General features: G+C 38.5%; 1 long non-coding RNA gene across 3 annotated transcripts; it reads left to right on the top strand.

The window, feature by feature from the left end:
• Positions 1-33,365: 33,365 nt before the first annotated feature.
• Positions 33,366-67,524, top strand: LOC143643430 (uncharacterized). 3 transcript variants are annotated; one of them, XR_013156279.1, is made up of 4 exons: positions 33,366-33,493; positions 35,041-35,190; positions 39,079-39,173; positions 62,395-62,439. It is a non-coding gene; the product is annotated as an uncharacterized LOC143643430 (long non-coding RNA). The 3 variants fall into 3 exon arrangements; XR_013156278.1 differs by lacking the exons at positions 39,079-39,173; positions 62,395-62,439 and adding an exon at positions 67,277-67,524 and having other exon boundaries at positions 33,366-33,479; XR_013156277.1 differs by lacking the exons at positions 39,079-39,173; positions 62,395-62,439 and adding an exon at positions 67,277-67,524.
• The last annotated feature ends 4,565 nt before the right edge of the window (positions 67,525-72,089 follow it).

The raw sequence follows: 72,089 nt of genomic DNA, 5'->3' as shown, positions 1-72,089 counted from the left end.
AAAGCCCAGTCTGTTAGTTCTGCATCTAAATGACATGCCTTTTTCTCCTTTTTGTACTAGCCACCAAGAATAGAAATCACCTAATAAAAGCTGACTGAATAACTGGCATGTATTAGTGAATCACAGGGTTGATAAAGGAACAGTTGAGTATTCTGCAAGAAGATGGCTTCTCATTTGAAATTCTAAGTGAGGCTGTACTGGGAACACATAATCCTCAAGGGTTTATGAAGTTTAATTGGTTTGTCTGAGGTGACTAGTGCTTTAAAGAGAAAAATCAAAGGAAAACTGAGAAAGGTTAGGTGTCACCATATGACTCAAATGATTTTGATAGAACATATAATTCAGTGATTTACCAGTTTCCTGCCTAATATCTCTCTTCCCAGTTCTCCCACCCACATTTCAGGCATCTGGTTTTCAGGGACAGATTAAGAACTACAGAGGAGCAGCTGGCAAGCCTCCCTTTAAGGAGTAGATGTATTCCAGGAAAATTGTATATAAATTGAATTTTTATAGATTGAAAGCCCTTAAATTGTCAATTTAAATATACTCAGAGAGATAGACTCTTTGGTAAATTAAAATAAAACATTTTTATAATAGATATTTATGATTTAACTACTAAATATCTAGTTCTTTGTATACATTATCCCAATTTCACAGCAATCGCTTCAAGATAGGAAATACCCATTTTACAGATGAGGGAATTGAGGCAAGGAGGTTAAGAAATTTGCCCATTGTCATACAGTGAAAAGTGATAAAACAAGAACTTAAGCAGAGTTTCAAGTTCAGCCTCCTAAACCATAGCTGCCTCAATCCAGAAATGTTACTTGGATATAAGGAGGTTTTAGAATTAGTTTGCCAAGCTGTGCTGACAAATCCCCCCTCAATGGATTGGTTCAACCAACGGGTACTTAGTGGCTTACTGTTTTGAGGCTGGAAGTCCAAAATCAAGATATGGGCAAGCTTGCTTTCTCTGGGAGTCTGTGCCATTCTGGTGTTGGCTGCCAGCAGTTCTTGGGATTTCTTTGGGTTGTATTACTGCCTAATATTATCTGGCACTGCCCTCTTCTTTCTTTGGCTCTTCTAGTTTCTGACTTCTTTCCTCTGTGGACTTCTCTAATTTCTGGCTTCCAGTTTGGTCTCTTTATATGGCTTCTAGTAATGTGAATTAAGACCCACCCTAATTCAGCTGGCCAATGCCTTAACTAAAAATAACATCTTCACAAGGTCCTATTTACAATGTGTACACAGTTACTGCTGAATAAGAACATGTATCTGCTAGGATACATGTTTCAACCTACTGCAGCAATTCATTTCCTGATATTCATTCTGATATAAATAAGAGAAAAGCAATGTACAGTTTTTGAGGGTGTCTTAAATTTGGGTCACACCTTTTCCCTCCTCTCTCTCTTGCTTAACGTCGCCCTGGAACAGCTCTTAATCCTAGGACAGTTCCTTGACTTTCCAGTCTCTGTGCTTCCTCTCCTGATAAAGAGAACGATCAACTATTAACCTGCTAGATGCTTTACATGAAAACCTTATTTTACTGTTAATACCTTCCCAGTTTTGCAGATAAGTAAACTGAGGGTTCAGAAAAATTAAGTAACTTTTCCATATTCTCTTAATTTATAAAGAATTGAGTTGAAATTTTGCCTCAGGCATTTAGATTCCTAAATCTATGCTTTTTCTACTGCATCAGTAATATTATCCCAGTCTCATGGGTTAATTGTGAAAACAGAGTGAGAAAATGACTGTGAAATCACTTTGGAGTACGTAAAATGCTATACAGATGTGAGATTAAAAAAAAATCAGCATGTCAACAGTTTGCAATATTCTGTACAGAATGTAGAGCCTATGTAAGATTATATCAAAGGAGAAAAAAAATAAAGGGAAAAAATGTACTACTTTAAAAAAACCCAATTCAGCAGACAAAACAAGTCGGAATGTAACTTGTAACAGACAAATGCCCAGAATTTATCTCAGATTTATAAAATACTGTTTCAGCAAAAAGAAGTCTAAGTCTTCAGCTTGTCCGACTCCCTCATTTTATTGAAGCTTAAGTTGAAGTGGAAAGAAAATATATTGCATATAAAAATCACATATCACGTAACAAAGTCTAGAACTAGATTCCATGAGTTCTGACTCTGAATCCAAGGCTCTTCACATTGTATCACCTTAAAGGACCCAATAGAGGGCTGCAAAATGAATCTGATCTACTCTTTATCACACCTTATTTATACCAAAGGAGATGCCCTGAACTCTGTTTGTCAGTTGCAATGGACTAAGCATCTCTCTCAAGTTTTAGGATTATTTGTGGGTATAACTAGCCCTTCTCAAGGACAATCATCTCTCAAAATTGAGTTTTGCTTCTGAAAATATCTTGATTCTTAGTATGCTGGTTTGAAAATATTAAGTACTCCAGAAATGCCATGTTTTAATCCTGATCCAGTCTTGTGGGAGCAAGCATTTCTTTTAATCCTGATTCAATACCGTAAATTGCTTTTGATTGAACTGTCTCCACAGAGATGTGTCACACCCAATTGTGGGTGTCATCTTTTGATTAGATGGAGACTTGACTCCACCCATTCCAGGTGGGTCTAGACTAGTTTACTGGAATCTTTTAGAAGAGGACACATTTTGGAGAGAGCCAGAAATGACAGAAGCTTCGGACCGAAACAGAGCGCAGATGTACTTGCTTCGAGAACAGTTGCCTCAGAGCACAGAGACACGGATATTTGGAGATGCTTGAAGCTCAGCAGACATCATTATGAGATGTTGAGCAAGCCAGAACTTGTAGAGCGCCTAGGGAAACAAAGAGATGAAGGCCAGTCCTGGAGAAGCAAGTGAGAAGTGCCCACAGGGACAGAGGGCTGAAAGCACGGAACCCAGGAGCCAGCTACCAGCAAATGCCAGCCATGTGAATACCAAGCTGACAGAGGTGTTCTTGACCCATGGACCTTCCTTAAATTAAGGTAGCTTCTTATTGGTGCCTTAGTTTGAATTTTTTTCATTGCCTTAGAACTGTAAACTTGTGACTAATTGAATTTCTCTTTTTAAAAGCCATTTTGGTTCTGGTATATCACATTCTGGCAGCTTGCAAGCTAACACACTTTGTAAGAAAGAGATTTAAATTGTTTTGTACCTGGAGCAAAGGAAGTATGAAGTTTGGAATGCTAAATTTCATCTTTAAGGAAGAGCAGATCAACGTTTTACATGGATGCATCTGGTTTTCCTCATAATTCTTCTGTTAGTCAAAAAAGTCTGCCTTAAGCCAAGTTCTCCCTAAATGAAATATTTCTAATCAGATTTTTCACTCTATGTGGATTTCATATAAAAATGATCCTTATCTTGAAAATTAAAAATATTTTTCCCCAGTGCTTCAATATGCAGCAGAGATAATGGCTCAGACAGCAGAATAGCAGCTGATTCACTGGAATTTGTTAGAGACGACAATCATTGAAAGCTTACTGTTCAACATTAAAGGAACAAAAAGAAACAAAGGACGTGAGCTTTGAACTAAGAGCTCAGGATTTGAGGTCTGGTTTGGGTTCGTGTTAATATAGCACCACTAGCCTAGTTATTTTAGGCAAGTACTTTAACTTCTCTGAGCCTCAGTTTCCTCTTTTTAAAAATAGCATTAGTCTCATAGGGACACTGAAGAATAAAGGACAAATAAGAGTGGCTAATATCTAATGAGCACTCACTAAGCACCTGTCTGGCATAGTGTGAAGTCCTTTGCATACATTATCTTAATTAGCCATCACAACAACTTCATTAGGTGGGTAGAATTGTGTTCTTCATTTTACAGACTAGGAAGTTGAGACTTAGGTTAATTAACCTGCAAGTTTGCACAGAAATTAAGGATGGAGACAAGACTCTGTTTGATTCCATTTGACTCTGACTCCCCAGAGTCCATACTTTTTCTGAACCACTGTGCTACTCTGTCTGAAAGTTTATAGTTATATCTTTATTTTCATGCGCACCTATTCATATTCATATCCAAATCTCTAGCCATATCTATGTATTTGGTATGTCTACCTATCTCACTATCATCCATCTACCTGTCATTCTGGCATAATATTTGATATATAAATAACACCATGCATACTAAGTGCATGCTAAAAGCTACATTGGTAATTGGGATAAGAGCCCAGAGAAGGGTGAGATCACATTGGATGGTCAGGAAGGCTTCAAGAAGAGATGGAACTAACTGTGGGCCTTCAAGGGTGGTGTGGTGGGGACTGTTAGTTGCTTGCTCTATCATCCGTTCTCCCCTTCCCTTCCTGAACGCCATGTTGAAAGATCTGCTTGCCAGCCTCTATTGCAGGGGAGTGTGGCAACTGTGTGTAGTAGGTTTGGTCGAGGATATTTACAAGGATATGTTATACAGTACTTCCAGGAAGTTGCTTAATGCAAGGTGCTCTTTGTTTCTTCCTCCATCCTGATACTTCTAACTTGGATGTGATGGCTGGAATTCTAGCAATCACAAACACTGAGGATGAACACCACACCATCAGGACAGCAGAGAAGAGAACTACTCGGGGCCTGGATTCCTGATCATCCTGAACTCACCCTGGCCACCTATCTGTGGGATTCTCTTATATGAAAGAAAAATATTGTCTAATCTTTAAGCTATAGTTATTTTAGGTCACATGCAGCCAAAAAACTGATACAGATGTGAGGGCTTGCATTTGATAAGAGATGGCATGCTAAGCTGAGCAAACTAAGTGAGCAAAGTAGAGAGAAGCTAATTTTTTGCTAATTCTTTAAAGTTTTTGAAGTTGTGGTTTTCTTGTGGAGGAGAATACAAGCATCAGCTAGAATGACATTTGAGCTTTGGAATCAGACATACCTGAGTTGAAATTCAGGTTCTATGAGTTATTTGCTATGTAATTTTAGATGAGTCTCTTCACCTCTCTGACATTAGTTTCAAATCTAAAATAAGGCCAGTGATCTGTACTCCATGGGCTGTTGTGAATAGGAGAGAACATTTAAACTTAGGAAAGTCCCCTAACTTTCCGGACTCTCAAACACATAGCTTTCAATAAATGGTGGGCATTATCATTAGCATATGTGCTTGCCATGCCTAGAAATGAAGAAAATTTTGGTACTTGGGCACTGGAATTATAAACAGAAAATCTAGAATAAACTTTGTTCAGCCGCTTACTTGCTACTTAGGTTTGGGCAAGTCACCTTCATAAGGCTCAATATCCCCATTTGTAAAATGGGCTTAATAATCCCTGCCCAAGTCCCCTTCAGGGAATGGTGAGAACAGGGGAAAATTCAACTTCCCCAAGTTGAATTCTTGATATTCTCACAAGCAGTGTGGACAACCAAAGCTATAGACTGAGCCCCCAGTCTTGAGGTTTGTTCATATGAAACTTAACCCCACAAAGGATAAGTCAAGCTTACTTAAAATTAGGCCTAAGAGTCACCCCCAAGAGAACCTCTTTTGTTGCTCAAATGTGGCCTCTCTCTCCAGCCAACACAACAAGCAAACTTACCACCCTCCCCCTATCTGCATGGGACATGATTCCCAGGAGTGTGGACCTTCCTGGCAATGTGGGACAGAAATCCTAGAATGAACTGAGACTCAGCATTAAGGGATTGAGAAAAACCCAAGAATGAACTGAGACTCAACATCAAGGGATTGAGAAAAACTTCTCGATCAAAAGGGGGAAGAGTGAAATGAGACAAAATAAAATGTCAATGGCTGAGAGATTCCAAACAGAGTTGAGAAGTTATCCTGGAGGTTATTCTTACGTATTAAGTAGATAGCACCTTTTTAATCAAGATGTAATGGAGAGGCTGGAGGGAACTGCCTGAAAATGTAGAGCTGTGTTCCAGTAGCCATGTTTCTTGAAGATGATTGTATAATGATACAGCATTCACAATGTGACTGTGTGATTGTGAAAACCTTGTGTCTGATGCTCCTTTTATCTACCTTGTCAACAGATGAGTAGAGCATATGGAATAAAAATAAATAATAGGGGGAACAAATGTTAAAATAAATTTAGTTTGAAATGCTAGTGACCAATGAAAGGGAGGGTAAGGGGTATGGTATGTGTAATTTTTTTTTCTGTTTTTGTTTTATTTCTTCTTATGAATAGAAGCAAATGTTCCAAGAAATGATCATGATGATGAATATGCAACTATGTGATGATATTGTGAATTACTGATTATAAACGTAGAACAGAATGATCAAAATAAGAATGCTTGCATTTTTGGGGGGTATTAAAAAAAAAATCCCTGCCCTTCTTCTCATAAATCTGCTATGATAATTAAGTGAGAAGGAAAGGCTTTAGGAGGGTGTAGCCAGGGAATGGAGGCCAGACTGATAACCGGAGACAATGCTGAATGGTGCTTGTGTGTCTCTGTGAGCTTGTTTATTTGGGTGGATGCAGAGCCATAGGGCTGACAAAGAAGCAGAAAGTAGAGAGGGAATTGTGAGTGGGTCTTTGGCAGACCCAGCTGAGCAATTAGGGAAGAAATCTGTCTATCCATTAGCACTTAATATCTATTTTCTGGGGGGTATGGTTGTGGGAAAGGGAAGGGACTGTGGAAGGCTTGAGGTCAGAACATCCCCCTATTAGGCTAAAGGCTTTTATAGGGATCCTATTAAAATGAAGTCTTGTTACTTAGGGTAGGAAAACAAGATCCAATACAGATGCAATGATCATTGAGCCCCTATTAAGTGCCAATCATTTTGTGAAACATGGTTTTCTCATCAAGCAAAGATTTTTGAATACCTACTATGTGCCAAATGCTCTACCTATATTGTCTAACATGGTGGCTGGTGATAGAGATAAATGATTAGCCAGCTATGTGCTGAGACTTTGCCCCTTCAGAAGCAGCTGCTCTGGATACTGGCTAAAATCCTGACAGAGTGGGGAATAAGAGCTCCAAAACCCCCACCCACCCCCAGTGGGTAGGATGTGAGAGGTAATACAAGGCTGTGTTTGGGTATTAACTCCAAAGCCAGACTTCAGAGTGTACTGTCCTAGCTCAAATTCACCTCTTTAAGCTTCTATTTCCCTGTATGTAAATTGGGCCTAAAAGAAAGTCTACTTCGAAGCTTTGTTGTGCATATTTAAATGACTTTATACCTATAAATCTCTTTTAAAAAGCCAATAATTGTAGATATTATTATCATCTTATTGCCTGAAGCCAGGGCACCTGAGATTAGCTGAGGGCCAGCTGGCTCAGTTACTAATTTGGGTTCCTGATTTGTCTTCTAGTTCTCTTGCCCTGAAGCCCCAACCCCTCATCTGAGGCCCTGACATTCCACCTGGGTCCTGCCCTTGGAGGCTAGAATTGGTCCATCCATCTACTCTTGTAACTGGGAACCAGGATACTGGTATCCCTGTGACCTTGAGTTTTGCCACTAAAAGGTGTCTCCTGTGGCTCTGTCTTATCCATCAGATTGGTTACTGGTACTAGCTCTGATCCATCCTAAATTCTTAGATTTGGGAGGTTAGACTGCTGGTGAGGACCTGATGACTGGTCAGTTCCAAGAATCCCATTTTCTCTAAGAATACAGCACTAAGGTCTTACTGGAACCCACTAGGCATTACTTTCTTGTAGTTAAGAACACAGGCTTTGTAATCAGACATTACTTTGAATGACTGCTATGGTACTTTCTTATTTTGTGGCCTTGGGAAAGCCAACTAATTGTCTGCCCTGAACTTTGATTTCTCATGTATAAAATAAAAATAATAATGATCACTTAACCTGATTTATGTGGAAATCAGATGAACTGGTATAAGTCAAAGTTCAATAGAAATGCCATGTGTTATACTTAATATTATTCCTTGGTTTTACCCCCTAAATCTTTTACTAGGACCCTACGCCTGGTTCACCAGGTGTTAAGCTGTGCATTCAGGAGTAGTTGACATGAAAAGGCTTCCAGGAGAGATGCTGTTTCTATAGCAACCATTTGTTCAATCTCTGGAAGCCTCGGAGGAGTTGGCTTAAGAAGAGGAAAGGGGCGGGCCACAGTGGCTCAGCAGGTAAAAATGCTTGCCTGCCAAGCCCAAGGACCTGGGTTCAATTCCCGGTGACTGCCCATGTAAAAAAAAAAATAAAAAAAAATAAAAATAAATTTAAAAAAAAAAGAAGAGGAAAGGACAGATCATACAATCTGCCTGTGTGTATTACCCCTTGGAAAAGGAGGGCTCTGGGATTTCCTAGTGTATTCAGTTTGAAATTCTGTAAATCTGGGTGGTAGGACCCCAGATCTTGTGGTAGCCATAGGAACTGCTTGGCGTTTAGCAATAATAGAACCTCCTCTCTTCTACTCGATGTTTGAGGGCTGGAAGGAAACTTAGAGGTCATCAAACATACATAAGGAAATGGAGGCCCAGAGAGGAGAAAGGATTTGCCCAAGAACATTCATTTCCTCAAGTTCTTTTTACCTAGTCTAGTGCTTCTTCAGGGTTTTATTCTCTCAATTAATATTTATTGAGTGCTTGTTATATGGAAAGCCCTGGTTAAGTGTGAAGGATGCAGAGAGAAATAAAATATGGTCCTTAACACCTAGGTGAGGTCTGCACAGACTAATGATGGAGGGAGAGACATCCAGTGCTATGTGATAAGAGCTCTGATGGGGCCCGAGGGAAGCAGGTTTGGAAGCCCCCTCGCAGCCTGCAGGTGTCAGGAACATCTTATAGAGGAAGAGACATTTAAGTTAAGATGACAAATAGGAATTAGAGAGATGAAGGGGGTTGAAGGTGGAGGGTACCAAGCATAAAGAATAGCAGGAGCAAAGGCATAGAGGCGGGAGAGTGAAAGCTGGATGGAGATCATAGGATTTAAAGCTGTTCAGCCTGGCTGGAGAAGGGAGTGAGGAGCAGCAAGAGACGATCCCAGGAAAGAAGTTAAGAAGATCTAGATCACAAAGGCCTCAATAGCCTCTGTAAGGGTTTAGTCTTCATTCCAGGGGCCATGGAATGATCTTTTAATAGCTTTGCTTTAAATGTTCTCTCTATAAAGACTGTCATTTTATCAAACATGATAGCTAGTTAAAAGCATCTCTATTTCTATAGATAAAGCAACTTGGCAAAAATATTAACAATCACCAACATTTTGTTGATTAAGGTCATACATATACAGATGTTTGTTGTACTTTTGTAAATTTATGTATATGTGAATATCTTCATAACAAAAATGTTCAGGAAAAAGTGACTGTGGTTGTTGTGCTATGACCTTGAATTGCTTTGGCCAGTTAAACAGTGCATAGGTACTCCAAGGCTACTTTTCACAAATGATACGGCCAGCTCACAGTTATTTTTTTTTTTCACATGGGCAGGCACCGGGAATCGAACGCGGGTCCTCTGGCATGGCAGGCAAGCATTCTTACCTGCTGAGCCACCGTGGCCCGCCCTCACAGTTATTTTTAAGTTGAGTTACCACTAGCATTCTCAGAACCTACTCCTTCCAAATCAGTAATTCCATTGTGTTCCATGCTATAGTTATTTACTGAACATCTGCTCTGTCCTAGGTACAAGGATGAAGACAAGAAGCAAAGACATGGCTCCTGCCCTCTTGGATCTTTCAGTCTAACAGTTTTAACTGTTTGGTAAAGAGATCGTGGAAGACAGTGAAGTAGCTAGAACATAGAAAAATGTTTAGGTTGCTGTTGGGACATGTATAAGGAATATCAGGGAAGGCAGGGTTGAGTAATGCAAAATACATTATCCCACCTCTGTGCCCTTTGATACAGAGATGCTGAGTGACTGGAAGGAAGACACCTGATCTTATTTAAAGGTCATGTCAGTGCCTGGAAGTCAAAAGAGCTTAGGTATGAAATTTCAGAGTCTAAATCAGTGAGATATAGACCATGAAATGAGAAAAGAGGTATTTGAATTGTTTCCTTCCTTCCCCCTTCAAATAGCAAACAGTAAACTAGCCTCTTCTGTTATGTATCTAATGATTCTGCTTATGATTGGATATAGATTATTATGGTGATAGAGAATGCATATAGATTGAGAAGATACTTTAATATGGACAGGGATTCAATTATAAAATACTTATAATGTTTTATTCCTGTGACTGGCCTAAAATGCCCCCCTGGCAATTCCAAGATGGCTGTTAGCTTGCACAAAATTAAAGGTCCTTACTTCCATACCAGCTAAATGAGATGGAAATGAGGTATTGACGTGGGTGGGAGAAGATAAAGATACATTTTTTATTTTTCAGTTCCACTTGCAATAGCTTTTAGTGGCAACGTTAAATAAGTTTCTTGGTAAGTTTTCTTCAAAATTTAAAAGGGAAGGATTTTTGCAAACATTTTTAAACTGATAAGCAAAAAAGTGAGCCTTATGAAGGCCCACAAAGCCTATGCAGATGCAGTTACCTCTGCGGGCATCCTTGGTGGGGAGAAGCATAGAAGAGGTCGGGAAGAGGGAGGGCTGTAGGCAACGCGGGGCACAGATAAAGTGGGGGGAGCATGAATTAAGCAGGACTGATAGAAACACATATGAAGGCCCTTTGCAAAAGAGGCATCTAAATGACAGATACCATTTCTGTAAGTATTAAAATTTTGAAAATAAAAATGGGAAAAGAGATTTTAAAAAGTAAGAAAAATATCTTAATGGGGAATAACTCATACCCATCCGGCCTTTGCTTAGCTTCTTAATGGATATATTTTTTTCACTGCTGATGCTTCCACTTGGGTCAGAGCCCTAAACTTGAATTCACAGCTGTGTTGAAAGGACAGCCCCATTACTTAGCAGGAAAAAAAAACTACCTTTATGGCCACCCCGGCTGATCCCTTTCCTATCCATCACTCTTCAGCAACTAGCCCGTCAACAAATAAGGGGTTCATTGGGGCTAATTGCACAAGTGCACCAAGCAACAAGGTAGTTTTTGTGACCCCATCCCTCTGGGGACAGCCCTGACTCAGGACAGATGCTCAAAAGAAATTCTGGCTATTCTTTCTGAGATTCCAAGAATTCAGAATGGTTCCAGTTGGGTCACAGGTATCCACAGAAGGCTGACAAAACTGAACTGGGACATTAGGCTTCAGACTAACCCTCAGCTTTCCCACTGGCTGGAATTCAGAATTTCCATCATCTACCATCTCCTTTTTGTTGGTCTGCCTACTCCTTCCCTGTCTAGACACAAAGAATGACTTTTTCTGAGGGTCCTGTCATGCTCAGGGCCTGAAACAGCCTAGCCAAGCCCACAGTTCATTAAAGCCTCACTAATGGAAGCAGGAAGCTCCACAATTGCCCTCCTGCCCCATCTGGTGGCTGGGTACCTGGGGATGAGCTGTAGCATTTCTATGCTCACCATGTATATATTCCCCAGGAAGTTGTGTGTGTGGTTGGGGAGGACACCACCACCACGGGATTAGATTAGTTACTACAAAGCACTTAAACCATGCAAATACCCCCTTGCTTAAAATTCAAGTCAAATATCCTGGTTATGATTCAATTCTCACTTGGTGGCCTGGAAGGCAAACCAATCAGATGACCTTTGTCCTCTAAAAAGCTACCAATTAATTTTTAAGTGAGATATAATACGTAATGCAAAATTTCACGTAACTTAAAGAAGTGTCCAATTTAGTAGGTCTTTTGTACGCAGTTCCAGGACATTTCTATCACCCCAAAAGGAAGGCTGTACCCATTAGTAGTCACCTTCCACTTCCTCCTCCAAGACCCTGCAACCACCACTCAACTTACTGTCACTACAGATTTGTGTGTTCTGGGCATTTCCTATAAATGGAATCATAGAATAAATGGTCCTCTGCGGCTGGCCTCTTTCGCTGAGCGTAACGTTTACAAAGTTCATCCATGTTGTCGCGTCAATCAGTTCTTCATCCACTTTTACGGCTAAATAATATTTCACTGTTTAGACTTACTACATTGCATTTATCCATTGATCAGCTGATAGATATGTGAACTGTTTTCACTTTTTGGCTATTGTTATCATGTTGTTATGAATATTCATGTATAAGTTTTTGTATGGACATACCTTTTCAATTCTCTTGGATATATCCTTAAGAGTAGAATTGTGGGGTCATTTGATAACTATATGGCAAATATTAAAATTTTAAATCAATAAATTTGCATTATTGCTTGCCCAACAATCTCTTATGAGTGTATTTGTGTGACTTCATATCAGAGATTAAACTAGTTGGTAAGCTGACAAAATCAGGCCCTGAACCTACAACACTGGAGTCCCAGATCCTGGACTGGGCCAAGTTCACTAAAGACTCTTGGGCACCAGCCTTGTTCTACCCAAACATCAGGCATCGCTTTAATAAATGATTGTATTGTCCACAGGTTGCCTTTCATTTAAAAGTGCCTTTAAAATAAGGATGATTTTTGTTCCCATGAAGATACAGCAACTGAATTATCTTTGTGCAGAGATGCCCTTGAATTTATGGGTGTAGACACTTCTCCAGATGCTGTGTTTTACCTCCTCACACAGAACCAGATGTGACCTAGAACATCTTGTTGTCATTTTCCATATAAAATGAGTGCTGTCATTCACTGTTTCTCCTTCCCTTCCCCTTGCCCTTTGCATAGCTGCTGCTCATCCCACCCACACCCATTTTCTACATTCTTTTTGGAACTTTTTTCAGCTTGCTAAAGCTGCTGAATGCAATATACCAGAAATGGGTGGGCTTTTACAAAGGGGATTTATTAGGTTACAAATTTACAATTCTAATGCCATGAAAATGTCCAAATTAAGGCATCAACAAGAGGATACCTTCACTCAAGAAAGGCTGTTCAGGTCTGTGCTTTCTCTATCACCATGGGAAGGCACATGGTGACGTCCACTGGCCCTTCTCTCCTGGTTTCTGGTTTCCAATGGCTTTCTCAACTTCTGACATCTCCTGGGGTGTTTCCCTGCAGCATCTCCAAATGTCCGTGTCCTCTCCAAAATGTTCCTATTTTAAAGGATTCCAGTAAGTGGATTAAGACCCACCTTGAATGGGTAGGGTCACGTCTCCGTGGGAACAACCTAATTAAAAGTTCCCATCTATAATAAGTCTGCATCCATAAGATTGGATTAAAGGGGGGGTGGCCTTTCTGTGCTGTTTTATACCCCCAGCACAGAAGTACAGTGTGTATGTAGAGTTAGGGCAGTAGCAACCAGATGCTGGTGAGCAAGCAGGAAGGGCACGAGGGAGTGAGCTAGACGAAGCCCCCACGATGAAACCTAGGGCGTCTGTGGTTGGGGGGGTGCTTAGCTTAGCTCAGGGTGCAACTGAGTCCACTTGATGATGTCCTTGAGTGCTGTGGGGTCACTGTTCCCTGTCTGGGTATATTTTACCAAGTTTCCTTAAATTTTTAATCTTTTACTTAAAATAATAACACATTAAAAGTTTAAAAAGCCCCCAACCAAAACCATTCCTGTCAAAGAACACTTAAAGAACACCTAGAGCTCTGAGATTCTACACAAATTTCACACACTAAGATTCATTTTCTGAAACCTAAAACCTCCAGATGGTTCCTAGGCCAGATACATCCCAAAACCCAAAGGGGCCAGCCTCTCCAGAACATCAGCTATTTCCATCTCCCTATCCTATCAACACCCCTTTCCAACATGAAAAAGTCAGAAAGGGCAGAGCCCAAATGCCCCCAAAGATTGGAAGGATCAAAGGAGGAGGGGGAGTAAAACAGAGAAGATAGGATTTACCAAATATATGACTGCTGAATCATTATCTTGACATTTCTGTTTAGTCTCCAGTGTCTTGGAGCAGCTAGGAGGAAAAACCTAAAATTATGGAATGGTAACCTATACTAAACTCTGAAATCTGCTCTATAACTACTTGTTACAATGTACTTTGAAATTTATTACTTTTTAGTATGTATATATTTCACAATTAATGTTAAAAAAAGAAAAAGAAAAACAATATCTTTGTTAATGACTGTAATCGTGTGGGGGGAGGGGTATGGAAACTGTACTCTCTGCATGATTTTTCTCTAAACCTACAAGTTCTCTATAAACATGCCAAATAAATACCCTAAAACTTGCAAGACTATCTTATATTCACAGATAAATAAAATCTGAGGGCGTTTATAACCCTAGACTGGCGTGATAAGAGATGATAAAGAATAGACAATAGATGGCAGCCCCAAGAAGAAATAAAGATCTCTAGTCAGGTAATAACGTGGATAAATGTGAAATACAGTATACTGTGTTCTGGATTTGTAAATCCACTTTTTTCTTCCTACCTAATCTAAAAGACAATTGCACAAAATGATGTTCAATCAATGGTGTTGGACACATAAAAATGTATAAACATGTAATTTGTGGCAACTACGTAAAAGTAGAGGGATGCAAGGGTATAGGGAACACAGTTTGTATATAATACTGAATTTAACTTAGTATCACAGAAAATGGGAATGTTATAGAGTCAGGATGTTAAATTTAAGCCCTGTTGGAATACAAAGAAAATATGAGAATATTCTATTGGATAAAAAGAGAAAGAAGAGTATATGTTTCCAGGGGTGGGAAGAATGGCAGAGGAAAAGTTTTAGTAATGGAAGGCAGTGAGGGTACTGCAATGTCGTGAATGTGACACATCCCACAGTGCTGGGCTTGGGTGTGGTTGACTCAGAAATGTTGACATTGCATATATGTTCTTACAGTTAAAATTTTGAAAAAGAGCAACCAAATATATGATGACAATTAGTTGCAGTGTGAACATGGCTGTAACAAGGGAGGAGAAAAGACTAAAAAGGAAACTATTAAGCAATATAATAATGGAATATACGCTGCAAATTTTATAACCAATATTAAATTTCTTGAATTTGATAATTACACTTTAGGTTATGTAAGTGAAAATCCTATTTCTTAGGAAATGTGAATGGCAGAATAAGTGTTTGATGAGCATGATGTTTACAACCCATATGCAATTGTTTAGAAGACGTATTGATAGATATATGGACAACTGGGCAGGTAGATTGATAGAAAGATGGACAGATATAGAATATGGCAAAGTTAGAAAGCTGTGAAATTAGCAGATCTGGGGACACAGAGAGATATGGGTATGTTGGAAATCATTAGGTTTGTTTTATTTTTGCAGCTGTGCTGTAAGTTTGAAAGTATTTAAAAGTAAAGTTTAAAAAGTGTAAAAAGGAACTATAAAAGTGAAAAATCATCCACCCCAGAGATACACAGAATTCAAATTTTTTCAGGACGCATGCTCTTTCTCCTTAAACAAGTGGAATTATACAGTAATATTCTATATGATTTGTGTCCTTTTTATATTGTGAACATTTCCCCCCATGCCATTCGATATTCATCAAACACACCATTTATGTGGCCATATATAAAACTTTATATCACTCTATTGGTCCTTTAGAGGGCTGCTATTCAGGAGACTCACTTTCCCATCCCTGACTATACGTTAGTCCCCCCATTTTGGTTTCCAAAATTAAAAGTAAAATTCCAGATGCTTCCTGGAATATGGCAGAGAAGAGAGGAATGAGTTCACTCCTGTTCCATGGGAAAAGACTGGGGACTTCAGGAAATGACCAGGACTGTGGTCCCAGGGTATGAGAAAACAAACAAGGTCTCTAGGGAGTTTTGGGGAGGAGAGAGGCAGGGGAATCCGGGCAGGGGGAGTGGGGTGGGAGAGGTGACCATGCTCCCCAGTGAGGGCAGGCAGGTGAGGGGAGGTGTGGTAAGAGGGAACAGACCGCCCCTCTGCTCTAGCCTGCCCAGGTGCCAGCTGGGGAGACTCCCCATGTGCGTTGTAGTTGACAGTGCCAGTGGGGAGCCCGGAGGTGGACCTGATCCTCTACCGCTGAGGCCAAGCCTGAGGGCGCTGGGAGCAATCACCCGGCTGCTGCTGGGAATAGGTGGCCCTGCAGGTGTGGCATCTGGCAGACCCACCAGGTGCTGGGCGCTGCTGGGTGCTTCAGGTCAGATGATCATTGTTCTAGTTTGCTAGCTCCCAGAATGCTATATACCAGAAACGGAATGGCTTTTAAAAAGGAGAATTTAATAAGTTGCTACTTTACAGTTCTAAGGCCAAGAAAATGTCCCAATTACAACAAGTCCATAGAAATGTCCAATCAAAGGTATCCAGGGAAAGACACCTTGGTTCAAGAAGGCTGATGAAGTTCAGGGTTTCTCTCTCAAGTGAAAAGGCACATGGTGAACACAGTCACAGTTTCTCTCTCATCTGGAAGGGCACATGGTGAACATGGCATCATCTGCTAGCTTTCTCTCCTGGCTTCCTGTTTCATGAAGCTCCCTGGGAGGCATTTTCCTTCTTCATCTCCAAAGGTCGCTGGCTATGGACGCTCTGCTTCATGGTACTGCAGCATTCTCTGCTCTGTCCGAATTTCCTTCATTCTCCAAAATGTTTCTTCTTTTTATAGGACTTCAGAAACTTATCAAGACCCACCCAAATGGCTGGAGACACACCTCTACCTAATCCAGTTTAACAACCACTCTTGATTAAATCATATCCCAGGGAGATGATCTAATTACAGTTTCAAATATACAGTCTTGAATAGGGATTATTCTACCTTTATCAAATGGGATTTTGATTAAAACATGGCTTTTCTAGAGCACATACATCCTTTCAAGCCACCACAATCATCCAGGCACCGGTTGTCTCCCCAGTTCCACTGCTGGACTGGTAGTCCCGCCACCATGTCTGGGAGCAGCCTCCTGCTGAGTACACTGTCCTGGAGCAGCTGCAAACCAGGCCAGACTGGTCTTAAGAGAGGAGGAGCCTCAGGATCTCACCTGCTGGTGAGAAGAGGCAAGTGCAGACAGGCTCTCCAGATGGGAGGGGCAGAATCTGAGGGCAAGGAGGTGACTCCAGGTTACCGCCTCCTGGGGAAAAGGGTAAGTGTAGGTAGGCTAAGGCCTTTTTGGCCAAGGGATCTTTTTCCCCCATTTTATTCCTAATATTTTTCCCCCTCTTTTAAAAGATGCATGCTTTTTACATATTTTTTAGTAGTAGTAAATTGCTTTTTCATTATTTTTTAAATTTTTATAGATATTTCATTGATTCTTTTTTTCTTATTTTTTGTACTCTATTTTATTTCATTTACATTATTATTTTCTGGAATTTTCTCTCCCTTTGATAGGTACCAGCTTGAATTCACTCCCAATGTATCTTGGAGTGTCTCCCTTTAATTCTGGGGTCTACTACTGTTGAGGTATGTTTTGTGGTTATTTTCTCATATTTTTATTATATTCTTATTTTATTTTATTCTTCTTATGTTTTCCTTTTTTCAGGGGGGCCGGGGGGGGGGGGGAGTCTATGGGCTGGGAATTGAGCCAGGTCTTCTGCATAGGTGGCAGCCGTTCTACCAGTGAAGTACTGTACATCCCAATAAAGACAGTAATAGACTCTAAAGTTGAATTGTATCCCCTACATGAGATCTGGACCTTAATTTGGTGGGAAATAGCTAACAAATCAAGTGCAAAATAAGATCTTCGACAAATCCAAGTAAACACAAAGCTTAGGATGAGTGAAGGAAAACAACTTGTAAAATAACCATATCAAGATAATCAAATGCCCTCAACACAACAGAAAATCACAAAGCAAGTGAAGATCCAAGCAGAAATAACCCAACCGAATTAACAAACCCAAACTCCAGAGGGGACACAAAATATAAAACTACTACTCAAGGATATATATAAAGATTTAAAGGATATCAGGAAGACACTAGAAGAGCATGACGAAGAATTTGAAAGATTAAATAGAAAAATGGCAGATCTCACAGAAATGGAAGATACAGTAAAAGAAATTAGAAATATACTAGATACACATGATAGCAGATTCAAAGAAGCAGAAGGAAGAATAAGTGAAGTAGAAGATGGAACAGTTGAATTAGAGTGCACAAAAGAACAAATGGCAAAAAAGATGGAAAAAATGCAACTAAATCTTAGGGAAATGATGGACAATAAGAGGTACATAAATGTAAGAATGACTAATGTCCCAGAAGGAGAAGAGAAGAGTAAACAGCTAGGAAAGTTAGTTGAAGATATAATCAGGGAAAACTTCCCAACCCTTATAAAAGACATAAATACACAAATCAAAGAGATACAACAAATGAAAAATAGAATAATTCTAAATAGGCATTACTCCAATACACATACTAGTCAAACTGTTAAATGTTGAAGAGAAACAGAAAGTCCTGAAATGATACATGAGAAAAACAATCTACATACAATCTACTAGTCAGCAGGCACCATGGAAGCAAGGAGGCAGTGGTATGATATCTTTAAGATTCTGAATGAGAAAGGCTTTCAGCCAATAATTATTTATCCAACTAAGTTATCTTTCAAAATTGAAGGACAGATTAAAATCTTCAAAGACAAACAAAGATTGAGAGAACTAGTCAACAAAAGACTTGCTCTACAAGAAATATTAAAGGGAATCCTACCAGCTCAAAAATAAAGATAAGAGAGTAAGATCTGAAGGAGAGCACAAAATTGAAGAATACAAGTAACAGTAATTTAAAGGATAAAAAGAGAAAGAAGGAAAAGAATATTTAGATGTGACAAATAAAAACTAAAGGATAGAAGGCAGAGTCAAGAACTTCTTTTACAGTAATTACTTTGAATGTTAATGGACTAAACTCATCAATTAAAGGACACACAGTGGCAGAATGGATTAAAAACATAATCCATCTATATGCTGTTTACAAGAGATTCATCTTAGATTCAAGGACACAGATTGAAAGTAATAGGATGGAGATGTATCTTCCATGCAAGCTGTAACCAAAAGAAAGCAGGATTAGCTATATGAATATCAGATAAAATAGACTTTAATTGTAGAGACATAAGAGACAAAGAAGGACACTACATATTAACTAAAGGGATAATTCACTATGAGGAAACAGAAAATATAAATGTGTAGGCTCCCAATCAAGGAGCTCCAAAGTACATGAGGCTAACATTGGCAAAACAGAAGGGAGCTATAGACATTTCAACAGTAATAGTGGGATACTTCAATACACCACTGTCCACTATAGATAGAACAACCAGACAGAGGATCAACAAGGAAATAGAGAACCTAAACAATGAGATAAATGAATTAGACCGAATGGACATATATAGATCATTACATCCAAAACACCAGGATATACTTTCTGTTCTAGTACACATGGATCATTCTCCAGGATAGATCATATACTGGGACACAAAAATGAATCTTTCTAAATTTGAAAAGATTGAATATTACCCAAAGCACTTTCTATGACCACAATGGAATAAACCTAGAAATTTAATAATCACTAAAGAACCAGAGCTTTCAAAAGTATATGGAGATTGAGCAACACTCTCTTAAGTAATCAGTGGGTCAAGAAAAAAATTGATAAAGAAATTGATATATATCTGGAGATGAATGATAATGAGAACACAACATATCAAAACTTAAGGGATAAGGCAAAGGCAGTGCTGAAAGGGAAACTCATTGCCCTAAATGCCTATATTAAAAAATAAGAACAAGCAAAAATCAATGACTTAGCTGCTTACCTGGGGAAGTTAGGGAAAGAACAGCAAACTAGCCAAATCAAATAAAAGGAAGGAAATAATAAAGATTAAAGGAGAAATAGATAAACTGGAGAACAATAGAAAAATCAACAATGAACTGGAGAACAAAAGAAAAATCAACAAAACCAAAAGCTGGTTCTTTGAGAAAAATTAATAAAAGTGATGGACCCCTAGATACACTAACAAAGAGAAAAAGAGAGAGGATACAAATAAAATCAAAATGAGAATGGGTGTGTGTGGGGGTGGTCATTACCACAGATCAAAGAAATTTTAAAAGGGTATATTATTAACAACCATATGCCAACAAACTAGACAATTTAGATGAAATGGACAAATTACTAGAAACACATGAATTACCTATACTGATTCAAGAAGAAACAGAAGGTCTTTATTTCCTGTAATTTACCAATTACAAGTAAAGAGATTCAATCATCAAAAATCTTGCCACAAAGATAAGCCAAAGACCAGACAGCTTCACAGGTGAATTTTATCAAACATTCCCAAAAGAAATGACACCAATCCTGCTCAAACTCTTGCAAAAATTTGAGGAGAAAGGAATGCTAGCTAACTCAGTTTATGAAGCTTTTATCACTCTAATATCAAAATTGGATAAAAATGCTATAAGAAAAGAAAACTACAAACCAGTCTCCCTAGTAAATGTAGACATAAAAATTGTTAACAAAATACTAGCAAACTGAATCTGATGACATATTAAAAGAATTATACATCATGACTAAGTGAGATTTATACCAGGAATGCAAGGGTGGTTCAACACAAGAAAATCAATGTAAGATAGCATATTAACAAATCAAAAGGGAAAAATCATATGATATGGATTGATGCTGAAAAAGCATTCATCAAAATCCAGCATCCTTTCCTGATAAAAATACTTAAAAAGTGAGGAATCAAAGGAAATTTTCTCAATATCATAAAGGGCATATAAGAAAAACCCATAACCAGCATCATATTTAATGTTAAGAAATGAAAGGCCTTTCCCCTAAGATCAGGAACAAGACAAGGATGTCCATTGTCACCACTATTATTCAATACTGTAACAGAAGTCCTAACTGGTGTGATTAGACAGGAAAAAGGAGTAAAAGTTGTCCAAATTGGGAAGAAAGAAGTAAAACTTACATTATTTGCAGATGACATGATCCTATACTTAGAAAACCCTAAGAAATCTATGGCAAAGCTACTTGAGCTAATAAATTCAGGAAAGTGGTAGGATACAAGATTTATGTAGAAAAGTCAGTAATGTTTCTATATACAAACAATGACCTATATGAGGTGACAATTAAGGAAAAAATTCCATTCAAAATAGTGATGAGGAAAATCAAGTATCTAGGAATAAGCCTAACCAGGGATGTCAAGGACTTATACTCAGAAAATTATAAAACATTGCTGAAAGAAATAAAAATTGACCTAAATAGATGGAAAGACATTCCAGGCTTATGGATAGGAAAGTTGAATGTCATTAAAATGTCAATTCTACTGAAACTGATCTACAGACGCAATGTAATACCAATCAAAATCTCAACAACCAAGGGGCCAAGATGGTGGCTTAGTAAGGTGCGCACGTTTTAGTTTGTCCTCCAGAGCAACTACTAAATAACCAGAAACAGTACAGAACAGCTTCTGGAGCCACGACAGAGACCGGAAACACAGCACACCCCAGTCTGGACCAGCTGCACCAGCTGCGAGACTCCGCAACAGTGAGTTTTCCGAGACGTGCGCACTTTCCCAAGCCGCGGAAGCTGGCGGCTGGCGCCCCTCCCTCACAGACGGCTTCCCAGACCGGCTGCGGGTCTTGGAAAAGCGAGTTCCCCAAGCCGCAGCGACTGGTGACCGGCGTCCCTCCCCCACAGGCAGCTTCCCAGACCGGCTGCGAGTCTCGGAACAGTGAGTTCCCCAAGCCGCGGCGGTGGCGACCGACTCCCCTCCCCCACAGGGGGCTTCCTGGAGGGAAAGGAAAGAGTCTCCAACAGTAGCAGGGACTGGGTCCAACCAAACACCAATAGTGGCATTAACAAACAAATTCTGACTGCTAGAAGTGGGCCCCCAGCTCAGGCGAAACTGATCAAGGTGGAAGTCGCCTATTGGGCTGACTGAAAGGGAGGAAAGGGGACGAAGTGGAGCCTTCTGTGGCTGTTTCTGCGGAGGCTTGGTTGCATCTGGACTCGGCGTTGGGATTGCACAGGCTGCAACTGCCCCGGGTGCAGAAACAGGCTGCTTTCAGGGCTGTCTACCACCTGAAACTTCCCCACAGGAGGGTTAAAATGCAACTCAGGTGGAATCCCTCTCTCAAGGAATTCAGATCCCAGGGCTTCACAATTTGAAGCCATTAAAACCAGCCTACAACCTTTCCTCTGTCTCCACCATGCCCCCAGCAGGGAGAGCCTTCCAAAGTTAAAGGAGCCACAACATATTTTGCTGGTGGGATCCGCATACAGACAAGCGCCACATACTGGGCAGGATAAGAAAGCAATCTCCAGAATAAACTAACTAAGGTAATTAAATGTCCAGACACAGCAAAAAATAACAAATCACACAAGGAAAATTGAAGATATGGCCCAGTCAAAGGAACAAACCAATAGTTCAAGTGAGATACAGGAGCTGAGACAACTAATGCTGAATATACGAACAGAAATGGAAAGCCTCTTCAAAAACCAAATCAATAAATTGAGGGAGGACATGAAGAAGGCAAGGAATGAACAAAAAGAAGATATGGAAAGTCTGAGAAAACAAATCACAGAATTTATGGGAATGAAAGATAGAGTAGAAGAGATGAAAAAAACAATGGAAACCTACAATGGTAGATTTCAAGAGACAGAGGTTAGAATTAGTGAACCGGAGGATGGAACATCTGAAATCCAAAAAGAAACAGAAACTATAGGGAAAGGAATGGAAAAATTTGAGCAGGGGCTCAGGGAATTGAATGATAATATGAAGCACATAAATATACATGTTGTGGGTGTCCCAGAAGGAGAAGAGAAGGGAAAAGGAGGAGAAAAACTAATGGAAGAAATTATCACTGAAAATTTCCCAACTCTTGTGAAAGACCTAAAACTACAGATTCAAGAAGTGCAGCGCACCCCAAAAAGAAAAGATCCAAATAGGCATTCTCCAAGACACTTACTAGTTAGAATGTCAGAGGTCAAAGAGAAAGAGAGGATCTTGAAAGCAGCAAGAGAAAAACAATCCATCACATACAAGGGAAACCCAATAAGACCGTGTAGATTTCTCAGCAGAAACCATGGAGGCAAGAAGAGTGTGGGATGATATAAATTACTAAAAGAGAAAAACTGCCAACCAAGAATTCTATATCCAGCAAAATTGTCCTTCAAAAATGAGGGAGAAATTAAAACATTTTCAGACAAAAAGTCAATGAGAGAATTTGTGACCAAGAGACGAGCTCTGCAAGAAATACTAAAGGGAGCACTAGAGTCAGATACGAAAAGACAGAAGAGAGAGGTGTGGAGAAGAGTGTAGAAAGAAGGAAAATTGGATATGATATATATAATACAAAAGGCAAAATGGTAGCGGAAAGTATTACCTGAACAGTAATAACACTAAATGCTAATGGACTGAATTACCCAATCAAAAGACATAGACTGGAAGAATGGATTAAAAAACAGGATCCTTCTATGTGCTGTCTACAGGAAACACATCTTAGACCCAAAGATAAACATAGGTTGAAAGTGAAAGGTTGGGAAAAGATATTTCATGCAAATAACAACCAGAGAAGAGCAGAAGTAGCTACACTAATATCCAACAAATTAGACTTCAAATGTAAAACAGTAAAAAGAGACAAAGAAGGATACTATCTACTAATAAAAGGAATAATTAAACAAGAAGACATAACAATCATAAATATTAACGCACCGAACCAGAATGCCCCAAAATACGTGAGGAATACACTGCAAATTACTGAAAAGGGAAATAGACACATCTACCATAATAGTTGGAGACTTCAATTCCCCACTCTCATCAATGGACAGAACATCTAGACAGAGGATCAATAAAGAAACAGAGAATTTGAATATTACAATAAATGAGCTAGACTTAACAGACATTTGTAGGACATTACACCCCACAACAGCAGAATACACCTTTTTCTCAAGTGCTCATGGATCATTCTCAAAGACAGACCATATGCTGGGTCACAAAGCAAGTCTCAACAAATTTAAAAAGATTGAAATCATGCACAACACTTTCTCGGATCATAAAGGAACGAAGTTGGAAATCAATAATAGGCAGAGTGCCAGAAAATTAACAAATACGTGGAGGGTCACAACACACTCTTAAACAACCAGTGGGTCAAGGAAGAAATTACAAGAGAAATTAGTAAATATCTTGAAGCGAATGAAAATGAAAACACTACATATCAAAACCTATGGGATGCAGCAAAGGCAGTGCTAAGAGGGAAATTCATTGTCCTAAATGCCTATATCAAAAAAGAAGAAAGGGCAAAAATTCGGGAATTAACTGTCCACTTGGAAGAACTGGAGAAAGAACAGCAAACTAACCCCAAAGCAAGCAAAAGGAAAGAAATAACAAAGATTAGAGCAGAAATAAATGAAATTGAGAACAGGAAAACAATAGAGAAAATCAATAAGACCAGAAGTTGGTTCTATGAGAAAATCAATAAGATTGATGGGCCCTTAGCAAGATTGACAAAAAAAAGGGAGAGGACGCAAATAAATGAGATCAGAAATGGAAGAGGAAACATAACCACTGACCCCACAGAAAAAAAGGAGGTAATAACAGGATACTATGAACAACTTTATGCTAATAAATACAACAATGTAGATGAAATGGACAAGTTCCTAGAAAGGCATTAACAACCAAATTTGACTCAAGAAGAAATAGATGACCTCAACAAACCAATCACAAGTAAAGAAATTGAATTAGTCATTCAAAAGCAAAGTCCAGGACCAGACAGCTTCACATGTGAATTCTGCCAAACATTCCGGAAAGAATTAGTACCAACCCTGCTCAAACTCTTCAGAAAAATCGAAGTGGAGGGAAAGCTACCTAATTCATTCTATGAAGCCAACATCACCCTCATACCAAAACCAGGCAAAGATATTACAAAAAAAAGAAAACTACAGACCAATCTCTGTAATGAATATAGATGCAAAAATCCTCAGGAAAATTCTAGCAAATCAAAACCAGCAACACATTAAAAGAATTATACATCATGACCAAGTAGGATTCATCCCAGGTATGCAAGGATGGTTCAACATAAGAAAATCAATTAGGGTGGGCCACAGTGGCTCAGCAGGTAAGAGTGCTTGCCTGACATGCCCGAGGACCCGGGTTCGATTCCTGGTGCCTGTCCATGTATAAAAAAAAAAGAAAATCAATTAATGTAATACACCATATCAACAAATCAAAGCAGAAAAATCACATGATCATCTCCATTGATGCAGAGAAGGCATTTGACAAGATTCAACATTCTTTCCTGTTGAAAACACTTCAAAGGATAGGAATACAAGGGAACTTCCTTAAAATGATAAAGGGAATATATGAAAAACCCATAGCTAATATCATCCTCAATGGGGAAAAATTGAAAACTTTCCCCCTAAGATCAGGAACAAGACAAGGATGTCCACTATCACCACTATTATTCAACATTGTGTTGGAGGTTCTAGCCAGAGCAATTAGACAAGAAAAAGAAATACAAGGCATCAAAATTGGAAAGGAAGAAGTAAAACTATCACTGTTTGCAGATGATATGATACTATACGTCGAAAACCCTGAAAAATCCACAGCAAAACTACTAGAGCTAATAAATGAGTACAGCAAAGTAGCAAGTTACAAGATCAACATTCAAAAATCTGTAGTGTTCCTATACACTAGCAATGAACAAGCTGAGGGGGAAATCAAGAAACGAATTCCATTTACAATTGCAACTAAAAGAATAAAATACTTAGGAATAAATTTAACTAAAGAGACAAAAGACCTATACAAAGAAAACTACAAGAAACTGTTAAAAGAAATCACAGAGGCCCCGCAGCAGCCGAGCCGCCCGCCCTCCTTCTCCCCTCTCTTTCTCCGCCGGCCCGCCGCGCGGCGCCCACGCCCCGCAGCAGCCGAGCCGCCCGCCCTCCTTCTCCGCTCTCTTTCTCCGCCGGCCCGCCGCGCGGCGCCCACGCCCCGCAGCAGCCGACCCGCCCGCCCTCCTTCTCCCCCCTCCTCCCCCTCCTGCTCCGGCTGCTCTCCAACCACCACGGTGCCCTCTTCCCCCGCCTTCACCGTGCTCCTCCGCCACCAGCCTCGACAGCCTTGCCGCCCTCACCTTTCCTCCTCCAGAACAGCTACTGGGGGAGTGGAGATAATACAGAGCAGCTCCCGGAGCCACGAGGGAGATCAAAGGGACAGCGTACCCCATCCTGGAACGGCTGACTATCTGGGAGAACCAGCGCCGGTGAGATCACCAAGGGGCACAGGCTTTCCTGGGTGGGACGGCAAGCGACCGGAGTCCCTCCCTTCCACCTTCCCAGGCCAGCTGGTAGAATTGGACAGGCGGTACCCTTAGGCCGCGGCGGCTGGTGCCCCCACCACACGAGGCCCCCCGGAACAACTGAGATAGTTGGGTCGGAAATCCCCAGACTGCGGAGAACAGTGACCGGGGGATCCCTTCCAAACACGTGACTCCCCCGTCGGCTGGGAACAGTGCACTCTCCCGGGCTGCGACAGCTGGCGCCCTCCCGCCATGCTTGGTGCCCCGGGCCGACTGGCTAATTTGGCCGGACGCTCTCCTGTGCTGCGACGGCCGGCGACCCTCCCCGCGTTTGGAACCCCGGGCCGGCTGACATTCTTCCAAGACGCTTCGGCTGCCGAACCTCCCCTACGGCAAGAGTTTTCCAGAGTTGAGGGACCCACAGCAACTTTCGCTGGTGGAACCCACAGACAGGCGTGTGCCACGAGCGCCACCTACTGGGCAGGATAGGAAGAACAGAACCCAGAGATTGCACAGAAAAATCTTTCAACCTGTGGGGTCGAACACCCGGGGAAATCTGACTAAATGCCCAGACGCCAGCAGAAGATAACGGATCACGCTCAGAAAATTGAACATATGGCCCAGTCAAACAAAGAAACCAATAGTTCAAATGAGATACAGGAGCTGAAACAACTAATGCTGAATATACAAACAGAAATGGAAAACCTCTTCAAAAACGAAATCGATAAATTGAGGGAGGACATGAAGAAGACATGGGCTGAACATAAAGAAGAAATAGAAAAACTGAAAAAACAAATCACAGAACTTATGGAAGTGAAAGATAAAGTAGAAAAGATGGAAAAAACAATGGATACCTACAATGACAGATTTAAAGAAACAGAAGATAGAATTAGTGATTTGGAGGATGAAACATCTGAATTCCAAAAAGAAACAGAAACTATCCGGAAAAGAATGGAAAAATTTGAACAAGGTATCAGGGAACTCAAGGACAATGTGAACCGTACAAATATACGTGTAGTGGGTATCCCAGAAGGAGAAGAGAAGGGAAAAGGAGGAGAAAAACTAATGGAAGAAATTATCACTGAAAATTTCCCAACTCTTATGAAAGACCTAAAATTACAGATCCAAGAAGTGCAGCGCACCCCAAAGAGATTAGACACAAATAGGCGTTCCCCAAGACACTTACTAGTTAGAATGTCAGAGGTCAAAGAGAAAGAGAGGATCTTGAAGGCAGCGAGAGAAAAACAATCCGTCACATACAAGGGAAACCCAATAAGACTATGTGTAGATTTCTCAGCAGAAACCATGGAAGCTAGAAGACAGTGGGATGATATATTTAAGTTACTAAAAGAGAAAAACTGCCAGCCAAGACTCCTATATCCAGCAAAATTGCCCTTCAAAAATGAGGGAGAAATTAAAACATTCTCAGACAAAAAGTCACTAAGAGAATTTGTGACCAAGAGACCAGCTCTGCAAGAAATACTAAAGGAAGTATTAGTATTTTAAATTTGTTAAGACTTGCTTTGTGACCCAGCATATGGTCTATCTTTGAGAATGATCCATGAGCACTTGAAAAAAAGGTGTATCCAAAAAGACAGAAGAGAGAGACATGGAGAAAAGTGTAGAAAGAAGGAAAGTCAGATATGATATATATAATACAAAAGGCAAAATGGTAGAGGAAAATATTATCCAAACAGTAATAACTCTAAATGTCAATGGACTGAATTCCCCAATTAAAGACATAGACTGGCAGAATGGATTAAAAAACAGGATCCTTCTATATGCTGTCTACAGGAAACACATCTTAGACCCAAAGATAAATATAGGTTGAAAGTGAAAGGTTGGGAAAAGATATTTCATGCAAACAACAACCAGAAAAGAGCAGGAGTGGCTATACTAATATCCAACAAATTAGACTTCAAATGTAAAACAGTTAAAAGAGACAAAGAAGGACACTATATACTATTAAAAGGAACAATTAAGCAAGAAGACATAACAATCATAAATATTTATGCACCGAACCAGAATGCCCCAAAATACGTGAGGAATACACTGCAAACACTGAAGAGGGAAATAGACACATATACCATAATAGTTCAATTCACCACTCTCATCAATGGACAGAACATCTACACAGAGGATCAATAAAGAAATAGAGAACCTGAATATTACTATAAATGAACTTGACTTAACAGACATTTATAGGACATTACATCCCACAACAGCAGGATACACCTTTTTCTCAAGTGCTCATGGATCATTCTCAAAGATAGACCATATGCTGGGTCACAAAACAAGTCTTAACAAATTTAAAAATATTGAAATCATACACAACACTTTCTCGGATCATAAAGGAATGAAGTTGGAAATCAATAATAGGCGGAGTGCCAGAAAATTCATAAATACATGGAGGCTCAACAACACACTCTTAAACAACAAGTGGGTCAAAGAAGAAATTGCAAGAGAAATTAGTAAATACCTAGAGGCAAATGAAAATGAAGACACAACATATCAAAACTTATGGGACGCAGCAAAGGCAGTGCTAAGAGGGAAATTTATTGCCCTAAATGCCTTTATCAGAAAAGAAGAAAAGGCAAAAATGCAGGAATTAACTGTCCACTTGGAAGAACTGGAGAAAGAACAGCAAACTAGTCCCAAAGCAAGCAAAAGGAAAGAAATAACAAAGATTAGAGCAGAAATAAATGAAATTGAAAACATGAAAACAATAGAGAAAATCAATAAGACCAGAAGTTGGTTCTATGAGAAAATCAACAAGATTGATGGGCCCTTAGCAAGATTGACAAAAAGAAGAAGAGAGAGGATGCAAATAAATAAGATTAGAAATGAAAGAGGAGACATAACTACTGACCTCACAGAAATAAAGGAGGTAATAACAGGATACTATGAACAACTTTACGCTAATAAATACAACAATTTAGAAGAAATGGACAGGTTCCTGGAAAGACATGAACAACCAACTTTGACTCAAGAAGAAATAGACGATCTCAACAAACCAATCACAAGTAAAGAGATTGAATTAGTTATTCAAAAGCTCCCTAAAAAGAAAAGTCCAGGACCAGACGGCTTCACATGTGAATTCTATCAAACATTCCAGAAAGAATTAGTATCTATTCTCCTCAAACTCTTCAACATAATTGAAGTGGAGGGAAAACTACCTAATTCATTCTATGAAGCCAACATCACCCTCATACCAAAACCAGGCAAAGATATTACAAAAAAAGAAAACTACAGACCAATCTCTGTAATGAATACAGATGCAAAAATACTCAATAAAATTCTAGCAAATCGTATCCAACAACACATTAAAAGAATTATACATCATGACCAAGTAGGATTCATCCAAGGTATGCAAGGATGGTTCAACATAAGAAAATCAATTAATGTAATACACCACATCAACAAATCAAAGCAGAAAAATCACATGATCATCTCAATTGATGCAGAGAAGGCATTTGACAAGATTCAACATCCTTTCCTGCTGAAAACACTTCAAAAGATAGGAATACAAGGGAACTTCCTTAAAATGATAGAGGGAATATATGAAAAACCCACAGCTAATATCATCCTCAATGGGGAAAAATTGAAAACTTTCCCCCTAAGATCAGGAACAAGACAAGGATGTCCACTATCACCACTATTATTCAACATTGTGTTGGAAGTTCTAGCCAGAGCAATTAGGCAAGAAAAAGAAATACAAGGCATCAAAATTGGAAAGGAAGAAGTAAAACTATCACTGTTTGCAGACAATATGATACTATATGTAGAAAACCCAGAAAAATCCACAACAAAATTACTAGAGCTAATAAATGAGTACAGCAAAGTAGCAGGCTACAAGATCAACATTCAAAAATCTGTAGCTTTTCTATACACTAGTAATGAACAAGCTGAGGCGGAAATCAAGAAACGAATCCCATTTACAATTGCAACTAAAAGAATAAAATACCTAGGAATAAATTTAACCAAAGAGACAAAAAACCTATATAAAGAAAACTACAAAAAACTGTTAAAAGAAATCACAGAAGACCTAAATAGATGGAAGGGCATACCGTGTTCATGGATTGGAAGACTAAATATAGTTAAGATGTCAATCCTACCTAAATTGATTTACAGATTCAATGCAATACCAATCAAAATCCCAACAACTTATTTTTCAGAAATAGAAAAACCAATAAGCAAATTTATCTGGAAGGGCAGGGTACCCCGAATTGCTAAAAATATCTTGAGGAAAAAAAACGAAGCTGGAGATCTCAAGCTGCTGGACTTTAAGGCATATTATGAAGCCACAGTGGTCAAAACAGCATGGTACTGGCATAAAGATAGATATATTGACCAACAGAATCTAATAGAGTGCTCAGATATAGACCTCTCATCTATGGACTTTTGATCTTTGATAAGGCAGTCAGGCCAACTCACCTGGGACAGAACAGTCTCTTCAATAAATGGTGCCTAGAGAACTGGATATCCATATGCAAAAGAATGAAAGAGGACCTGTATCTCACACCCTATACAAAAGTTAACTCAAAATGGATCAAAGATCTAAACATTAGGTCTAAGACCATAAAACAGCTAGAGCAAAATGTAGGGAGATATCTTATGAATCTTATAATTGGAGGTAGTTTTATGGACCTTACACCTAAAGCAAGAGCACTGAAGAAAGAAATAAATGGGAGCTCCTCAAAATTAAACACTTTTGTGCATCAAAGAACTTCATCAAGAAAGTAAAAAGACAGCCTATACAATGGGAGACAATATTTGGAAACGACATATCAGATAAAGGCCTAGTATCCAGAATTTATAAAGAGATTGTTCAATTCAACAACAAAAAGACAGCCAATCCAATTACAAAATGGGAAAAAGACTTGAACAGACACTTCTCAGAAGAGGAAATACAAATGGCCAAAAGGCACATGAAGAGATGCTCAATGTCCCTGGCCATTAGAGAAATGCAAATCAAAACCACAATGAGATATCATTTCACACCCACCAGAATGGCCATTATCAACAAAACAGAAAATGACAAGTGCTGGAGAGGATGCGGAGAAAGAGGCACACTTATCCACTGTTGGTGGGAATGTCAAATGGTGCAACCATTGTGGAAGGCAGTTTGGTGGTTCCTCAAAAAGCTGAATATAGAATTGCCATATGACCCAGCAATACCATTGCTAGGTATCTACTCAGAGGACTTAAGGGCAAAGACACAAACGGACATTTGCACACCAATGCTTATAGCAGCATTATTTACAATTGCAAAGAGATGGAAACAGCCAAAATGTCCATCAACTGATGAGTGGCTAAACAAACTGTGGTATATACATACGATGGAATATTATGCAGCTCTAAGACAGAATAAACTTATGAAGTATGTAATAACATGGATGGACCTAGAGAACATTATGCTGAGTGAGACTAGCCAAAAACTAAAGGACAAATAGTGTATGGTCTCACTGATATGAACTGACATTAGTGAATAAGCTTGGAATATGTCATTGGTAACAGAGACCATCGGGAGATAGAAATCGGGTAAGATAAGGGGTAATTTGAGCTGAAGGGATACAGACTGTGCAACAGGACTGGATACAAAAACTCAGAAATGGACAGCACAATACTACCTAACTGTAATGAAATTATGTTAAAACTTTGAATGAAGCTGCATGTGAGGTATAGGTTTTTTTTTTCTATTATCGTTTTATTTCTTATTCTGTTGTCTTTTTCTTTTTCTAAATCAATGCAAATGTACTAAGAAATGATGGATATGCAACTATGTGACGATATTAAGAATTACTGATTTTATACGTAGAATGGAATGATTTCTAAACGTTTTGTTAGTTAATTTTTTTATTAGTAAAAAAAGATTAAAAAATAAAAAAATAAAAGACGTAATTTTATATGAAAAAAAATCTCAACAACCTAAAAAAAACAGAACAAAAAAAACTCAACAACCTACTTTGAAGACTTGGAAAAGCTGGTCATCAAATTTATTGGGAATGGGAATATTTATAAAGTTATTTCCTTAAATAAACACCTTGAACTCTGATTTATGGGATTATAATCTCCTTCCCCCTCTTTACATATAAAATAAAAACCCAAATTCCTGTTAGGGACACGGGTTTCACTAAATAAAAATTTCACATGATCAGGAAAAGTGGTGAGGAATGGTCACAAATCATAATATTTGCTATGTGTATCTTAACATGGAACTTAAAATGTCATTGCTGTACTCCTTGTAATCTTATAAAAGTCCAAGGTGGATAGAGGGGGCAGCCCCTCCAGAACATGAGATAGTTCCATTTCCCTATTCCATATTATTGGCAGCCCCTTCCAACATGAAAAAGTTAGAATAGGCATAGTCCAAATACCCCCAAAGAGTGGGAGAAAGATCAAAGGTGGTGGTAAAGTTCTACAGAAGGTGTAGGGTTTAACAAATGAGTATGATAGCTAAATCTTTATACTGATATTTCCTGAAATTGTGGAATTGGAACCCATACCAAACTCTGAAATCTGTTCTACAACTAACTGTTGCGCTGTGCTTTGAAATTTATTGCTTTCTTGTATATATGCTATTTTTCACATAAAAGAAAAAAAGGTCATTATGATGATAAAGATTTATTCCTTGTAGCCTACAATGTTCCTGAGCTGCTGGAAGGAAAAATCTGTGATGACGGTATGGTAGACCATGACAAACTCTGAGGTATGTTTTGTAACTACTTGTCAAAGAGTGCTTTAAAAACAATTGCTTTTTTCTTTCTTTGCTTTGTATATATGTTATATTATACAATTTTTAAAAAGTTAAAACAAGATTGGAAGAGGAAGAGACCCCAAATGGTTAAAGATATCCTAAAAAAGAAGAGCAAAGTGGGAGAACTTTTACTTCCTGACTTTAAAGCTTACTATAAAGCCATCGTGGTCAAAACAGCATGGTACTGGTACAAAGATGGAAGTGGAGAAGTAGGAACATTTATTCAGTACTGATGGGAATGTATAAATAGAGCAGCTACCATGGAGGACAGTTTGGCAATTTCTCAGAAAACAAAATACCAAGTTGCCCTATGACCTGGTGATGCCAATACTTGGTATATATCCAGAAGAGCTGAGAGGAGTGCCAGGAACAGACATTTGCACGCCGATGTTCATAGCTACACTGTTCATAATTGCCCCAAGTTGGAAACGATCCAAGTGCCCACCAATGGAGTAGTGGATAAAAGAAATGTGTGTATATACACACATACATAAAACAGAACATTACGCAGCAGTGAGATGAAATGATATCCTGAAACATATGACAACATGGATGAACTATGAGGACATAATGCTGAGTGAAATAAGTCAGTCACAAAAGGACAGATACTGTATGATTTCATTATTATGACTCAGGTAAAGGTAATCTCAGAGGTTACAGGGGTAGAATATAGCAGACCTAGAGGTACACAAAAGCTAGAGATGGAAGAAAGGCTCCCGAAAGAGGCTGAACCTAATTGTAAGGCAATGGATAGAGGTGGTGATAACTAATTAGCAGGTATTTATTAGCAGGTATGAAACTTAGCATAGCTATATATAATAACAGTTGAAGTAACCAAGAAAGAGATCAGGCCTCAATTAGAGTTAAAAATGAAGCCAATCTGGTTGGGTCTAAGGTAAACTAGAATACAGAAGGTGAATATGATTGAAAAGGGGATGTATAGTGCCATGTATCATAACGATTAAATTTATAATCATAAGTAAGTTCTCGCATGATCCATTTCAATGGTTTGATAGTGGACAAAGAGTCAATAGTAGAGGGATATGGGGGGAAAACTAAAAATGCATGCTATGGTCAATATTTAATAAGAGGACATCAACAGTACCACGACACTACCAGTGGCAACAAACTGGGGATGGGGGTGGGGACAAGAGATAAAGGATAGTTTTGATTGGACAGCTGGTGACACTACGTTTGCTGGGGTTCTTTGTCATTACAGACCAATGAGAGTTGTTGAAAATTAAGAATACTCCTGAGTGTACAACCAAACCAAGATGCTGTAAGACATGGGTTATTTTGGACATTATCCATGATGCCCAATAGATGGAGGGAGCCAAAGAATACAGTGACTAGGAAGTAAAAATGGCGAATAGTGATACATTTATATGATGGAATTTGGTGCATCTACAAAAAGAAGGGATGTCAAGGGGCACACAACAAACCAAATAAACCTTGGGGACAATGGGCTGTGCAGAATAGGCCAGAAACAAAAGAATAAATATGCTAAGACCTCTCTCAGATGATGCTTATAAAAAAATGAGAGCCTGGATTGTGGGCCCTTATAGCAGCCACATTTGGTCTGAAGTTGTGGATATATTTCTGGATTCTGAGACATTGAGCTATATGTATATCAGCTGCTATTTCCCTGGAACTTTGAGTAGCTCAGTGACACCTGGGTCCCAGAAATGAAATACTACAGACCTGAAAGTTAGCATAGCTATATATAATAACAGTTGAAGTAACCAAGAAAGAGATCAGGCCTCAATTAGAGTTTAAAATGAAGCCAATCTGGTTGGGTCTAAGGTAAATTAGAATACAGGGTCAAAGATGATAGTGTATGTACTCTAGACCTCCAGTTGCTGTATGAGATCAAGGGCAGAGAGGTTTGTTATGTCTAGAACCTAAGTTTTCTGTAACACAGTCTGAATCAGCCTTTCTGGACAGTGCATTTAGACACCTGGACTCCTGGAGTCCAGAACAGGAACGAGGCCTTGGAATTCCTATGGCTTGGTGTAGTGCCAGCCAGACTATGGTGGGCTGATAATTAAAAAGTATTGGGAGAGTCTCTTGAGGATCCGAAGAGGAAAAATTACATATATCTGGGTAACCTTGGGTACCCTCCCAACCACTGGGGGTTCCCCCAAAATAAGGCAAGCCCTGCATTTTGAGGCTTGCGCTTATGAATTTATTTCTGTAGGGAAGAAGCTAAGACCACCCATAATGAGGCCTAAAAATTGGTTCCAGGAAGCCTCTTTATTGCTCAGATATGGTCTGTCTCTCTCTCTCTCTCTCTCTCTCTCTCTCTCTCTCTCTCTCTCTCTCTCTCTCTCTCTCTCAGCCCAGATCTGCAAGGAAAATCATTGCCTTCCATCCTACATGGTACAAGTCATTCAGGGGTGAAAATCTCCCTGACAACATGGGGTATGACTCCCAGGGATGAGTCTGGCCCTGGTGCCATAGGACGGACAACACCTTCCTGACCAAAAGGGTAAAAGAACGTAATAAAATAAGGCATCTGTGGCCAAGAGAGATCAAATGGAGTCAGGAGGCTGCTGCTATGCAAGCTTCAGTTAGATAGCACTAATTGCAATAGTTTGCTAAACCCCAGTCAACATCACTCCTGTTCACTCTTAAGAACACCTACGGTTTGAACTGAGACCTTATAAATGTTTCATGCAATAGGTTTCTGTTCCTGGAGCATATAGTTCCCAGAGGACTGTTAGGCCAGATAAATCCTGAAACTCAGGCTTGCCAAGATTATCGACTCACTACAATCCCCTGCCCTTTAGTGTCCACACTCTTTCTCAACATGAAAAATTCAGAACAGGCATACCCCAAAGATCCGTATAGATTGGGAAAAGGATTAAAGGAGAAAAGAGTATCGTTGCTGAATTATCATGTGAATATTCTTTCTAGCCTCGTTTCGGAACACCTAGAAGGAAAAATGTGAGATGATAGAATGGTAGCCCATGACAAACTCTGGGATCTTTTCTGTAACTATTTGGTGAAGTGTGCTTTGAAAATTATTATATTTTTCTTTGCCTTGTATATGTTATATCATATCATTTAAAAAGTTAAAAAAAAAAAAAAAGTAAAATCCCAGCCTTTGTCCTCAGAGGAGAAATTAAAACAGGAGATTTACTAGGCTTAACACAATGGACACAATACTCTAGATGCAAATTATCACTTAAACAATCATCCTGCTTGGCTTTGCTGGCCACCCTGGCCTGACTTCGGCCTCTGCTACCTCCTTTTACTCCCTGTAGCCTCCATCTGACTTCCTGGATCACAGCCAGAGAGGGAAGGGTAATTGAGTCTCTACTTAGGGACAACATTGAAAACCTAATCCCTCAACTAGGCAACCACAAGGAAAACATTAGTCCTACTTAATAGTTCCTCAACAGTTGAACTAAAATTTGCTATTCAAAATGATTGCTTCTCCTTACTTCATCAGTTAAGCAGGAAGATTACTCTGCAGTTACTGGTGTGATAAGATCAATTAAAGAAAGCATGAAATCTCCCATCTTATCTCCCCCACCCTTGCGAATGGGCTCCACTTGCTGTGCTAGTCCTTGGCCTTATGGAGAATGTGGAGGAAGGGGGGGAAGGAGAGGGGGATTATAAGAGGTATGTGGCAAGGAGGGCAAGAAGAACATGAGGGAAGGGGAGGGTAAAAGGAAAATAAGAGGCATCAGCTGCACGATGGGAGAGGAGTATATACATAGAAAGGGGGGGTCAAAAAAAGAATCATCAGCTCTGACTTTGTGTTCTCTTCACAGTGTCTGAAATATATGATTAAGAGACTTGAGTTATTTTAAATTAATTTTAGTACCACGGACTTTCCTCGCTGTGACCCTGTGGTAGGAGTGATCCATGAAATTTTATAAATTCCACACTAGCAAATAAAGACAGGCAGTGAAGTCCATGATCAGTCAGACAGCAAACAGCCCACCAGCAGGTGATGTTGGGATTGGCTACTTTGATACTGGAGAGGATTCCCAAGGAGAGATAAAAGTGTCAGTGCCAGGGTCTTCCTAGGCTGGACTGCAGGAATAGGTAATCTGCTGGCTAAAGAAGGGGAGAGAAGACTCTTGCTTTCACTATGGTTTAGCCTCTGATCCCACTTTCATGACTTTCTTATCATAACTAAGACTTACATCCCACATAGTAAACCAGCAGAATTTGCATTCATAGTTCTCTGATGCCCAGTGCTGACAGTGGTGTGGTACTAAAGCAGTCTGGGCTAGGCAACGCAAGAGAGGATAAGAAAATAGGATATGATGATTGGTGATACAGAAAACGCTTTTGATGATGTGATCAGAAAATGAAGTTATATCCCTCTGAATTAAGCTGACATATTATTTTCTAGAAACACTCAAGAATAGGCCTAATGAAACAAATTAGATATTTTCAGTATCAAAACAGTATTTGGTTTGATAATTTCAAAGAGAAATAGTTGGCATAAAATTAGAATTTGGGATATTTGTAAGTCTTCATGACTCATGACTTGTCTGGTTTCTAGACAACAGTAGTAAGCTGAGCTGTCCTAAAGGTCTGATGTAATTTTAGTTTGATCTTATTCACCAGGTCTCCCTCTCTCTCTGATGCTGAGAACCAAACGACCCCACAGAGCTCTTGTTCATTAATTATGTCAAGGGGTAAATGTATACACACCACAGTAGGGATCTAGAAGGCAGAAGGCTGAGTTGCCTGTGTATAAGCATGTATATAAAGAACTGATAGCTTGATTGTACAGTATTATAATTTATTTAATCCTATCTTGAACACTGATTGTTTCCAATTTTCCACTTATATAATGTAAATATGTTAATATTCATAATAAATCTTATTACAAATATTAGACAGCAGTTTAGAAAGCTGATTTTTGTATATTATCAAATTTTACTCTTACAACAAGATTAAGTAGAGATGATTATTAATTATACACAAAGAAATTGATACAGAAACATGCAATATTTTCAAGGCCACACAGTGACCAAGTGCTAGGTGGGTATCACGGTCAGGTTCACGTGTCAATTTGGCCAGGTGGTGGTGCCCCTTTGTCTGGTTGGGCAAGTACTGGTCAGTCTGTTGCTATGAGGACATTTCATAGAATTAAATCATGATCACATTGGCTGTATCCACAGGTTGATTGTATTTGTAATCAGCCAAGGTGGGTGTCTTCTGCAATGAGTAACGGTTTTATCTAATCACTGGAAAGCTTTTAAGGAGGATTCAGAAGAGACAGGTTCTCTTCCTGCCTCGGCCAGCAAGCCTCTCCTGTGGAGTTTGTCCCAACCCTTTATTGGAGTCATCAGCTTCACAGCCTGCCCTCTGGATTTTGGAGTCCATGTTCTTGAGGTTATATGAGACACTTTTAGAAATTTTATACCAATGGATATTTCCTGCTGATTCTGTTTCTCTAGAGAACCCAAGCTAATACCATGGGGAAGGGTATCTATTTTGGTTTGACTCCAAAGCTTGTGCTCACACTATCATATCCTCAACATTACCGATCCTAGAATGCTCCTTGCATAAGGAAAGGCTCAAATATCACCAGATGATTGAATAAACTGGGCTACAGGGGGATAAAGTAATGTAGCTTATTTTTTTTTCAGCTACTGATATCTAAGTACATCCCAAAGCTCCCCTGGTTACTCTCAGGTTTAAAAAACCCCAGCCCATACCAGTCTATTTTCAAAGCTTTACTATCTCATTCAGTTTAAAACTTCTTATATACTAGCCTAAGCCCAGAAGCCATAGTGGGGAAGGAGAAGAATGGGGATTTCTTCTCTCTTATTTTCTTTAGAGCATTGGCTGCTGTTTCTGGTCAGGCCCAGTGTGCAGGAAGTCTCAAAGGAAGAGGACAGTTTCACATGGGTAGTGCAGTCATAACTATTGGGACCCTTTTGTTGTCAAAAGCCCAGTCGCTGGCTCTCGTGAGCCCGTTCATGGGTTCCTCACTGGTCATATCCCATGTGCACTTCTCTAATGCAAGGGATGCTTTCTTTGGATGGTGGCCACCACTTTCCCCTCAGCCTCTAGTTTCTGTTGCCTACCTCCAATGAATCCCATCTTTAGGGGTCTCATTGTCCTCCAAATGTTTCTTCTCGTCAGCATCCAAATCCTGTAGGACGAACCAATGTTTGTTCTAGTCCCTCATTCTTTTTCTGATCCTGGCAAACATGCAGGCTTCCTTGCTGGACTGGATATACAGGCCTTTCCCAGTACAGCCGTGTTATGTTCTCTCTAGCTAGCTCCTAACTTTGAACCTCTTCCCCAACCCGACCTCTGAGTAGGGAGTTTACTTGAAGCATAATGAAGATTTGAGAAGTGACTTATTTATGCCTTTAATGAACTTGTCTTTATTGAATAGAACAAAATGATATGAAACTATTCTGGACAATCCTGGATCTTTGGTCAGATTAATTCTAATACTGAATCATCCAAACCTACACAGCACCTACAGAAGTGAGTAATATAATATCTACCCAGGTGAATTTCATAACTGGCACTAAAGTGAAACTGATATTGCACTGTGAGGCGTTGTGGAGTGCAGTGGTTAAGAGCACCAAATATCAGGAGTATTCTCTCTGTGTCTTTCGGTTGCCATAGTAAATGAGAATAGGGCACCTACTTCGTCAGGCTATTGTGAAGATTAAATGAGTAGTACCCACACATTGTCAGTTAACTTTCACCATTAGCCAATGCATTTCACCTTCTCAGGAGAGTATTTTCCTCCACAAAGGGAGCCCAAAGGAGTCTGTAGTTGGTAGAATGTAGGTGGGATGTGCTTTATGAACAAGAAAGGATTCTAAGCATTTTTCACTGTGTTGAGTCTGACTCTTTTGAGAAGCAGATGCCAAGAAAGCAATTGACACAACAGATTTTTTGGGGGGAATAAATTTCTGAGGGAAGGAAGGGAGGGAGCCAGAAAAGAGAAGAACCATCGGACCATGGCATAGGTCTGCTGTCTGAAGGAAAGAGGATTGGGTGTAAGGAGTCTTGGCCTGCAGTCAGAAGACCTTCATTATTCTTTTATGGGTGATCTTAATATACTTCTCTCTGGTTCTCTGTTAAATGAGAGAAGTCGGGCAAAGTCTTACCTCTAAGACTATGAGATAAATGCGAGGAGGACTGAAAAATCGATTGGTTGTGTCTTGATGACAGGCAATGGCACGCACATTAGTTGATAGGTTTTACAAAAACGGCTGAGTGCCTTAACCGCTGCAATCAGGGAGGGGCTCCTCTGGAGGTAGAAGATGCCTCAGGTACGCCACCTGTTGGAGAGAAGCGGTAAGTACAGTCTGGCAAACTCCCCATCTGCCTAGATTTTTAAAAATGTTTTTCTATTTTTGTTAGTATTATTGTTATCTTTATATATTTTTAAATATATTGGTATTTTAAGGGTTTTTTTATTTCTCTACTTTAGTTTTTTAATTTTCTCTCCCTTATGTAGGCACCAGTTTAAGTTCATTCCTAAAATGTCTTGGGGTGTCTCCTGATTTGGGGCTTACTACTGTTAAGGTGTATTTTTTCCCCATAGTTTTAAATTTTATTTTTTTATTATTAATTATATTATATTATTTATTTATTTATTTATATTTGGGTGCATGGACTGGGAATTGAGCCTGGGTGCCCTTGTGGCAGGCGGGCATTCTGCAACTGAAATATCCATGCACCCCGGACTAACTTTTAATAGACTCTCAAGTAGAATTGTATCTCCTACATGTGATCCAAGCCATAGTTGTGGGGAATTACTGACAAACCAAGGGCAAAACCTTCAACACAAAACCAAATAAATATAAAACTTTAGGAAAGTGAAAGAAACCGACTTGTTAAATAACCTTAAGATAATCAAGTGCCCCAAACACAACAGAAAATCACAAAGCATGTGAAGATCCAAGCAGAAATGGCCCAGCTAAACTACCAAATCAAAATTCCAGAGGGTACACAGAATATAGAACAACCACTCAAGGATATTTATAAAGAAATAAAGGATATCAGTAAGACACTAGAAGAGCATAAAGAAGAACTTGAAAGATTAAATAGAAGAATGGTAGATCTCACAGAAATGAAAGATACAGCAGACAAAATTAGGAATATACTAGAGATACACGACAGCAGATTTGAAGAGGCAGAAGGAGGAATAAGTCAGCTAAAAGACACAGCAGCTCAACTAGAGTGCACACAAGAACAAAATGGCAAGATAGATGGAAAAAAAGGAACTGGATCTTAGGGAAATTAGGTGTAACAAGAGGTACAGAAATATAAGTGTCATCAGTGTCCCAGAAGGAAAAGAGAAGAGTAAGGGCTGGAAAGATCAGCTGAAGATACAATCAGGGAAAACTTACCAACCCTTATAAAAGACATAAAAATGCAAATGGAAGAGGATCAATGAAATATAAACAAAATAAATCCAAATAGGTCTACTCCAAGACACGTACTAATCAAACTGTCAAATTCTGAAGAGAAACAGGAAGTACTGAAAGCAGCATGAGAACAGTAACCTACTACAGACAAAGAAAAACACAAAAGACTGACTTTGGACTACACAACAGGTGCCATGGAACCAAGATGGCAGTGGTATGATATATTTAAGACCCTGAGTGAGAAAGGCTGCCAGTCAATTATTCTTAATCCAGCCAAGTTTTCCTTCAAAATTGAGAGAGATTAAAATCTTCAAAGATAGACAATGACAGAGAGAACTAGTCAACAAGAGACCTGCCCTACAGGAAATACTAAAGGGAGTCCTGTGAGCTGGGGAGGAAAAAAAAAAAAAAAGACAGGAGTGGGAAGTCTGGAGGTGGGCACAGAATTGAAGAATGCCAGTAATGGTAATTTAAAGTATCTAAAGAGAGAGAGGGCAAAGAATACATAGATCTGACAAATAAAAACTAAAGGATGAGATGGTAGATTCAAGAACTGCTTTTACTATAATAACTTTGAATGTTAATGTATTAAACCCACCAGTTAAAAGTTACATATTGCCAGAATAGATTAAAGAACATAGTCCATCTATATGCTATTTACAACAAGAGATGCATCTTAGATCCAAGGACACAAATAGATGGAAACATATGTTCTATGCAAGCTGTAACCAAAAGAAAGCAGAAGTACCTATACTAATATCAGACAAAATAGAATTTAAATGTAAAGATGTCATAAGAGTCAAAGAAGTACACTACATAGTAATTAAAGGGAAATTCACCAAGAGGAAATAACAATCACAAATGTTTATGCTCTCAGTCAAGAAGCCCCAGAGTACATGAAGCAAACAGTGACAAAACTGAAGGGCGTTATAGACATTTAAACAATAGTAGTTGGACTTCAATATACCACTCGCGACTATAGATAGAATAACCAGAATAGAAAGAACAACCAGACAGAGGATCAACAAGGAAATAGAGAACCTAAACAATGAGATAAATGAATTAGATTTAACAGACATATATAGATCATTACACCCCAAACACCAGAATATATATTCTTCTGTAGCACACATGGATTATTCTCTAGGATAGATCATATGCTGGGACACAAAATGAGTCTTTATAAGTTTAAGAAGATTGAAATTATCCAAAGCACTTTCTCTGACCACAACAGAATGAAGGTAGAAATCAATAATCATCAAAGAACCAGAGCTTTCACAAACATGGAGATTAAGCAACATACTCTTAAATAATCAGTGGGTCAAAGACAAAATTGCTAGAGAAATCAGTAAATAAAATATCTGGAGATTAATGATGTTGAGGATACAACATATCAGAACTTATGATATATGGCAAAGGCAGTGCTGGGGGGAGGGGAGGAATTTATTGTCCTAAGTGCCTATATTAAAAAATAAGAACAAGCAAAAATTGAGCACTTAACTGCTCACCTGGAGGGTTTAGAGAAAGAACAGCAAAATAACCCCAAAGCAAGTGAAAGAAGTGAAATAAAGATTAAAGCAAAAATAAACAAACTGGAAAACAACCAAACAATAGAATCAGCAAAACCAAAAGTTGGTTCTTTGAGAAAAATCAATAAAATTGATGGACCCCTAGCTAGACTATTAAAGAAAAAAAAAGAGAAAATACAAATAAACAATCAGAAATGAGAGGGGGGTTGTTACCATGGATATTGAAGATGTTTAAGAAATCATGAGAATACTATGAACAATGATAGGCCAACAAACTAGACAACTTAGATGAAATGGACAAAGAGAAACACAGAAATTACATACACTGACTTAAGAAATAGAAGATCTCAGTAAACCAAATACAAGTAAAGTGATTCAATCAGTCATCAAAAATCTTCCCACAAAGAAACATTGAGGACCAGATGGTTTCACAGGGAAACTCTATCAAACATTCCAAAAAGAACTAACATTAATCCTGCTCAAACTTTCCCAAAAAGTCCAGGAGAAAAGCAATTCTACCTAACTCATTTTATGAGGCTAACACCATGCTAATATCAAAACTGGATAAAGACCCTTCAAGATAGGAAAACTACAGTCCAATCTCCCTAATGAACATAAATTTAAAAATTCTCAACAAAATACTAACATATTGAATCCAATAACACATTAAAAGAATTATATATCATGACCAAGTAGGGTTTATACCCGGAAAGCAAGGGTAGTTCAACATAAACTCAATCAAGGTAATACAGCAAATTAACACATCCAAAAGGGAAAATCACATGAGCATATTGATTGATGCTGAAAAAGTATTAGACAAGATTTAGTATCCTTTCCTGATAAAATACTCCAAAATATAGGAATCAAAGGAAACTTTCTCAATACCATAAAGAGCAAATATGAAAAACCCATGGCCAGCATCATACTTAATTGTGAGAGATTGAAAGCATTCCTAAGATTGGGAATGAGAAAAGGATGCTCATTGTTTACCACTATTATTCAACACTGTACTATAAGTCCAAGTTGAAGTGACTAGACAGGAAATAAAAGGCATCCAATTAAGAAAGGAAGAAGTAAAACTTTCATTATTTGCAGGTGACATGATCCTATATTTGGAAAACCCTGAGAAATCTAGACAAAGTTACTTGAGCTAATAAACAAATTCAGCAAAGTGGCAAGATACAAAATTAATTTTTTAAAAATCAGTAATGTTTCTATACCTAAGCAATCATCTATCTGAGGAGACAATTAAGGAAAAAATTCCATTCAAAATAGTGACCAAATGAATCAGGTATCTAGGAATAAGCCCTACTAACAATGTCAAGGATGTGTATACAAAAAACTATAAAACATTGCTAAAAGAAATAAAATATCACCCAAATACATGGAAAGACATTCTATGCTCATGGATAGGATTGTTGAATATCATTAAATGTCAATTCTACTCAAATTGACCTACAGATACAATGCAATACAAATCAAAATCAAAACAACTTACTTTGAAGACTTGCAAAAACTAGCTATCAAATTTATTTGGAAGGGAAAGAGACCTTGAATAGCAAAAAGATTCCTTAAAAAGAATAGCAAAGTGAGAGGGCTAAAACTTCTGATTTTAAAGCTTACTATAAAGACACAGCAGTCAAACGGCATGATACTGGAATAAGGATGGAAGTTCAACCAATGGAATTCAGAGTGCAGAGATAGACCACCAAATTTATGGACATTTGATCTTTGATAAGGCCCCCAATTCTACTGAAATGGGACAGAATAGTCTTTTCAATAAACTGGCATGGGAGAATTGAATAGCTATAGCCAAAAGAATGAAAGAGGACCCCTTCCTTACACCCTATACAAACAATCTTTCAAAATGGATTAAAGACCTAAACATAAGAGCCAGTACCATAAAATTTCTAGAAGAAAATGCAGGGAAACCTCTTCAAGATCTAGTAATAGGAGTACCTTCTTAAACTTTATACCTAAAGCACAAACAATGAAAGAAAAAAATAGATAAATGGGAACTCCTTAGGATCAAGAGCTTCTGTGCCCCAAAGAAAAGAATTTTGTTAAAGTGTGAGGAGGCAGTTAAGTCAATGGGAGAAACTCTTTGGAAATCACATATCAGATTAAGGCTTGATATCCTGTGTACATAAATAAGTTATATAACTCAACAACAAAACAAACAACTCAATTATAAAATGGGCAAAAGATATGAAAACATTTTTCTGAAGAGCAAATACAAATGACTAAAAAGCACAGGAAGAAAAGTAGACTAAAAAGACAAAGCTAAAAAAAAAAAGAAAAAGCACATGAAGAGATGCTCATTCTCATTAGGTATAAGGAAAATGCAAATCAAAAAAATCAAGATGACAATGAGATATCACGTCACATCAATAAGAACAGTTGATATTAAGCAAACAGTAAACTACAAATGTTGGAGAAGACGTGGAGAAACTGGAGCACTTATTCACTGTTGGTGGGAATGTATAACAGTACAGCTGCTGTGGAAAACAGTCTAGTGAACCCTCAGAAAATGAAATACTTGCCCTATGACCTGGCAAAACCAATACTTGGTATATACCAAAAAAATCTGAAAGTAGTGACATGAACAGACATTTGTATACTGCTGTTCATAGTTGTACTACTCACAACTGACAAAAGATGAAAACAATCCAAATATTCATCAATAGATGAATGGATAAACAAAATGCGGTATATAGATACAACAGAATATTATGTAGCAATAAGATGAAATAAGGTCCTGAAGCATATGACAACATGGGTGAATCTTGAGGACATAATGCTGAGTGAAATAAGTCAGACACAAATGGACAGATACTGTATGATTTTGCTCTTATGACTTTGTAAAGATAACCTCAGAGATTACACTGTAGAATATAGCAGATCTAGAGGTACACAAAAGCTAGAGATGGAGGAAAGGCTACCAATGAGATTGAACCTAAATGCAAGAGAATGGATAGAAGTGATAACTAATTAGTAGGATTATAGTTAACATTGCCATATTGAAGGTGAATATGATTGAAAGGGGATGAATAGTCTGATGTATCCCACTGATAAAATCTTAAATTATAGATAAATTCTCACATGAACTATTTCATAGGTTAAATACTGGGAAAAGAGTCAATAGTAAAGGATATAGGGGCAAAATGAAAAATACATGCCATGGCGATAGTTAATGGGAAGACATCCAAAGTACTAGAGCCCTACCAGGGCAACTAACTGGGGAGGGGGTGGCAAGGACAAATGATAAAGGGTAGTTTTGATTTGACTCTTTGTGACACTGTGTTTGTTGGTTCTTTGTCACTATAGACCAATGAAAATTGTCTAAGACTGAGAGTGCTGCTGGTTGTACAGCCAAGTGAGAATACTGTAAGACATGGTTAGCTTATCTTGGACATTATCCATGATAGCTAATAGATGGAGGGAGCTGAAGGGTACAACGACTGCGAAGCAGAATGGCAAACTGATACCGTTATATGATAGACTATGGTACGGCTACAAAAAGGAAGCATGTCGAGAGGTATACAATAAGCTGAATAAACCTTGGGGATGATGTGTTGTGCAAAATAAGCCAGAAACAAAAGAACGAATATGCCAAGGTCTCTTTCAGAAAATACTTACAAGAAAATTGGAGCCTAGACTGGAAGCCCTTATAGAAGCCACACTTAGTCTGAAGTTGTAAGTGTATTTCTAGATTCTGAGACACTGAGCTGTACGTGTACCAGCAGGTATTTCCCTGGAACTCTCAGTAACTCTGTGACACCTAAGACCTAGAAATGAAATGCTACAGCCCTGAAAGTTAGCAGTTAAATAACAACCCTGAAACTTAGTTAAGTAACAGTTAGAGTAGTGGAAAGAGACCCAGGCCTCAATTAGAACTAAAAATGAAGCCAGTCTGGCTGGGACTAAGGTAAATCAGAACATATGGTAGAAAATGATAGTGTATGTACTCTAGATGTTCACCTACTGTATGAGACTTAAAGTAGTGTTTTGGTTTGCTGAAGCCGCCAGAATCCAATACACCAGAAATGGAGTGGCTTTTAAAAACTCTGATGATTTTTTCAGCTTTTTTAACAGTTGCTGAATGGGGTACTGCCAACTTTTATAACTCTGAGTCTCTGGTTTCACAAAAACACCCGAAGTTTCACGAATGAACAGGTTATATACAAACAGCTCAGTATCTCAGAATTTAGAAATAACAATTTCAACCCTTGACTATATGTGATTGTTGTAAAAGCTTATGATCTAGGAATCTTTACAATGGATCCCAACCTGATAACCCATGCTCCCAACTTCAATTTCCCAAGTTTGTATATTATAGTTAGTCCATATGAGTGAGGCATGAGGATACTTGTATTTTTGTTTCTCACATTTCATTCAACATGCTGTTTTTAAGGTTCATTCATCTAGTTACATGCCTCACAACTTTGCCCCTTCTTGCAGCCACTTAATAGCCCATTGTATGTAAACACCACAGTTCCCCCTTCTATTCCTCCTTCATACCTACCTTTAGGCCACCTCCATCCATTGCAAATGGCAAATACTGCTCCCAGAAACATCCATGTGGGACTGTCTCTTCACATTTCCACTTTCAGTTTCTCCGAGTATACTTCTAGCAATGGAGATGGCAATCCTACCCCTTGTCTCTTGTGGAACCACCACACTGCCCTCCACAGGAGCTGTATCTCTCAGCATCCCTACTGTGCTGGTTTGAAAGAATAATGTACCCTAGAAAGCCATGTTTTAATCCTTATCCATCTTGTGAAGGCAGCCATTTCTTTTAATCCTTATTGAGCACTGTAGATTAGAAACTTGATTAGATTATCTCCACAGAGATGTGACATACCCAATTGCGGGTATTGACCTTTGATTAGAGGGAGATGTGACTCCACCCATTCCAGGTCAGTCTTGATTAGTTTACTAGAATCACTTAAAAGAGGAAACATTTTTTAGAAAAAGCTCAAGAGCCATGAGAACCACAGAACCCATGTAGCCGGAGACCTTTGGATATGGAGAAGGAAACCCCCTCTGGAGGAGCTTCATGAAACAACCTGGAGAGAAAGTTAGCAGACATTGCTAACTCTGTTTACCTTGTGCCTTTCCATTTGGGAGAGAATGTCTGTAATTCATCAGCCCTTCTTGAGTGAAGGTAACTTCTTGGTGCCTTAATTTGGACATTTTTATAGACTTGCTTTAATTTGGACATTCTCATGGCCTTAAAATTGTAAACGTACAACTTAATAAATTCCCCCTTAAAAGCTGCTCTGTTTCTGGTATGTCGCATTCCAGAAACCAGCAAACTAGAATACCTACCAACAAGGAATAGTTATATAATGTATTAGTTAGGGTTCTCTAGAGAAATAGAATCAACAGGAAACACTCACAAATATAAAAATTATAAAATTGTCTCACATGACCACGGGAACGCAGTGTCCAAAATCCGCAGGGCAGGCTGTGAAGCCAACGATTCCAATGGAGGGTCTGAATGAACTCCACAGGAGAGGTCACCAGCCAAAGCAGGGAGAGTCTGTCTCTTCTGAATCCTCCTTAAAAGGCTTCCAGTGATCAGATTAAGCATTACTCATTGCAGAAGACACGCCCCTTTGGCTGATTGCAAATGGAATCAGCTGTGGATGCAGCTGACATGATCATGATTTAATTCTATGAAATGTCCTCATTGCAACAGACAGGCCAGCACTTGCCCAACCAGACAAACACATACCACCACTTGGCCAAGTTGACACATGAACCTGACCATGACATATAATATCTCTACATTTTCCCTAGCACTTGTTTTTCACTGTTCATTTTTAAACAGTTTTATTCACATATCATACAACCCAACCTAAGTAAATAACCATGTCTTTGCCACCATAACTTATATGAAGATATTTGCTTTTCTTCCACGAAGAATACATACTTCTCCCTCATATCCTCCACTTGTTGACAATTAGTTTTGGTATAATGCCTTTGTTACATTCAGTGAAAGCATATACAATGTTACTGTTGACTGTAGGCCCTAACTTGCATCAATTGTATTTTTTCCCTGTATACCATCTCATTGTCAACACCTAGTACCACTGATATTTATTTGTTCTCTCTCATGCAAATACATTCTTATACTTGTACATTTTATCACACCATCATTGACCAGTGTAATTTTGCAAAGTTATACAGTCCAGCCTTTATCTTCTATCTTTCCTTCTGGTGTCATACAGGCCCCAAACTTTCCTCTTTAAACTATAGTCACACTCATCTTTGTTCAGTGTATTTACAAATTGTGCTGCCATGAAATAGTACTGTGCTATCCATTTCTGGATCTATACAATCAATCCTATTGAGCATTCTGTTCTCTTTTGGCAGCAAATGCCTGATCTCCACCTTCTTTTTATCTCTTCATATCCTGCATTCTCAACTTTAACTCTCAAAGTTCACTCATTAATGTTAGTTCATATTAGTGAAACTAACCAGTATTTGTCCTTTTGTTTCTGGCTAATTTCACTCAGCATGATGTCCTCAAGATTCATCCACTTTGTTACATGCTTCATGTCTTCATTCTTTCTTACAGCTGCATAATATTCCATCATCTATATATACCACAGCTTGCTTAGCCACTGGTCCACTGATGGACATTTGGGCTGTTTTTGTCTCTTGGCAATCTTAAATAAGCCTGCAATAAACACCGGTGTGCAAATATCTATGTCCTTCCCTTCAGTTCCTCTGAATATATACCTAGTGTGGTAGTTAGATTCAGGTGTCAACTTGGCCAGGTGAAATTGCCTGGTTCTATTGCTGTGGACATGAACCAATGGCATGTGAATCTCATCTGTTGCTGATTACATCTGCAGTTGGATAGGAGGCATGCCTGCTGCAATGAAATTTGATTTAATTGGCTGGTGCTTAAATGAGAGCGCTCAACCGTAGCACAGCCAGAGCAGCTCAGCATACCTCATCTTAGCACTTATAGCTCAGCTCAGGCCTTTGGAGATGCAGAAAGGAATCACTGTGGGGAAAGTTGTTGTAACCAGAGGCCTGGAGAGAAGGCCAGAGATCACCCTGTGCCTTCCCACTTAGGAAAAACCTCAGTTGAAAGTTAGCTGCCTTTCCTCTGAAGAACTATATGTTAACTAAATAAATCCCCTTTTATTGAAAGCAAATCCATCTCCGGTGTTTTGCATTCTGGCAGCTAGCAAACTAGAATACTTAGTAATAAGATTCCTGGATCATATGGCAATTCTGTACTTAGCTTTCTGAGTAACAGCCAAACTGCCTTCCAGAGCAGTTAGACCATTTTACATTTACACCAACAGTGGATAAGCATGCCTCTTTCTCTCCAGCACTTGTCATTGTCTATTTTTTTTTTAATATATAATAGCCATTCAGGTGGGTGTGAGGTGATATCTCATTGTAGTTTTGATTTGTATTTCCCTTTTCAAATCTTTTCATGTGCCTTTTAGCCACTTGAATTTCCTCTTCTGAAAAGTGTCTGTTCAAGTCTTTTGCCCATTTTTAAATTGCATTGTCTTTTTGTTGTTTTGTTGTTGTTGTGTTTATATATTTTAGATTTTAAACCCTTATCTGATATATGGTTCCCAAATATTGTCTCATTGATAGGCTGCCTTTTTAGTTTCTTGATGAAGTTCTTTGATATGCAGAAGTATTTAATTTTGAGGAGATCCCATTTATCTGTTTTTTGTTTTTCTAATGCTTGTGCTTTGAGTGCAAGGTCTAGGAAAATACCTATTACAAGATATATATGATATTTCCCTACATTTTCTTCTAACAGTTTTATGGTCTTAACCATAATGTTTAAGTCTTTGATCCATTTTGAATTAATTTTTGTATAAGATGTGAGACACGGATTCTCCTTCATTCTTTTGCATTTGGATATCCAGTGCTTCAAACATCATTTATTGAAGAGACTGCTCTGTTCCAGGTGGGTTGGCTTAACCACTTCATTAAAGATCAATTGTCCATAGATGAGAGGGGCCATTTCTGAACACTCACGTTGATTTCATTTGTCAATATATCTAGCTTTATGCCAGTGCCATGCTGTTTTGACTCCTGTAGCCTCATAATATGCTTTAACATCAGGTAGTGTGAGACCTCCCACTTCATTCTTTTTCAAGATTTTTTTTATTTGGGGCACCCTGCCCTTCCAAATAAAATTGATTATTGGTTTTTCTATTTCTACAAAGTACACTGTTAGGATTTCAATTGGTATTGCATTGAATCTATAAATTAATTGGGTAGAACTGACATCAACTATATTTAGTCTGCCAACTCATGAACATGGTATGCCCTTCCACTTATTTCTTTTAGCAATTTCTTTTCTATTTTGGCGTATAAGTCTTCTGTATCCTTTGTTAAATTTATTCCTAAATATTTTATTCTTTTGGTTGCTTTTGTAGAAAGAATTTTTTCCTTGACTTCTTCCTCAGATTGCACATCACTAGTATATAGAAACACTACTGATTTGGGGTGTTAATCTTGTACCCTGCCACCCTGCTTTTTTCATTTATTAGCTCTAGTAGCTTTGCTGTAGATTTTTTGGAATTTGACATATATCACTTGCAAAAAGTGAGGGTTTTAGTTCTTTTCCAATTTGGATGCCTTTTATTTCTTTTTCTTGTCTACTTGTTCTAGCTAGAACTTGCAGCATAACATTGAATAATAATGGTTAGAGTGGGCATCCTTGTTTGGTTCCTAGAGGGAACCTAGGGTTCTTAGAGGGAAACTTTCAGTTTTTCTCTATTGAGGATGATGTTACCTGTGGGTTTTTCATATATTCCCTTTTTCATGTTGAGGAAGTTCCCTTATGTTCCTATCCTTTGAAGTGTTTTCATCAAGAAAGGATGGTGAGTTTTGTTAAACATCGTTTCTGCATTAAGCAAGAAGATCACATGGTTTTTTCACTTTTACTGATGTGGTGTATTACATTAACTGATTTTTCTTGTGTGGAACCAGGCTTGCATAAATCCCACTTGGTCAGGGTGCACATTTTCTTGTAATGTGTTGCTGGATTCAATTTGCAAGTTTTTTTTTTTTTTTAGGATTTTTGTTGGGGAGACCTGGCTTTGGTATTAGGGTGAAGTTCACTTCATAGAATGAGTTAGTTCACTTTCTGTCTTCAATTTTTTTGATGAGTTTGAACAGGAATGGTACTAATTCTTTCTTGAATGCTTGGTAGAAACCACATGTGAAGCCATCTGGTCCTGGACTTTTCTTTATTGGGAACTTCTTGATGACTGATTCAATCTCTTTACTTTGATTGGTTTACTGAGGTCTTCTATTTCTTCTTGAGTCAGTGTTGTTTGTTCGTGCCTTCCTAGGAAGTTGTCCATTTCACCCACATTGTTTAGCTTATTAGCATATAGTTGATCATAGCATCCTCTTATCACATCCTTTATTTCTGAGGTCAGTGGTTATGTCCCTTCTTCCATTTCTGATCTTGCTGATTTCCCCTCTCCCCCTCTCTCTCCCTAGTTAAGGGTCCATCAATTCTATTGATTTTCTCAAAGAACCAGCTTCTGGTTTCGTTGATTCTATTATTTCCATACTCTAAATTTCATTTATTTCTGTTCTAATCTTCATTATTTCTTTCATTTTGTTTGCTTTGGGGTTAGTTTGCTGCTCTTTCTCTAGCTCTTCCTAGTATCAAGTTAATTCCTTGATTCTTGCTCTTTCTTCTTTTTTAATATAGGCATTTGATACAATAAATTTCCCTCTCAGCACTGTCTTTGCTGCACCCCATAAATTTTGATATGTCGTGCTTTCATTTTCATTTACCTTAAGATATTTACTGATTTCTCTTGTAATTTATTCCTTGACCTACTGGTTGTTTAAGAGTGTTTTGTTTAGCCTCTGTATATTTGTGAAATTTTTTGCCCTCTGCCTGTTATTGATTCCTAACTTCATTCCATTATGATCCATGGAAGTGTTTTGTATAATTTCAATCTTTTCAAATTTTTTGAGACCTGCTTTGTGACCTAGCATATGGTTTATCATTGAGAATGATCAAAAAGCACATGAGAAAAATGTGTATCCTGTTGTAGGACGTAATGTTCCGTAAATGTTAAGTCTAGTTCATTTATCACATTATTCAAGATCTGTTTCCTTATTGATCCTCTGTCTAGAAGTTCTATCCATAGATGACAGCAGAATTGAAGTCTCTATTATTGTACCGGTAACTACTTCTCCCTTTAGAGTTGTGTTTGCCTCATGTATTTTGGAGCACTCTGGCTCAGTACATAAATATGATTGTTTTGTCATCCTGTTGGATGGTTCCTTTTATTAGTACATACTATCTGTCTTTGTCTCTTTTGATTGTCTTAAAACATTTGAAGTCTAATTGGTCAGATATTAGTATAGTTACCCCTACTCTTTTCTGGTTGTTGTATGTGTGAGGTATCTTTTTCCAACTTTTCACTTGCAACTTATTTTTCACCTTGGGTTTCAAGTAAGTCTCTTTCAGATAGCATATAGATGAGCCCTATTTTTAATCCATTCTTCCAGTCTATGTCTTTTGATTGGGGATTTCAATCCATTAATGTTTAATGTTATGACCATAAAGGCAGTTCTTTCTTCCACCATTTTGTCTTTCAGATTTTTTATGTCATACCTAAGTTTTTCTCTTTTTACCTTTACTGATAGTCTTCATTTCTATACTGTTCACCAGACCTCTCTCTCATGTCTTTTCCTATCTTCCTGTAGTGCACCCTTTAGTATTTCTTTTAGAGCTAGTCTTTTATTCACAAATTCTCTCAGTACCTCTTTGAAAATATTTTTATCACCCTCTCATTTTTGAAGGACAGTTCTCCTGGGTATAGAATTCTTGGTTGGCAGCTTTTGTCTTTTAGAATCTTAAATATATCATATGACTGCTTTCTTGCCTCCATAGTCTCTGCTGAGAGGTCCACACAGTCTTATCAAACATCCCTTGTATGTGATGGATTGCTTTTCTCTTGCTGCTTTCCAAATTCTGTCTTTGACATTTGAGAATCTGATTTTTTTTTTTTTTTTTTGGCATGGGCAGGCATGGGAATCAAACCCGGGTCCCCAGCATGGCAGGCAAGATCTCTGCCTGTTGAGCTACTGTGGCCCACCTGAGAATCTGATTTTTAAGTTTCTTGGAGTATGCCTATTTAGATCTATTCTGTTGGAGATATGATGTGCTTTTTGGATCTGTAATTTTATGTCTTTCATAAGATGATAAATTTTCAGTGATTATATCCTACATTAGTCTTTCTGTTCCTTTTCCCTTCTCTTCTCTTTCTGGGACATCCATACACATATATTCATGTGCTTCATGTTATCATTCAATTCCCTGTGGCTCTGATCATATTTTTTCATTCTTTTCCCGATATTTTATTTTTTGTGTCAGATTTCAGAGGCCCAGTCCTCTAGTTCACTAATCCTTTCTTCTGCCTCTTCAAATGTATTGTTATAGGTCTCCACTGTTTTCTCTATCTCTTCTATTGTGCCTTTCATTCCCTTAGGTTCTGCTATTTGTTTTTTCAAACTTTCAAGTTCTTTATGTTCACCCAATGTCTTCTTTATATCCTTCCTCAACTCATTGATTTGTTTTTTGTTTTTTTTTGTTTTGGTATGCTGTATGGCAGGGGTCACATTTCATTCTTTTTCCATAGCAACACCATTTGTTCAATTTTTGTTTGTTTGCTTGTTTGTTTGGGAAGTACATGGGCCAGGACTCGAACCCAGGTCTCCCACATGACAGATGAGAATTCTACCAATGTACTACATTTGCACCCCAGATTTGATTTTTAATGACATTTTGCATGTCTGTTTGAACATCCTAAATTAGTTGTTCCAATTCCTGTATCTCATTAGAAATACTGGTTTGTTCATCTGTGCCATAATTTTCAATTTTCCTACTATAACTTATTTTTTTCTGGCATCTAGGCATTTGATTTCCTTAATTACTATATTCTGGAGATTCTTTTCTCTCTTTTACTTAGGGTTTTCTTGTTGGTTGGGTTTGTTCTCTGTTCTTTGGCTTTCAATTCAATTTATTCTAGACCTCTAGTTAGGTTCTGTTTAACTGATCAGAATTTTTCAGATCTTGTTTTCCTGTTTCTTTCCCTGCCTATATAGATTTTTTTTTTTTTTGGAGGAACATCTCCTCAGATATTATCGACTACAGTCAGATTTTCCCGAACCAGACAGGTCCACATCTCAAGAGGAATGAGTTACCAGTATCAAGTTTCCTTGAGGGTGAGATCCAAAAGTTGTCAGAGTTTCCTATTAAACCTCTAGTCTTTGGGCTTTTCTTATCCTGCCCAGCATGGGGCACTTGCCAGCCTGAAGCTCCTCACTGGCCATGACACAGTGCATTTTATTTCAGCAGCCTTTCCCTGCCAGGGAAATTGTTGAGACCCAGGCTGAATTAGTAGGTGGGCTTTGATTGCTTCTGCTTTCCAGACCCTGGGGCCTGAATATCCAGGAAGAGTGCTCCCACCTGAGCTGGGTCCTAACTCCCCTTTTCTCAGGGGAAGATATACCCTTTAGGGAATTGCCCCTTTCACCTATTTACTTGTCTCTCAGATATGTATTAATTCCCTTTTTGCCTGGGGCAGTGCTGGAGCCTGATAGTGCTTACAGTTCTATCTAATCATCTAAGGAGTTAGAAGGAAAAAAAAAAAGAAAGCCTTTTCAGAGCAGGGGCCCCTGCACCCTGGGTTTGCCAATCAAGAGCTGGTGTGGGTGAGTCTGTGTGGCCATAGGCTTCATGTGCCCCCTCTTTCTAGTATTTTGTGCTGTCCAACTCAAAAAGCCTCTGTTTATTTATTTTCCCCTAACATCCCTGCTTCTCTCTGCCTGAGAAAAATCTCCTGGTTCCTTTAGTTCTTACTCCAGGTTTATCTGAGCTCAGGGCCTGTTTTCAATAGTCAGAATTTGTTAAGCTAACTTCTTTACTACTAGTAAAGTCTGTTTCCTTTCTCCTCAGGGAACCAGCCTGCTGTACCCCTGGGGAAAGGGCACCAGCCTCATTGGCTTGGGGGACTTACAGTTCTGCATGGGATCTCAGACCTTCCATCCATTCCAGACTGGTATACACTGTGTCTGGTCAATGAAGGCCTCCTGGCCATTGTTCCATACAGTCCCGAGCTATTTACTAGTTGCTCTGGAGGCCTAGCTAAATTCCATACCTGATTATGTTGCCACCTGCCCCACCCTCACTCCTACTGACTCTTAACAACACCCAGGGCTTGAACTGAGACTCTATAAAAGTTACATGCACTTAGTTTGCTTTTATGGAATCTGCAATTCCCAGAGGGCTCCTAGGTCACATAAATCCTGTAACCCAGAGGGACGAGCATCTCCACGATTATCAACTAATTACATCCCCCTATCCTTTAGGGCCAATAGCCCTTTTCAACATGAGAAAGAACAAGCATTGCCTAAAAATTCTTATTGTTTTGGAGAAGGACCAAAGGAGGAAGACAGGACAGATTTATAACAGACAGGACAGGATTTAATAAATGAGTATGACTGCTAAATCACTATATTAAGATTCTTTCTAGCCTCCAATATTTTAGAGCAGCTAGAAGGAAAAACCTGAAATAGTGGAAAGGTAACACATAACAAACTCTGAAATCTGTTCTGTAACTACTTGTTGAAGTGTACCTTGAAAATTATTGCTTTTTATATATATTTCACAATAAATAATGCTTAAAAAAATGAGGGAAATGGTGCATGGGTAGTTTAGTGGTCAAATGCTCACCTGCCATGTGGGAGATCCAGGCTCAATTCCCAACCCATGCAGCCACCCCTCCCCACCAAAAAAAATGATGGAAAGATTAAGACATCCTTGGAGAAACAAAACCTGAGGAAATTCATTACTATTTGAGCTGCCTTACAAGCAATGCTACAGGGAGCTCCTCAGACTGAAAAGGGAAGGACACTAGGCAGTGGATCAAAGCAATAGAAAGAAATAAAGACCTCCAATAAAGGTAATTCCATTTGAGTAATAGTAACTACCAGTACTGTTGTGTTGTATTTTTAAGTATTAACTCTCCTTTTTACTTCTTAAATGTCATAAAATGCCATTGTATAAAAAGTAATGACAAATCTAAGATTTTGGACAAATATGAAGATATGATTTGTAACAAGCACAGCAAAAAGGTGGGGGGGATGGAGGAGTGTAGGAAAAGTATGTGTGTATACTATGAACTTCATTTGGTATCAAATTAAATGTGATTGTTATTGATTTAAGGATGCTACAATTCAGCCCCATGGTAACTACATAGAAAATGTATGACAAATATATAGAGAAGGAAATCAATGGGGACTCAAAATGAAAGTAATCAAATAAAAACGAATGCAGGCATTAATGGAAAAAAGTTAAGATTTATAAAGACAAAATAGCAAAGTATCAGAAGAAAGTCCTGCATTATCAATAGTTATTTTAATGTAAATGGACTTAACTCTCCAGTCAAAAGGCAGAAACTGGAGAAAGGATGTTATAGTATGACCCAACTGTATGCTGTTTACAGGAGACCCCTTAGACTCAAAGACATAACTAGTTTGAAAGTGAAAGGATGAGGAAAAAATTCCATAAAAATAGTAACCAAAAGAGAGCTAGGATAGCTACACTAAAATGGATAAAATAGACTAAGTCAAACACTGTAACAACGGACAACATAGGACACTAGCTATTGATAAATGGGTCAATTTATCAAGAAGATATAACAGATATAAATATATATATCCCTAATAGCAGAACCTCAAATTATATGAAACAAATATTGATGGATTTGAAGGGGAAAATAGACTCTTCTATATTGATAGCAGGAGACTTCATTATACCACTTTCAATGATGGACAGAACATTACAGAGACTATCAGTAAAGAAATAGAAGACTGAAGGATACTATCAATTAACTAGACTATATAGACATACATAGAACACTTCACCCAACAGCAGGAGAATAAACATTCTTCATTAGATCATATGGATAATTCTCCAGGGATAGACTGTATGTTAGGTCACAAAGAAGTCTTAGTAAATTTAAAACTATTGAAATCATACAATGTATCTTCTCTGACAACAATGGGATGAAGTTAGAAATCAAAACAATGGAGAACTGGAAAATTCACAAATATGTGGAAATTAAACAACACATTCAATCAACCAATAGGCCAGGGAAGAAATCACAAGGGATATCAGGACATATCTTGAGGCAACTGAAAATGAAAACAATATACCAAAACTTATGGATTTGCAAAGACAGTGCTGGGAGGAAAATGCACAGCTTGAAATGTATAGCTTGAAATGTTTGCATTAAAAAAGAATGATTTCAAATCAGATACTTCTTCTCACACTTGGAAGAACCAGAATAAAGAAAAGCAAACTAAAACCAAAGCAAGTAGAAGGAAAGACATGACAAAATGTTAGATGAAAATAAATGAAATCAAGAGTTAAAAAAAATGAAACCAAAAGTGGGTTCTCTGAAAAGATCAATAAAATCAACAATTATTTAGCTAGCCTGTCAAAGAAAAAAGGGAGAGATCTAGAATCGGGAAGGGAGGACTATACTACTGACACCAAAGAAATAAATAGGATTATAAGAAGATAATATGAACAATTGTATGCCAGCAAATTAAATAACTGAGATGAAAAAGACAAATTCTCAGAAACACACAAACTACCTATACTGATTAAAGAATAAATCAGACTCAACAGACAAATAACAAGTAAGGAGATTGCATTAGTATTAAAAGATCCCCAACAAAGAAACTCTCAAAACCTGATGGCTTCACTGGTGAATTTCTGCAAACATTCAAGAAGAATTACACCACTGTTTCAGTTTACTAATGCTGCCAGAATGCAATATACCAGAAATGGATTCGCTTTTACAAAGGGGAGGTATAAGGTTATAAATTCACAGTCCTAAGGTCATGAAAATGTCTGAACTAAGGCATCAACAAACTGACATCTGGATTCTGAAGAAAGGCTGCTGGTTTGTGTAACACCTCTGTCAGCTGGCAAAGCATATGGCTGACATCTGCTGGTCCTTGCTCATGGGTCATGGATCTCGGCTTCTGATTCCAGTGGCTTTCTCTGTGTGTCCTGTAGGTCTTCTCTTAGCACCTCTGGGGCATTACTCTCTTCAGCGTCTGTGAATCCTCTTTCAGCTTCTCTGGTACAAAGTCTAGATTTCATCTCATAGCTTAGCCTCTCTTATGGCATTTTCTCTAAGCATCTACAGATCCTCTCTTAAAGGATGCCAGGAAACTGATTAAGACCAGCCCCAAAGGGCAGAGTCAGATCTCCATGGAAACAACCTAATCGAAGAGTTCCACCCAACAATAGGCCTGCCCCCAGCAAGATTGGATTGAAAAAACATGGCTTTTCTGGGGTATACAACAGTTTCAAACCAACACAACCAATTCTTTCCAAACTCTTCCAAAAAACTGAAAAAGGAGGGAATACTTTCCAACTCATTCTATGAAGCCAGCATAACCCTAACACCTAAACAAAGTAATGATATCGCAAGAAAAGAAAATTATAGACCTATATCCCTAATGAATATAGATGCAAAAGTACTCAACAAAATACTAGGAAAGTGAATCCAATAGCACATTAAAAGAATTACACGCTATGAACAAGTGGGATATATCTCAAGTATGCAAGGGTGGTTCAACACAAAATGGTGTAATAAATGTTATTATACCACTTTAACACAGTGAAGGAGAAAAACATATGATCATCTCTGTTGACACAAAAGGCATTTGGTAAAATGCACCATTTCTTGATAAAAACACTTAGGAAACTAGGAATAGAAGGAAACTTCCTCAATACCATAAATTGCATATACAAAAACCTCACAGTTAACATCATATACTTAACAGTGAAAGACTGAAAGCTCTTTCCTTGAGATCAGGAACAAGACCCATGTCACCACTGTTATTCAACATTTTACTGGCAATTAGGCAAGAAAAAGAGATAAAAGATATCCAAATTGGAAAGCAAGAAGTAAAACTTCTCCTATTTGCAGATGACATTACCCTACATATAGAAAATACTGAAAAAGCCCACAAAAAGCTATTAGATCCATTAGACAAATTTGGCAATGTGGAAGGGTACAACATCAACATACAAAAGTCAGTAGGTTTCTATACACTAGTAACAAACAATTTGAAGAGAAAAGAAATCAAGAAAAAAAATTAAGAAAAAATTCCCTTTTCAATAGCAACTAAAATAATCAAATATCTAGGAATAAGTTTACTTGTGGATATAAGACTTGTATAGAAAATTGTATAATATTGCTGAAAGAAATCAAAGAAGGCCTAAATAAATGTAAGGACATTCTGTGTTCATAGATTGAGAGACTAAATATTAAGACGTCTCTTCTTCCCAAGGCAATATCCAGGTACAATACAATCCCAGTCAAAACTCCAATAGCCTTCTTTGCAAAAAGGGAAAAAAAGATATATTGACTTCCATGGAAAAGTAAGGAGCCCCAAAAAGCCAAAATACCTTTATAAAAGAAAAACATAGTTAGAAGATTTTAACTTTCCAATTTTAAAACTTATTACAATGCTACAGTAATCAAAGCAGCACAGTACTGATGCAAGGACAGACATATTGACCAATGGAGTCAAATGGAGAGTTCAGAATAAGCCCTCACATCTGTGGCCAATTGTTTTTTTTTTTTATTGTGGAAAAATAACATATATACAAAAGAAGCAATAAATTTCAAAGCACACCACAACAATTAGCTATAGAATAGATTTCAGTGTTGGTATGGTTATAGTGCCACGATTTTAGGCTTTTCCTTCTGATGGCCAATTGATTTTTGACAAAGGTTTCAAGTCCACTCAATAGGGAAAGAATAGTGTCTTCAACCAATGGTACTGAAAGAACTGGATATCCATAGGCAAAATAATGAGGATGGGCCTCTACCTCACACCATATACAAAAAATCTACTCAAAATGGATCAAAGGCCAAAATGTAAGAAGCAAAATTATACAAGCGCTAAAAGAAAACAAAATTAGCATCTTTAGGACCTTGTGTTAGACAATGGTTTCTTGGTCTTTACAACAGAAGCATGAACAACAAAGGGGGAAAAATAGATGAATTCAACATAAAAATTAAAAACCTTTGTGCTATCATGGACTTCATGAAATATAAAGACAACATACACAATGGGAGAAAATATTAAGAAACCATATATCTGATAAGGGTTTAATAGCCAGAATATATAAAGAAAAGCTACAACTCAATAACAAAAATACAAACAAACCAATTAAAAATGGACAAAAGACTTGAATAGACATTTCTTCAAAGAAGATACACAAATGGCCAATAAATACATGAAAAGATGTTCAATATCATTAGCCATTAGGGAAATGCAAATCAAAAACCAGAATGAGATACCATTTCACACTTACTAGAATGGATCCTTAAAAAAAAAAAAACAAACACAAAATAACTGGTGTTGAAGAGGATGTAGAGAAATAGGAAGACTTTCATTGTTGGTGGAACTGTAAAATGGCACAGCCACTATGAAGGACAACTTGGCAGTCCTCAGAAAGTTACATGAAGAATTACCATATGACCAGGCTACCCCATTTCTAAGAATATACCCCAAAATTGAAAGCCATAATTCAAACAGATATTTATACATTGATACTCATAGCAGCTTTATTCACAATTACTAAAAGATGGAACCAACCCATATGTACATCAACCAATGAATACATGGCCTAAACACAGATAGAATATTATTCAAGCTATAAAAGCAAATGAAGTTCTGAAACATGCAATGACATTGATGAAACTTAAAAGTATCATGTTGAGTGAAATAAACCAAATATACAAATAAAGTATTTGATATGAAATAATTAGAATAAGCAAATTCATAGACTCAGAAACCAGTGGCTGGAGTGGGTGTAAGGAATGAGCAGTTAATGTTTAATTGGCAGTTTCTGTTTGGATTAATTAGAGTTTCTGCTTGGAGTGATGAAAAGTTGTGGTAATGGTAGCACAAGAGTGCAAATGTAATTAACACCACTGAAACGTTTGGATGTGGTTAAAAGGGGAAATTTTAGGATGTATATGTTATCAAAATAATTTTTAAAAATAAAAAATAACAAATCCTGTTAAAATAAAAGTTTCAAATAAAAATATTTTTAAAAATTTATTCAGTAGAGGTTCTTAGCTTGCCCTTGGATGAAATGGTTGTCAAATTTCATAAATCCTATGCTTACTCTTAGGTAATAGAAAGTCATAAAGTCGCTTTAAATCATAGAACACAGTTGCTACTTGGTAATCACTATGTCTAGTCTTAGACAATAATCTATTCTATGAACCTCAAGTCAAGTCTTATTCCCTATTTGCATCTCAGTCTTGGATGAGGAAGCTGCTCGACTTTTTAAAAATTTTTCTGTTTACCATTTCCCTTTTCTTTCAGCAGCTCTGTCTCCTCCAGGGTCAGGTATAGGGGAAGAAGGGATAAGAAGAAAGGGCAGAGTTTTATATTGTAGGTAAGGTGTAGCTGTTATTTTGCATTTCTGAGTTGCAGAGGTATAATTACCGATTTTTTTTCATTTATGAGTCACTTGTGTGGGTATCTTTGGAAGCTGTTCTGCTAGCTTCTTTCATTGGCAGCTGTATTTGCAACTCTCCCCTCTCCCCACCCCCATCTCCATCTCTAGTCAGCGTTTGGTGTGGTTATAGTGCCACGATTTTAGGTTCTCCAGTTGACATCCCATGGAGACTCACTAATGGATCCTGTTTTACCCAGTAGGCGATTTTTTTTGGACCGGATTTTAAATGCTTTCAGAATGGCTCTTTCTTCTGTTTAATATGCAAGAAATCCTCACTTATCAAAAGTCTCAAGAATTCAACCTGATCTCAGGAACTGCTGCTTACCAGCTCTCCAACCCAAAGGGTTTACCAGCTCATTTCTCTTGGCTGTACAATCCCCTGGTGGGACTCGAATGTCAAGTCCCTGTGCTCCTCAACTCCAAGGGACATATCCCAGGATCTGTGAGTAATCACATTTAAGCATTCTTTAAATAGGCTTAAGGTGAGGGAGCCTCCACCTTAAGCCTATTTTTCTTTGCCTCCAATAATACAAAAATTCTCTTTACAAAATCAACTCTTCAAACCCTGTCTCTTCCCAACAATCTGACCTTTGATCAACAATCTGGCCTTTGATCAGTACTAGTTTTCTAGTTAGTTCTTGCCAACACTTTGAAATTTCCTTCCACTGGTGGGTTTAGAACTTACTAGCATCTGATCTTGGCTCCTCAGTCAAAACATTAATTTTAACATACTTTTCTGTGTTCTTTTATTTTGGAAAGAGAATGACATAATATATAAAGTACCTGGCACATAGAGGCACTCTGAACTTAATAGTTCCCTTCTCCATACCTCCCTTTAAGACACTATAATAAACTGTAATGGACACTGAGGGGAATAAAAGCATACCCACTGTGCCAATTTGAAAGGATTATGTACACTAGAAAAGCCATGTTTTAATCTTGATCCATCTTGTGAAGGCAATCATTTCTTTTAATCCCTATTCAGTATGGTAGCTTAGAAACCTGATTAGATTATCTTCATTGATATGTGACATGCCCAATTGTGGTTAACCTTTGATTATAGGGAGATGTGACTCTACCCATTACAGGTGGGTCTTGATTAGTTTACTTGAATCCTTTAAAAGAGGAAACATTTTGGAAAAAGCAAGAGAGCCACCAGAGGCACAGAGTCCATGCAGCCAGAGACCTTAGAAGACAAAGAAGGAATACAACCCGGTGGTGGGGGTGGGGGGGTGGAGTGTCATGAAACTGGAAGCCTAGAGAGAAAGTCATCATGTTCACCATGTGACTTTCCAGTTGAGAGAAAAACCCTGAACTTCATCAGTCTTTCCTGAGTGAAGGTAATCTCTTGTTGGTGCCTTAATTTGAACATTTGTATAGACTTGCTTTAATTGGGACATTTTCACAGTCTTAGAACTATAAACTTGCAACTTAATAAATTCCCCCTCTTAAAAGCTGTTCTGTTTCTGGTATATTGCATTCTGGCAGCTTGCAAACTAGAACACCCAATCAACAGATATTAATAATTTTTTATAGATTCCATTTCCTGGGGATCATTATCTAACGGGAGAGAGACATATCTTCCTTCATCATGCCTCCTCATTAGACTATGAACTCCTTGAAGGAAGGGTCTATTATTTAGTATAATGTTCAGCAAAGTTTTATTGAACTAATCATAACAGAAACTATTAATTGAGCTCCTGTTATGTGTCACATATTGTACTGACTCTTTTACCAGTCTAGATATCTTTCATTTGCCCTTCTAGACCTGCTGTCTATACTTCTCTATCCTATTCTCTATACCTTCAGACTGACCTGTATCGACATCCTTGCCTGCTGACATCTTGTTGGTTTTGAATGGGAAGGAGAGGGGAGAGATATGCACTAGAAGAAGAGAGGAAAGGGCGCTGAGGGATTTATTAATCTGGCCCTCTTCTTTGCCAAGTCAGTCCTCGCTGGTGGTATTCCTTTATCAAAGAAGCATTTTTCTTGTCCAAGTTACCCTTTTTTCATACCTTTCTTTTTCCAGAATCTGGTAGCTATTCCCTCTCATTATCCCTTTGGATCTAGAGGTGATAAAAGCCATAGGGTACTGCAGGATCCCTACACCATGCCTGCTTGTAAATGTTATAACAATGAGGTCTCTGTAAAAAAAAAAAATAGCCCTATTTGTAGCGTTTGCCAATTTTTGTGGTATAAATACTCCCACCATGGGTGATCTCAAAGTACCAATGCTGTCATTCAAGTTGGTGTTAGAAAAAGATGCACAATTGCACAGCTTTATATAATACGTGTACTGTACAGATTCATAGATGTAAGTAACCTCAAGAACATGATAAAATGTAATAAAACAATTAGGAAGTGATAATTTGAGTATTTATTACCTGTAAGTTTTCAATAAACAATTATAAGATTATAATTAAATCTCAGTGATGGTTGTTTTAACAATTGGCTTGCAAATATTTCTGAAAGTTTATGAGATTGTTGCTGGCTCCAACACAGCATTTACTGCTCCAGCCCTGGGAAAACCCTCTCAGAATTATAATATGAATGTGTGGTTTGGTTCAAGCTGGGGCCCTACAATCATTTTCTAATTTAATCAACACAACAGCCTTTATGAGTTAGGTGCTATTATTGTCTGTATTTTATAGGTGAAGAAACTGAAGTTGGAAAGATTAAATAATTTGCCTTTGGTCACATGTAATAAATTCTGGAGTTGAAATACAAACCCAGGATAATTCCAAAGTCCATAGTCTTTACCATTACACTGATACAAGACAGAATGTTTACATTTGGTAGGAATAGTACAAATGGAGATTGGGGAAGGGTGCTAGAGGATGCAGCATGGACATGGCAAGGAGGTGGGAGTTTTCAAAGTGATCTAGGCACTGTGGATTGAGCCTATTTATGGAGTTTAAGATAACAATAATGGAAAATTTAGAACTGAGGCTACAAAGGTTATTAACTTTTTTGTTCAATTTAAAAGTGCAGGAAAAAAAGATACTTATCAAGCATAGTCAGAAAACAAGTCTTAAACAGGAAATGTAAAGACCCTGAAAACAAGCACCAAACCACAAATGTCAGAGTATTTCATTCTGGCATTTGAGTCCCAAAGGAAGGAAAAAATCTTATTACTTCCCCAAGAAATAAAAGCATTTAAATGTTGATGGGTGAACTTTCATTTTAAAAGGTTATTCTCAGAGGCTGTAGTTCTTAACAGAATTTTCAAACCTGTTCTCAAATTAGAAGCTTAGCTACCAGGATCTTCGCTTACCCCATGCCCATGAGATACTGTCTTCCAGACCCCTTGTACTTGGATGATTCTTACCTATCCTTCAAAGATCAACTCTAGTGGAAAAAGCAATGAAAAGGTCAGAATGGCAGATGGATCACATGTGCTTATAACTGGGAACTGAACATACTTGCAGGGTACTCTTTCAACATCAATATATATTGGGCTCATCTCATTGGAGAGAGTACTATGTAGCCCAAGGAGTAAATCGGAACCCAGTAGAATCCCTTAAAAGCTCAGTATCTAGAATTTCAGAACATCAAAGCTGGGAGATGTGTCCTCTGGGCCAGTGTCTTCCTACAGGTCACTGGGAATGGTAACAGTGGCGCTCATGCAGTTTCCAGTACCTCCAAAAGTCAACCAGAATTGACCATTTACCTATGTAAGTTCACTCAGATGAGTCAGTACATCAATCTTTTTGGCTTTTGGCAAGAATCATTTTAGCTCACAGTGGTAAAACTGGTTATCTTGTGATGGTCACAAGTTCTGAATGGCAGGAGGTTGGTTAGCAAAGATTTTAAAAATCCATTAAGTAATGATAGCATAACAAAATAAAATTTACTAATAGCTATGTAATAGGTAGACACTGTTATGTCTTCATTTAATTAATGAAGCTGAGCCCCTGAGAGGTAAATGAATTTGCCTAAGCCCTTAAATTGCAGAGCTGGGAATATAACTCCAAGCAGTTGATGCCAGAACTTGAGTTGTTATTTAGTTGTTCTAGTAGGGAGCAGGGGGGCTATTGCATAAACCATAAGGATATGACGGAAAATCCTCAATGGGTAAAATGAGAAAAGTTAACAAAACTGTGATTATGTACATAGATTAAACAAAGTAGTTTCAAGGTTCCAACAGTTTCCAAAAACTTAAAATCCCAATATGTTAAATTAAACCAATCATTAGATTGGGAACAGTCATTATGGGCAACTACTGACTGACAGATACGTGGCAGCATATGTCGTGGAATGAGCTCTAGACAAGGAGTCAGGAGAGCTGGGATCTGCCCCAATTAGCTGGATGGTGAAAAATTATCATCCCAGATCATTTTTCCTATTTGTAAAAGAAAGCAATTTTTCAAAATAATTATTTGGTAGAACATGAGATCTGTGGTATGTTGTCATAGTTATCTATTGCTGTGTAACAACCCACCCCTTCAAGATTTAGTGGCTTAAAATAGCAACTATTTATTATTGCTCAGGATTCTGTGCGTTGCTTAGGCTCAGCTGGATGGTTTTATGCCTTATGTGGTGTTGGCTGGGTCCACTCATAAGGCTGCATGTAGTTGGGAAATTGACAGAGGTTGGAACATGCAAGAAGGCTTCTCTCACATGTCTGACTACCACAGCTGGCATGGCTGGAATGGCTGGGGAGTAGCTGGACCTCTATTTCTAGTAGGCTAGAGACGATCTGTTAGGCCTCTTAAAGGCAGACCCAGAACTGGCATGACATCATTCTTGCACATTTTCTTGGATAAAGCAAGTCACAAGGCCAGCTTAGATTCAAGAAAGGAGGGTAAGACTCTAGGTTTTGATGGAAGGAGCAGGATGGACATAGAGGGATGGGGGCAATCTTCTACATATATTGTGAGCAAAGAGTTCCATAGTCAAAAAAATTGGGGAAATTTGGGTTAAACACAATTATCAGCACTATTTTCTCTGAGTTGTTAAAATGCTTATTGAGGTTCTGAGAATGATATAAAGTAGGTAGCAAGTGTAAAAGAAACCAAAGGGAGGACTGTAACCACCGATTCATGGCCTAACTTGTCTCCTACTGTTCTTTCTATTCAGATCAGTACAAGAGAAGAGGATAACAATGTACCCAGTCTAAAAGGAAAAATTTATGTTAAAACTGACTACCACAACGACTGCCGTCTTTGAGAGATGCAGAATGTCCACAGGGAGTTGCAAAGACAACTTCCCTTTATGAAAGCAGTCACTTTTCATGTTAATGATAGCCTTTTCTGCCATAAATTGAGATTCTGGGCCTGTTGCTGCTGAGGAAAAGTCTATTTCATTGCTAATTAAAATGATTTCTTCTTGCCTTCAGAATCAGGTTTTTAATGAGCTGCAATTAGTTGTGGGGAAGATAATGAAATCTGGGATGGCTTTTCAATTCTTTGTCTCTGTTAAGCAATTGGTGCTATTTTTTAGTTTTGTTTTATACTTTCTGGTGATCTCAAAGCACAAAAATTACTCATGGGGTGATGGATGCCCCGTAGAAACTGTGTGTGTGTGTGTGTGTGTGTGTGTGTGTGTGTGCACGTGCACACACGCAGTCTGGTGTGGAAGAAAAACTCAGGCTCTACCTGACCTGCCTTTGAATTCCTGCTTTTCTCCTTACTCTTACAGAAGTTCCATAAATTCTCTGATCCTCACCTTAATCATCTATACATCTTATCTATAGATAGAAATATCTCATAAGGTTTTCTTTTTTTTTTTTTTTTTTTTTTTTTTAAAGGAAAGACAGAGAGAAGGAAGGAAGGATGGAAGAAAGGGAAACATTTTTAAACATTTTTTCTTGTTTTATTATTGTATTCTGTTTCTCCGTTTTTGTTACATGGGCTGGGGCCGGGAATCGAACCGAGGTCCTCCGGCATAGCAGGCAAGCACTTTGCCCGCTGAGCCACCGCGGCCCGCCCAAGGTTTTCTTTTAGACCAATTACATATGACATTATATGCTTACCTAGTTGCTCTAATCACTCAAACATTTAGTTATTGTGTGCCTAATGCACGGTAGGCTGTGTGCTATGTACTGGGTATAGTCTGGAAGGGAAATAAACCACACATAAGTAAATAAAAAGCACACCATTTGAAAACTTGAGTCAATGCATAATAGGAATGAGCAGGATACTGTTACAGATGATAAGAGTGGGACACAATGTCTTACCTTAGAAGTATAAGGGAATATCTCTGAGTTAACATTTAGATTTAAACATGAAGAATGAGAAGGAGCCAGTCATGTGAGAAACAGTGAAAAGAATATTACAGGCAGAGGGAGGACTTTGTGGGAAGTTTCTAACATGATAATGTATTCAGTGCATTTGAGGAACTGATAGAAGGCCAATTTGGTTGGAATATAAGGTGAGAAGAAGGCTACAGGTTTGATTGTGTAAGTTCTAGGGGAGGAGTTTAGACTTTCTTCTAAGTGCGAAAGAAAAGCATTGTGGATTCTGAGTAGAGAGAAATGCTATCTAATTAACAATAAAAAGTCACTCTGGCACCCTCTGTGTGAACTGGACTGATGGGTAACAAAAGTGGAGAATTTCAACTAGAAGGGTATTATAGTCTGGAAGAGAAGTGATGATGGTATATGCTGGGGTGGTGGTGCTGGCAATAAAAATAATTGATGGATTTAAAACTTATTTTGGAGGGCTAGGTAATGGATTGGATGTGGAAGGTGTGGGAGACAGTGGAGTCAAAATGGAGTTTCAGGACTTTGGACTGGGAACTTGGTGGAAAGAGACTGTTGGCTGAGAAGGAAGAAATTGGAAGAGAAGTGAATCTCAGAGGGAGTGGAAGAACTTAAGAGTTTCAGTTTGGACATGCTAAATTTAGGGTGGCTGTGAAAGAACCCTTTTGAGATGCCAAGCAGACCGCTAAATATATGATACTGAAGATTAGAGATGAGGACAGAGTTGGAGGTATGAATTTGGGAGTCATCAGCATACAGATAATACTTAAAGCCATGGAACTGATGACATCACTTACTGGGAGATTGCAGAGAAGAGAAGGGTAGAAGGGAGCCATGAGGAATTCAGAGATTTAGAGATTGAATAAAGCAGGAAGGGCCAACTAAAGTTTGAGGAATGGCGAGAGGGATGGGAGGAAAAACAGAGTAATACAATGTCAAGGAAGGAGAATGTCCCATGGAAAAATAATTGAGTACTCTAGAGAAGTTTAGAATAAAGAATAGTGGTTTGTCCATTAGACTTAGCAACACAGTGTTATGTCGGTAGAACCCAGATTGGCTGGAAGAAAGAATGGGAAGTAAGGAAGTGGAAGTGCTCTGTGTTGATATCTCTTTTGAGATATTATGTTATGAGAAGAGAAATAGGGATATATTAAAAGGGGATGCAGGAACAAGGGAAGTGTGGCAGAGGTTCTTGGTTGCCTACCTCATACTCATTCTTCCTTTCTTCCTTACTCATCTTTTTTTTTGCAGCAATATGTCTAGCTGAAAATGATACTCCCCAGACTCCCTAACCATTTGGGGAAGCCAAGGAGATGTAAACAGAAGCTGTTGGGTAGAGCTTCTATAACAGCTGTTTTAAAAGGGACTGATTCAGCTATCTTTCCCACTTCTTGCCTAGAAGGCAAACAAGATGGTGGTGGGAGCTACCACAGCCATCTTGCAACCATGAGAAAACCCTTAGGATAGAAGCCCCCTGCTATGGATGTGGAACTGAGAGCAGGAGACAAAGCCAACAAAGATATTTTTAAAGATGTGAGTTATTAGAATATGTTTGCATGTTGGTAGAAATGATCAAGAAGAGAAAGAGATTGGTAAGGATGAATGGGGGATAAGAGCAGAGAGAACCTGAGCATGTGCTGATGGATTGGCCTTTGATAAATTGCTACCGAGGGTTGCAGACATTTGCCCTGTTTATTCTCCAATGGTACAGATTAGATTGTGCCCTCCAAAAGGTTATGTTGAAGCACTAACCCCCAGAACCTTAAATGTGATCTTATTTGGAAATAGGGCCATTGCAGATGTAATTAGTTGAGATAAGTTTGTACTGGAGAAGACTGGGTCCTTAATCCAATATGACTGATGGCCTTATTAAAAGGGGACAAGAACCACAGAGTCAGAGACACACAGGGGAGAAGGTCAAGTGCAGACCGTGGTGCAGATTAGAATTATGCTGCCACAAACCATGGACTACCCAGGACTGCTGTCTGCTACCAGAAGCAAGAAAGGATTCTTCCCTAGGGCTGTCAGGGAAAGCATGGCCCTGCCCATACCTCGATTTCAGACTTCTAGCCTCCAGAACCGAGAAAATAAATGTCTGTTGTCTGAAGCCACAAAATCTGTGGTTGTTTGTTATGGCGCCCCTAGGAAATTAACACACTCTCGTGTGAGGAAAATTCTTCCAGCATCTCCCACATTTCATTTTCATCTTTTGTCTTTTTTCCCTATAGGTTACAGTTTCCAGTCTCTTCCTTTTCCAAATTAATTCCCCACACTGCTGGCAGAGTGATTGATCATTGTAAATGCAAATCTGATTTTTAAAAGACCAAGTAGCTTCACTGCCCACAGGTTGAAGCCAATGACTGGCACCTGAGGCTTGTTCTTCCTGGCTTTTCCTTCCAGTTTCCTATTTTCAACATTTCATAGAGCATTCTGTGCACCAACCATGCTTGGCTATCAGCACTTGTCAAAAAGTGTTAAAAACACCCCAATCTTTCCTACTGCCTTCCTTTTCTTCATGTTCCTCCTTTCCTGAAATCCCCCTTTCCTTCTCTTTAACCAATATTCTATCCATCTTTCAAGGCACAGTCTTTCCCAATGCCTCCAGTGGGAATGAGCTGTTCTTTCATTCTTACATCAACTATTCTCCCATAACACTGTTCTTCCATTAAGGCAAGTGCCACGGCTTTTCTCATTGATCTCTCCCACTAGTGTGTAAGCTCTTTGAGGACAGGGCTATAGCTGATTCATTCTGTAGTTTTGCACCTGTCTACTCAGGTGAGTAAATACTTGAATGAATAAATGATTGCCTCCTAGGTTTGGCATCCCTGTTTTCTAAGAGGGAAACTGAACATCTGTGTATCTGCTGCTTAGCATTCCTTCCTCCTATTTCTACTAAGGGTGTCCCTCTTTCTTGAGAGTCTGCTCCTCTTCCATTCCCACCAGCTGAAGTCCTCACCTCATCCTCATTCCCACCCCAGGCTCCTCCTGGAGCTCCTCCAGTAACTCCAAGAGCTACCCAGGAACCTGTCAATAATACTTCTTTTCTTGACTAAGCTAGTTGAAATTATGTTGATGCAGAAGCAGAAGGTTTAAATTTGATTCAGATATGCAAAAAAATGTGGTTTCTTTATTTTTAAAAAAATTGTTTTTTTGCTATCCCTTATCAGTAACCACCCATTAGGTCACAGGTACAACAGGAAATATTTCATTTCAGTGGTCTTAAAGAGTTAGTCCCTTACAATACTTTTGAGCCCTCTATTTAAGTAAAATTTAATCTCCTAAGGTGAAGAAGGTGTCCTTCAAATTCCTGACCATGGCCCTGCTCCTCTTTGAGATGACCTCTAGATGATGCGATGGGGCTGAGTCGTGGTTTATTGTATCCTTTGACAGTGGGCAGGAAGGGGTTCTGGATTCAGTTCATATACTCTGGCCTCTCTGGTTTCTAACACAGGGTCTCTTGTCTCCATGACAACATCCATTGTCCACTTAAGGGATGCTTGCCCTGTTGGCATCTGTGTCTGAACTCCAAGCTACTGTTACTTGCAAGTCTGGTCTCTCCAGGCTTGGTAGTGTTATAATGCTTTCTGGTTGCTAACCTCACCTCATCTCTGATGGCTGTAAAACCTCCAGTCTCTTTATATCTCCCATTACCTTCTGATTGGGGATGGGGTGGTGTCTTACTTTGCCAGG

Source organism: Tamandua tetradactyla, chromosome 8 (genome assembly GCF_023851605.1).
Source record: "Tamandua tetradactyla isolate mTamTet1 chromosome 8, mTamTet1.pri, whole genome shotgun sequence".
In the NCBI taxonomy this organism is placed as follows: domain Eukaryota; kingdom Metazoa; phylum Chordata; class Mammalia; order Pilosa; family Myrmecophagidae; genus Tamandua; species Tamandua tetradactyla.
The sequence above is the reverse complement of the archived record's forward strand: the minus strand, read 5'-3'. Positions and strand labels throughout refer to the sequence as shown.